Below are 67,941 nucleotides of genomic sequence, written 5' to 3'. Positions count from 1 at the left end.
ACTGGAACTGAAACAGTAATTGGTTTATCCTGCCTTAGCACAAAGCGGAATTACCGTGTTTCCTTGAGCCCTTGTGGCTCAGCTGGTAAAGAATCTGCCCACAATGCAGGAGACCTGGGTTTGATCCCTGTGTTGGGAAGATTCCCTGGAGAAGGGAAAGGTTATCCACTCCACTATTCTGTCTGGAGAATTCAGTCCATGGGGTGGCAAAGAGTCAGACACTTTTGATCTGGAAAATGGTTCAAAGCGTTCTCATTTTGTATGTTGCAGATGGCAGTGGCTCAAAGCTCAAAGTCTTTCTTGGGCCAGATTAGCCATGTTCAAACTCAAAACTGAAATACCTGATGTTCAGGCATGTTTTGTATTGGTAATGAAGAGAAAATTCTATTTTAAAACTATATGAGGGATAAATATAAAGCTTCCAGATCACAGAACTTTCTTACTTTCTATGTTAGACTCAAGAGAAAAACTACGGGGAAGTGTCAGATCAAGCTCCCTAAACTGCTAGCATCAGCTTTTTGATTAAAACGTTGCTAGAAATTGCTTTAAATCCTGCTAAGACCATTCATTATCTGAAGTAAGACTATCTTCCCCTATTAAGGAAATCTCATTGCCTTTCCATCTAGTTGTGAGTATCAAGAACAAAATGTAAATTGCTTCCTTTTTCTTTCTTGTTTTTTCTCTCGGTTTTTTTTATGTCTCTGGTTTGGATAGTCTGTTATGTACAGTAAACCATGTCTGTTAATAGTTGACCATAACTTATTTATGTTAAGTCAGTCAGCAGTTCCTATGTTCCTCAGAGAATCGTATTAGGCCTTTGAGCTCCAACCTACTAGGTAAACTTTGAAGATAATAATTATTTTAGTTACTTATCAGTATGGAATAATAGCTTTTCTTAAACACCATTCATTTGGTGACTCAGTTACCTACTGTCAATTATGTGTGATTAATGATTGAACCCATTTCAGATGGCAAAGGCTTAATAGCCTTTGGCTTAAGGAGGAGCATTGCTGTCATTTCCTCACCTAGTTCCCCAAGGAATCTGTGTCAAAGGCATAATAAAACTTAAGGGACTATAACTCTTCAGATACCAAAAGACCCTTAAATTCCCTAGGTTTTGCAGAATAAACAGCATTTTAACTTTTTCTACTCTTTCTCTTTCTGATATTTTACAACTCTCAGACAACTTCTTTCCAAATTTTCCATATTCTATTTTAGATGAGATGCCATTATGAGTCATGGAATCTTCTTGGAAATGATTGGGCAAGCCCATAATATATGAGAGCTTTCTTTCAAGCTTTTCAATTCACACTCCTATAATGCAATTTGGAATTATTTTTATATTTAAAATTGAAGTGAAGTGTTAGTCACTTAATCATGTCCAACTCTGTGTGACCCTATGGACTGTGACTGCCAGGCTCCTCTGTCCATGGGATTCTCCAGGCAAGAATACTGGAGTGGATTGCCATTCCCTTCTCCAGGGAACCTTCCCGACCCAGGGATTGAACCCTGCATTGTGGGCAGATTCTTTCTCCTCTGAGCCACCACATTTAATATTATGTAGACTAAAATCAGAACTCTAAATGTTTGTTTAGCCTACTTATACTTCTCAAATTATATTTAAGGGGTTATTTTGATTATCCTATTGCACTCCTCTGCACCTGTTTTACCAGACCTCTATTTTTCCTGGATGATTTTAAAATATATATATATTTATTTATTTGGCTGCTCTGGGTCTTAGTTGTGGCATGTGGGATCTAGTCCCCTGGTCAGGGATCCAACCCAGGCCCCCTACATTGAGGAAGTACACGCAGAGTTTTAACCGCTAGACCACAAGGGAAGTCATCGGCTCGATGTGTTTTTTTAATTTTATCAAATTCTTTAAGACCAAAAACATCCAAAGCGGAGGGTACACATCCTAGGAGTACTCAAGACAATCTACCACAGTTGAGAAAGAAAATATCCCAGTGTCTAACAGATCTTCCTCAACTTACAATGGGATTAAGTCCCCAGTAAACCTCTGGTAAGTTGAAAACATATAGTACACCCTACCTATTAGACATCATAGCCAAGCCTAACTTAAACCTTCTCAGAATATTTACATTAGGTTACAGTTGGGTAAAATTCTCCAACACAAAGCCTCATGGACATCTCGTAATTCACTGAACACTGTACTGAAAGTGAAAAGCAAATACTTACCTGGGTCCAGATTGGTATGGACTATTCACCCTTCTGACTGCATGACTGTTCAGAAGCTGTCACTGGCTACTGCTGTACACCATCACCAAGAGGATCATACAGCATATCCCTAGACTAGGAAAAGATGAAAATTCACAAGTCAGAGTTTGGTTTTTACCGAGTTCGTATTGCTTTCACTCCATCTCCAAGTTGAAAAATCTTAAGATGAACCATTGTGAGTCAGGGACTATCTGTGTTTGTTTTACCTAAAAGGAAGAAGTTAAGCTGTATTATATAACATATCAACTTCCCGGGTGGCTCAGACGGTAAAGAACCTGCCTACAATGCAGGAGACCTGGTTTCCATCCTTGGGCCAGGGAAGATCCCCTGGAGGTAGGAATGTCGACCCACTTCAGTATTCTTGCCTGAAGAGTTTCATGGAGAGAGGAGCCTACCTGGCTACAGTCCACCGGGTCGCAAAGAGTTGGACACAACAGGGCGATTAACACTTATACGCTTATGCTTATTTAACATACACACTACCACTAGCATGCTCATACAGTCCTTTGTCAGTCATTCGTCTATTCTGCAGGGTATCCTGAGAAGGGTGGGCTTCCACTTGAATGGAAACTCTCATTCATCCACCATCAGTGTGTTGCAGTTTTGTGCACTATCGGAAGTCATTGATATGATTAATTTTGTAAAAACAGATCCTCTCAATAGACTTTATATAGTACTTTGTACTGAGATGGGAAGTAATCATGGAAAACTCTTTATCTTCCATCAACATTTTCAGGATGCTTAGGATTAAAAGTACAGCTCCTGAATCCACACAGTCTAGTTCTGACCATAGTTCTGCCATCACCAGCCACGTAGCCCTGAGCAAGTTATTTCACATCTCTGGGTTCAGTTTCTTCATCTGTAAAATGGAGATCATCATATCTACTGCCCTGGGTTGTACTGAGGGTGGAATAAGTTTACATATATGCAAAACCTGTATGCAAGTCAAGAAGAAACAGTTTGAACCCGATGGAGTTCAACAGAGCAACAGACTGGTTCAAAATTGGGAAAGGAATATGTCAAGGCTGTATACTGTCACCCTGTTTATTTAACTTATACGCAGAGTACATCATGAGAAATGGTGGGCTGGATGAAACACAAGCTGGAATCAAGATTGCCAGGAGAAATATCAATAACCTCCGACATGCAGATGATACCACCCTTATGGCAGAAAGTGAAGAGGAATTAAAGAGACTCTTGATGAAGGTGAAAGACGAGAGTGAGAAAACTGGCTTAAAACTCAACATTCAAAAAACTAAGATCCTGGCATCCAGCCCCATCACTTTATGGCAAATAGATGGGGAAGCGATAGAAACAGTGACAGACTTTATTTTCTTGGACTCCAGATCACTGTGGATGGTGACTGCAGCCATGAAATTAAGACACTTGCTCCTTGGAAGAAAAGCAAGGACCAACCTAGACAGCATATTAAAAAGCAGAGACATCACTTTGCCAACAAAGGTCCACAGAGTCAAAGCTATGGTTTTTCCTGTAGTCAGGTACAGATGTGAGAGCTGGACAATAAAAAAAGGCTGAACACTGAAGAATTGATGCCTTCGAACTGTGGTGCTAGAGAAGACATTGGAGAGTCCCTTGGGCTGCAAGGAGAATCAAACCAGTCAATCCTAAAGGAAATCAACCCTGAATATTCATTGGAAGGAGTGATGCTGAAGCTGAAGCTCCGATACTTTGGCCACCTGATGTGAAGAGCCAACTCACTGATAAAGACCCTGATGCTGGTAAAGATTGAAGGCAGGAGGAGAAGGAGATGATAGACAATGAGATGGTTGGATGGCATCACCAACTCAACGGACATGAGTTTGAGCAAACTCCAGGAGATGGTGAAGGACAGGGATGCCTGGCATGCTGCAGTCCATGGGGTCACAAAGAGTCGGACATGACTGAGCAACTGAACGGAACAGAGAATATATAAATCTACCACCAAAATAAGCTTTACATAAGCTCTAGTTGTGATTACTTCCTGTGCTGTGCTTAGTCGCTCAGTCGTGTCCAATTCTTTGTGACCCCATAGACTGTAGTCCTTGGTGCTCCTCTGTCCATGGGGATTCTTCAGGCAAGAATACTGGAGTGGGTTGCCATGCCCTCCTCCAGGGAATCTTCCTGACCCAGGGATTGAACTTGCATCTCTTAAGTCTCTTGCATTGGCAGGTAGGTTCTTTACCACTTGTGCCCCATGGGAAGCCCTGGGATTGACACATATACACTATTATGTATAAAATAAATAACTAGTGAGAACCTACTGTATAGCATGGGAGGTGAGAAAAAGAAGGTACAATCTGTTTGTTGCATATATATTAAGTTAACCTTTAAAATGCATTCCGGTAAACATCATTGTTATTTAGTCACTAAGTCGTGTCCAACTCTTTTGTGCCCCCATGGACTGCAGCCCACCAGGCTCCTCTCTGTCCATGAAATTTCCCAGGCAAGATTACTAGAGTGAGTTGCCATTTCCTTCTCTACCAATATATATTAGGTGCAGACAAATACTGTTTGGTTCCACTTATACAAGATACCCAGAATAGTTGAATTCATAGGATCAGAAAACACACTGGTAGATGCCAGAGGCCAGAGGATGGGTTGGGGGAGGTTTCCAGGAGGAATGGAGATTTTTAGTTTACTGTAGTCAGAGTTTCAGTTTAGGAAGGTAATAAATTTGGGAGATGGTTGATGGTGAGAGTTGCACAGCAAGGTGAATGTACTTAAAGACACTGAAATATACTGTTAAATATAGCTAAAATAGTATGTTTTGTATTATGGGATTTTACCACAATAAAAAAACCTGTATGTGTGTTATATTAAAACTCTAATACATGTACACTTAAAATTTTTGGAAACGATTTGTAATGTGTTTAAGTATTTTCCAAATAATGGATTTCACTGGGTCTTGGAATGCTGAATGCTGAAGAACTGATGCTTTTGAACTGTGGTGTTGGAGAAGACTCTTGAGAGTCCCTTGGACTGCAAGGAGATCCAACCAGTCCATTCTAGAGGAGATCAGCCCTAGGTGTTCTTTGGAAGGAATGATGCTGAAGCTGAAACTCCAGTACTTTGGCCACCTCATGAGAAGAGTTGACTCATTGGAAAAGACTCTGATGCTGGGAGGGGTTGGGGGCAGGAGAAGAAGGGGGAGACAGAGGATGAGATGGCTGGATGGCATCACGGACTCAATGGACGTGAGTCTGAGTGAACTCCAGGAGATGGTGATGGACAGGGAGGCCTGGCGTGCTGCGATTCATGGGGTCGCAAAGAGTCAGACACGACTGAGCAACTGAACTGAACTGAAACTCATCTCTTGAAAAGATTAAACACAATGCTTTTAAACTGCAGGCAGACCTTAGGGATACTTCAGGTTCACTTCCAGACCGCTGCAATAAAATGAGTATCTCAGCAGAGTCACAAAACTTTTGGTTTCCCAGTGCATAGATCAGTTATATTTATACTCTACTGTCATTATATTAAGTGTGTAATAGCATTATAGCTTTAAAAAGTATACATGCGCTGCACCTACTCAGTCACGCCTGACTCTTTGCAACCCCATGGACTGTAGCCCACCAGGTTACTCTGTCCATAGGGATTCTCCAGGCAAGAATACTGGAGTGGATTGCCATTTACTTCTCCAGGGGATCTACCCAACCCAGGGATTGAACCCAGGACTCCCACATTGCAGGTAGATTCCTTTTACCATCTGAACCACCAGGGAAACCCAAGAACACTATAGCGGGTAGCCTATCCCTTCTCCAGGGGATCATCCCCCCAGGAATCAAACCGGGGTCTCCTCCATTGCAGGTGGATTCTTTACCAGCTGAGTTAACAGTGAAGCCCCAAATGTACATACTTTAACTTAAAAATACTTTATTGCTAAAAAAATGGTAATAATCATCTGAACTTTCAACAATCTTTTTGCAACAGGAGCATCAACGATCACTAATCACAAATCACCATAGCAAGAAAAAGTTTGGAACACCTCAAGAATTGCCAAGATGTGAAGTGAACAAATGCTGTTGGAAAAATGGTAGCCAGAGATGCCTGACACAGGGTTGCCACAAACCTTCAAGCTGTAAAAACTGCAGTAACTGCAAAGCATGAGAATGTAAAGCATAATAAAATGAGGTATGCCTGCAGTTTGCCAGAACTGCTAATTGATAGCAGGGAAGATGGAAATTTCCTTGTCAAGCTTCAGCATAAACCTTTCCAGAACTGGTTGATGAGATAAAAAAGAAAATGAGTATTTTAATAGAAAGAGGCAACAATAAAACATTTCTTCTATTTAAATCCAAATATTCTCTTGAAATATCTTTTCCAGCTGGGAAAGCTATTCAAATGTAGTATTAGAATAATCTAACCTTAACACCACATCTGCAAATCTCTATATCATAAAATATTAAGCCAAGATTTTAAAAGAGTAATAATGTATTGATAACAAAGTATCAAGTAAAAGCAAAAGGCTCTTGTATGGAACAACATACCATGAAATTATTTTAGATATATTGATTATTTTACTTTTTTAATTTTGGGTTTATATTGTGTACAATCTGTTACCATGGGTCACAAATACATAATTCATGTGTGTGCAGAAACATTCTTAAGGATGGGTGCACAATTCAAAAAGCAAGATATTAGTTACCTTTCACCATCCCTGTTCCTTGGTTTGGTGTCATCTAAGAATTTAATGACTTTTGTTCTCTTCTTTCTTCACTCAATAACTACTTGTTGGGACTTCCCTGGTGGTCTAGTGGCTAAGATTCCGCACTCCTAATGCAAGGGGCCCAGGTTCGATTCCTGGTCAGGGAACTAGATCCCACAACCAAGAGTTTGCATGCCACAACTAAAGATTCAGAAGACTGAGGATCCCTCATGCTGCAACTATAACCCTGGGGTAGCCAAGAAAATAAATATTTTTAAAAAACAACAAAACTATTTGTTGAGTGCCTAGTGTGTGCCAGGTATTGTGCTAGATACAGAGAGGCAGAAATTAAAAATGTAATCCTCACCCACATCAGTAGTTTAAATCCTTTATGAAATATATAAAAATATAAAAGGACTAAACTCCAAACTATCACCTGCTTCTCCATTCCTTCCCTGACCTCCAAATCAGGACTTTTACCTAGGGAATGATTCTCCATGGGTTGAGAATTTAATTTGAAACTGGCCATTTGAACACCTACTTAGTTTTTATGTGTTTAAATAAACTATTTATGACTCATTTTCTCTTCTTAATATCTGCAAGGTGCTTTTAATGCAATCTTATGTAAATGTAAACATTACTAATTCAACAAACACTTCCTCTGCAAAGCACTGTGTTAAGACAGGGGGAAGTTACCAGGTACAAAGACAAAGATATACTGTACTTGCAGGGAGGATTTTATATCCTTGATAAAACAAAAGAAAAAATGAGAAAAACACCTTAATTTTTTCTTATGCAGTGTAGATTGCCTTCACTATTGAACATATTCCTCAGTATACTGCATTTTAAATTATTTTACCACTTTTGCCTTGTATTGTTTCTTCAAGCCTAATACCATGTGTTTGGAAGTTTCACAGGCATATTGTTTGGCTTCAACCCCGTCTTTCAAATTTCATCTCGTTACTTGTAATTTTAACCCATGATTGGGGTAAATTATTTTTAATTGCTACTTATCTTCACTGGAGAACAATCATGAAAAACAAGTAGAGGAAAATACTTCTGGAAACTAAGAGCATAGAATGATCCTATCTACTTAAAATGGTATCCTGTACCATTTCCCTACATAGCAAGAAAATGTGGTGATTTGAGGGATTCAGGGCAAGAAACTGCATCATGTGATTTCCTGAGGTCTTGTTTACTTTTAAACTCTGCAAATAAGCAAAATCCTAAAGCTCACAACCTTTGGAGGAATTTATACCCATTTGTCTTTTTAAAAAGGAAGCCCTATTAACAATTCAGAAACTTTGTCATGATATGAATAGCCAGATTTCTTACAAAAGTCTGTGATAATATAAAATTCCATTTAGAAACCTGTTAGCAGCACATAGGGGCTTCCCAGGAGACACAATGCTAAAGAATCTACCTGCCAATGCAGGAGATGGAGGTTTGATCCCTAGGTCAGGAAGATTCACTGGAGGAGGAAATGGCAACCCACTCCAGTATTCTTGCTTGGGAAATCCCATGGACAGAGGAGCCTGGCAGGCTGCAGTTCAGGGGATCACAGAGTCGGGCAGAACTGAGCATGTATGCACATATATGTATGAATAATTGACCCTTGAAAAACATAGGGGTTAGGGGTGCTGATCCCTGTCTCAACCCCAGCTGAAAATCTGTGACTAACTGTTTGGCATCTCTTCATATCCACAGTTCCACATCCATGGATTCAACCAATCGCAGATCGTGTGTTACTGTAGTATGTGTTTATTGAGAAAAATCTGCATGAGTGGATACACACAGTTTAAACCTGTGTTGTTTAAGGGTAAACTGTTAATGTATATAAATTACATATATATTACATATATAAAATACCCATTTAGATAGGCAGGATGGTGGTTCCCCTAAAGATGTCCATGTCCTAGTATCCAAAATCTGTGAATATGCTACATTACATGGCAAAGAATTAAGATTGAAGGTGGAATTAACATTACTAATCTTAAGAATCTTGAGCATCCCTTGGACAGCAAGGAGATCAAACCAGTCAATCCTAAAGGAAATAAGTCCTGAATATTCATTGGAAGGACTGATGCTGAAGCTGAAGCTCTAGTACTTTGGCCACCTGATGTGAATAGCCAACTCATTGGAAAAGACCCTGATGCTGGGAAAGATTGAGGGTAGAAGCAGGGGATGACAAAGGATGAGATGGTTGGATGGCATCACTGACTCAATGGATATGAATTTGAGCAAACTCTGGGAGATGGTGAAGGACAGAGAAGCCTGGTGTGCTGTGCTGCAGTCCATGGGGTCGCAAAGAGTCGGACCCAACCGAGCAACTGAACAACAACAACGTTCAGATAGAAAGGACGTCCTGGATTTTCTGGGTAGGTCCAACGGAATCAAAGGGTCCTTAGAAGTGGAAGAGGGAAGCAACAGAAAAGAGTCAGAGAAAGAGATGTGACTCTGGGAGAATGTTCAGAGACATGCAACATGGCTCACTTTAAAGGTGGAGAAAGGAAGGGGACTTCCCCAGTGGTCTAGTGGCTCAGACTGTGCTCCCAAAGCAGGGGGCCTGGGTTCCATTTCTGGTTAGGAAACTAGATCTCGCATGCCATGGCTAAGACCTGGCACAGTCAAATGAATATATATATTTTTTAAGGTGGAGAAATGAGCCAAGAGTCAGAGAATGTGGGTGGCCTCTAAAAGAAGCTGGAAAAGCAAAGGAAATGGATTCACTCCTAGAGCCTCCAAAAAAGAATGCAGCCCGCTGACACATTGATTTTAGCCCAGTAACACCAATGTCAGATCTCTAACCTGCGGAACTGTAAGATAATGCATTTCTATTGTTTTAAGTTTCCAAGTTTGTGGTAATTTGTTACAGCAGCAGAAGGAAAACAAATTGGAATGTTAGATTTATAAGCAGCTCTGCAGAGATGCAGCTAAGCTTGGGATATGAAGAATTATCTTTGTTTTCCCCAGTTTTGGAAACCATGCTAATTCAAAAACATTTTCATTTTTGTTTTCTTTATAGAACTAATTGCACGAGTCTGATTTAGCATACTGAAAGATTATCCTGCGAGTAATGGAAGTGCTGTTGGCTAACTGCTTAACTCCTTATGACGTGTGCTCAGTCTGACTCTTTGTGACCTGGTGGACTATAGACCACCAGGTTCCTCTGTCCATGGGATTTTCCAGGCAAGGATATTAGAGTGGGTTGCCATTTCCTCCTCCAGGGATCTTCCCAACCCAGGAATCGAAGCCACGTCTCCTTCATTGGCAGGTCGATTCTTTACCACTATGCTACCTGGGAAGCCCTTCTTGATGATAGCAGCTAGAAACTAGGGAATGCTTAGTTAAAATTTATTTCCTGTAATTGTCCTTGATGATGACAGCTGACAATTACAGGAAATAAATTTTACTTAAGAATGCCCTCATTTCTTGTAATTTTCTCACTTGTGTCTACACATCTAGAGTATTGTACAAATCAGTTACAAGTTGATGACCACAGGAGTGGCCCTGTCATCTTCCAGAGAGGTGAGGACAGAGATTGTCAATGGAGGCAGGCCACACTCACTGCCTGCTTCCTGCTTCTATCAGAAGCACATTATCCACATATTGCCTTTAATCCTCATAACCATGCCAATCACACCGTTTGACAGATAAAGAAATGGAAGTGCTCAGAGGTCACCCAGTAGGAAAGTGGCAGAGCTAAGTCCATCTGATTCCAAGCCCATGATCTTTGTAGAGCATCACAGAGCCTCCAGTGATAACAAGTAGTGCTGGGTGAAAGGCAACAAGGACCAGGTATAGGAGAGTTTACAAACACCGGAAGCACCAGTTGCCACCACTGGTACTGAGCGTTGGAGCTGGTGAAAGTGACACGAGTGGCAACTGACACTCAGTCTTGGTGAGTGGCAGGTGGGGGCGCCCTCTCTCCAGGGAGCGCTGACAGCTGCTGTATGTAAGAGCACAGGCCCAGTGTTGCCAGGTCAGTTCATTTTTCAATAAAAACTAGCAATATACATTTTCATGTGAAATGGCATGACTTCAAAATGCTAGGAAAAGGAAATTCCCTTGGTGGGCCAGCAGTTAGGGCTCCATGCTTCTGTCGCAGGGGGCAGGGGTTCCATCCCTCGTCAGGGAACTAGGATCCTGCAACCCGGCATCATGGCCAGTAATAAGAAGAAGAGGGACGAATTCAGGTTCTCTTAAAATACTGTGCAAGCCAATAAGCCGTATCTATCTAGCAAATCTGCCTCAGGGACTGTCAATTTGAGACTACTGCCTAGACCCTAGGGGTCAGTACTCCCCCAAGAGTGGTCCATGGTCAAATTACAAGAGAGATGTGGAAAGGACTGGACCGGATTTTGACTGAGTAACTTGAGAAAGGAAGGTGCCCTAATCTAAGAACAAGGGAGGTGTATTCTAGGGCATTGAGGCACATTGGATAAGGGAGTATGACTCAACTTCTCCATAGAACCTTCTTAAAGAGACCTGTCTAACCACGAATTAAAACAGTTCTAAACATTAACCTACCTGTTATTTTCCCCTCTCCTCTTTGCTAATGTAGAACCACTTTTGGGTGAGTCTTCATCAATAGATATGTTTATCTGCCATATTACTGTGTGTGATAATTAGTAGCCAGATTCGATCAATTATTTTAATAGAAAATGGATTAATTAATGAGGTGAACTCATTTTATACGTATACAAAAAGTTGACATATATCTATAGCACAGGAGTAAATGGCATAAGGCTTTGAAAATATTTAATCAAAATAAAACAATATCAAAAAAAGAAAACGACAGTTAAAACTTACTGATAGGCATTTTGAACTAGAAAGCTCTGATTTGAGAAACATAGTTGCAGAAAACACTGAGGGATAAGCTGATAGAGGAGACTGCAAGTTGCACTACAGACAGCATGTTCACCATTATGATTTTGGGGGACTTCCTTGGTGATCCAGTGATTAAAACTCTGAACTTCCAATGCAGGGGTTGTGGGTTCAATCCTTGCTGGGGGAACTAAGATCCCACATACCATGCAGTGTGGAAAAAAAAATCAAACAAAAACAAAACACTGTTGTGATTTTTCTTCAGCAGAGCTGTACAGTTCCAATGTAGCCATGACAATGTAGACACCTGGATTGAACCTGGGTTGGAAAGGTTCAAAAGAGGGTCAACAGGGCAGAGGAAGAGAGACTATATGGGGAGTCAAGTCTTTTACACTTGCTAAGGAAAGGAGGAAGTTGCAAGCAGAAAAATGCAGCCAAGGATGTGGGGAACTTGAACAGGTACAGAGTAAGGTTAAAAAAAAAATTGCTACACACACTGACACTATTAACAATATTTTCCATTTTAAAGCACACTGTCATTTTCAAAGCAGTTTAAAAGATAAACTGTATTGTTCAGAACAGTTTTAGGTTCCCAACAAACCTGAGCAGGAAGTAGCAGAGAGCTCCCATAGACCTGATAACCCACGTATACACAGCCTTTCCCACTATTGACATCTCCTACCAGAGCAGTACATTCATTAAAATCAATGAACTTACACTGATGCATCGTTACTAAACACAGTCTATAGTTTACATTAAGGTTCATTCTTGGTGGTGTACATTCTGTGGATATGGACAAATGTATAATGACGTGTGTGTGTGTGTGTGTGTGTGTGAATCCCTCAGTCGTGTTCGACTCTTTGTGATCCCATGGACTGTAGCCCGCCTGGCTTCTCTGTCCATGGAATTCTCCAAGCAAAAGTACTGGAGGCGGTTGCCATTCCTTCTTAAGGGAATCTTCCGGACCCAGGGAGAAAACCCAGGTCTCCGGCACTGCAGGTGGATTCTTTACTGTCTGAGCCACCAAGGGGGCCCATAATGATGTCTGTTCAACGTTATAGTATCAAAGAGAATAGATTCACTGCCCTGAGAACCCTCTGTGCTCTGCCTGTTCATCTCTTCCTTCGCCCCACCCCTACCACGCATCTGTTCACTGTCTCCATAGTTTTGCCTTTTCCAGATTGTCACACAGGAGGAATCATTCGGTATATAACCCTTCTAGATTGGCTTCTGTTACTTGGTAATATGCATTTAACACCCCCACCCCTCATCTTTCCCTGGCTTAATAAGTCATTTCTTTTCAGCACTGAATAATCTTCCCTTGCCTGGATATACAAGTTTATCCATTCAGTTACTGAAGGATATCTTGGCTACTTCCAAGTTTTGGTGACTGTGAATAAAACTGTTAAAAACTTCATGTGCAGATTTTTGTGTGGACAATGCATTTTTACATTCATAGTCTGAGTCTGAATACAGAGCACATTTTCTAAATCAAATTCTAATGAGCCAAATGCAGCACATGAAATCACATCATTGACCAATACGACTGGAAGGGATTACCCTTCAAGTACACAAGGAAGTCACAGAAACTGTAACATTTACATTAGGAATGAAGAACTCTGTACCAATGGTGTCAATAAATGTTTTGAAGAAGTCTTTAATTTTATCATTTCCCTCATCTCCCTGCTCTGTGCCTCCCTAACACTAAGCACAGGCAGCACGATACAGCGGGTCAGTGGATGCTGTAGCCCTGTTGGTTTTGCATCCGTTTGTATAACAGGGCTCTGACACTTACGGGCCACAGGAATTGAAGCAAGTTACTTAATTAACATCCTTGTGCCTCTTCTTCCTCACCTGTCAAGCAGGGATTTTTAATAGTGGCTACCTCGTAGCTGAAACGAGTCTATGTTCATACACTCTTAGAGTGATGCCTGCCTGGTACATAAGTAGTTGTCAATTAAAACGAAGGGTATGTACGTGGATCTCTTCTGTGAATGCCAGTCGCACAAGCCTGTACACAGTTCTGATGAGGTCGTCCTGTTCAGTCGGACTGTCAGCTCCGTGATTTGATTTTATCCTACTTACAAGGCAACAAGTTAGCTAACTGGTGTCTCACAGATGCTGGAAGAAGACACAAGACCCCTGAGTGAGAGAAAAGAAACTATAGCAAAAAAAGCATGAGCATCAGAATGTCTGAATCAATTCCTCTTGTCTCCAAGTTACACACGGGTGACATGGGGGGGCCCCAGAGAGATGCCATACATGCAGTGGGTTGGTGTTGCAGCTGGGGAACAGTAAGCCTGGGGAACCCACTGCTTTTCCAGCAGGCACTAAGCTAAGCCTGCTCTTTGTCCCAGAGGAAGATCATTACTCCATCTCTCAAGACTGCCCACTGCAAACCCAATCAGGGAAAATGGTGTGGGTAGAGTGAGCAGTAGAGTGCCTCCGTCGCTGTGTGTTGCTGTTTAGTTGTTGAGTCCTGTCCGACTCTTTTGTGCCTGCTAGGCTCCTTGTCTGTGGGATTTTGCAGCAAGAATACTGGAGAGGGCTGCCATTCCCTTCTCCATGGGATCCTCCAGACCCAGGTACTGAACCTGCGCCTCTTGCATTGGCAGGTGGATTTTCTACCACTGAGCCTCCAGGAAACCCCAGAGCACCTCCCAGACAGCCCACAGTGGTTCTTGCCTCCCAGTATTCACTCTTGTGTGTGACTCTCTACAGTTGACTATGGACTGGACTTACTGACTCACTTCTAACTCACTGAATATAGCAGAAGTGCCAGGATGTTGCCTTTGAGAGGAGGTTTTAAAAGCACTGTGGCTTCAGTCTTGGGCACCATCTTTTGTTTTCTTACTTACTCGCTCTAAGAAAGACTGCTGTCATGTTGTGGGCTGCCTTATAGAGAGACCTGGATGGTCAGGAAAGGATGCCTTTGGCCAACAGCCAGGCGAGTGAGCATGGAAGCAGAATTTCCCCCATTCAAGTGAGGACATGACTGCAGCCTTGGCCAGCACCCTGACTGTAGCCTTGTCAGAGACCCTGCCCCAGGGACACTCACCCAAGCTGTTCCCAGATTCCAAATCTACAGATATTGTCAGAAAGTAATGATTGTTGTTTTAAGCCTCTATGGTTTAGAGTAATCTCTTATGTAGTAATATATAAGTAATACAGTCAGGGTCTTGCATTCTGGGCATACTGAGCAAGACATGTAGGTCATGAGAAACTCACAGATAACCATCTCCAGCAACAGGGTAAATAGACAACTCAGGGGTCAGCAATGCCATCTTCCCAGATGAAGCCTTGCAGGACTTCCCTGGTGGTCCAGTGGCAGGGTCTATGTGCTCCCAATGCAAAGGGCCCAGATTCTATCCCTGGTTAGGGAGACAGATCCTACATTCCAAAACGGAAGATCCTGCATGCCACAACTAAGACCTGGCGCAGCCAAATAATAATGATAATAAGGCTGGCAAGCTTAGTGTCCAGCACATAGGAAAGAAGCAGATACTGAAACTGGAAACTAGAGTTTGGAAGAAAGCCTAGAGCTGAAACTCATCTTACCAATCTTAGAGCTGTTTTTGAAATTTTTTACTTGCTGGAGGATATAATTCGCTGTTGTTGTCGGTTAGTTGATAAGTCGTGTCTGACTCTGCCACTCCATGGACTGTAGCGTATCAGACTCTTCTGTCTGTGGGATTTTTTAAGGCAAGAAAGAATAGTGGAATGAGTTGCCATTGCTCCAGGGGATCTTCCTGACCCAGGGATCAAACCCGACTCTTCTGCATTGGCAGGTGAATTCCTTACCACTGAGCCACCTGGGAAGCCCTTGAGGACATAACACAGGGTAGAAAAAAGTGGCTTCTGCTTTGTGCAGGTAGTAGGAAGCAAGGTAGGGAGGAACCCTTTTATGGTGTCTAATGCAGAAATGCCTGCACTTCATTCAGTGAACAAATGATCTAGTTGCATATTATTACTCCCTGTACTCATTTGTCTTTTTTTCTTCCAGAGCCCTTTGTAAACTTCTGTTAAATATTTTTCCTGGTCTTATCTGTATGCCAGGGAATTCCTGAGTGTCTGATGCTTGAGCCACAATATTAAAGGAGAAATGGCGCCCCCTGGAGGCCAGAGTGGCAAAGCTCAGAGACCCCAACAGGGAGAAACTAGGAGAGGCAAGGGAGATTGCAAGGTTCTCAAGAAATGCTAGGAAAATATGTGATACAATTTAAAATCCCTCTGATTTAAAAGCCTTTAGGAAATTGACATGAGAGTTTTGTAATTATGTGTGGTAATGGATGTTAACCAGACACTGTAGTGATCATTTCATAATATATATGAATATAGAATTATTTTATATATCTGAAAATAGTTATATGTCAATTAAATCTCAATTTAAAAATTCATTCTAAATAACTAAAAGAACTTTTTTTAAAAAAAGAAAGAGGTTGGTATGTTTATCTTTACTACCATAAAGAGCTTTTTGGTTTCCTCTTTTTTTTTTTTTCTCCAAAGAGAGAGTTAACTTTATATGTAATGAAGGGCCAGATAGTAGTTATTAAAAACATGGTTTGGAAACATGACAAGGCTTCTTTTTGTTAACTTTGGCAAGTTGACAAATCTGAGCCTATTTCTTCATCTGTAAAACATGGATAATATCTTATTGGATTATCAGTTCAGTTCAGTTCAGTTCATTAGCTCAGTTGTGTCCGACTCTTTCAAACCCCATGAATCGCACGCCAGGCCTTCCTGTCCATCACCAACTCCCAGAGTTCACTCAGACTCATGTCCATTGAGTCAGTGATGCCATCCAGCCATCTCATCCTCTGTCGTCCCCTTCTCCTCCTGTCCCCAATCCCTCCCAGCATCAGAGTCTTTTCCAATGAGTCAACTCTTTGCATGAGGTGGCCAAAGTACTGGAGTTGCAGCTTTAGCATCATTCCTTCCAAAGAAATCCCAGGGCTGATCTCCTTCAGAATGGACTGGTTGGATCTCCTTGCAGTCCAAGGGACTCTGAAGAGTCTTCTCCAACACCACAGTTCAAAAGCATCAATTCTTCGGCGCTCAGCCTTCTTCACAGTCCAACTCTCACATCCATACATGACCACAGGAAAAACCACAGCCTTGACTAGACGGACCTTAGTCGGCAAAGTAATGTCTCTGCTTTTGAATATGCTATCTAGGTTGGTCATAACTTTTCTTCCAAGGAGTAAGCGTCTTTTAATATCATGGCTGCAATCACCATCTGCAGTGATTTTGGAGCCCAAAAATATAAAGTCTGACACTGTTTCCACTGTTTCCCCATCTATTTCCCATGAAGTGATGGGACCGGATGCTATGATCTTTGTTTTCTGAATGTTAGGAAAAGGAGTATGTCAAGGCTGTATATTGTCACCCTGCTTATTTAACTTCTATGCAGAGTACATCATGAGAAACGCTGGAGTGGAAGAAACACAAACTGGAATCAAGATTGCTGGGAGAAATATCAATAACCTCAGATATGCCGATGACACCACCCTTATGGCAGAAAGTGAAGAGGAACTAAAAAGCCTCTTGATGAAAGTAAAAGAGGAGAGTGAATAAGTTGGCTTATTGGATTATAGTGAGGATTGAATGAGATTTTATATATATAATGTCCTTAGCACTTAGTAAACACTCAGTATTTAAAAGCTGCTATTATTACCCACTAATACTGCTACTAGTGGTACTAGCACTACCATTACTACATTAATGAGATGATGTGTTCTATGTAACCACAACTTAATATAGTATTCTACATGCTGGTAACAGAATTTTCAGATAAAAATTTAAAGACATATCTGGATAAGAAACCTCAATATTTACTCCTTAAAAGCCCATTCTTCTCATGCTGATCTGTAAATTAAATGCAATTTTTGTCAAATTCCCAATGGAATTTTTAAATTTAAAAGTTGATTCTCTAGCTTATCTAAAAGAGTAAATGCTTGAAACTAGCCAAGAAAGTTTTGAAAAACAACTGTAGCAAAATAGGACTCGGCTCAGGAGACACTGAAAAGAACATGGTAAATAGGATAGTGTAGTACTGATCAAGAAAACATAAGTAGATTGTAGAAGTGGAACAGAGTCCAGAAAATAATGAGGGTTTTTATGTAGAGGATTTCATATATGCTCAAGGCTATATTTCAAGTCAATGAGGGAAAACTGGATTATTAAATACAAACAGCACAAGGATAACTGGCTACCCATAATTTATCAGAGATTTAAAGATCTAAATGGAAAAACTTAAACAATAAAACTGTTTAAAAAAAAATAGGGACTTGCCTGGTGGCTAAGACTCTGCATTTCCAGTGCGGGGGGAGTCCGACTCTTTGTGACCCCAAGAACTGCAGCATGCCAGGCTTCTTTCCCAGCATCAAGGTCTTTTCTAATGGGTTGGCTCTTCTCATCTTATGCTCCAGCAATTCTAAAATATGTCACTGGTAAACTTTTCCTGTTCTAGGCTCCAATTTCAGATACCACACCGCATTGAGTTGCCATGTCTCCTTAGCATCTTCTAATACATGGCAAGAGTCTCCGTCTCACCTTGTTTTCATCGATACTTTGGAAGAGTACTGATCAGGTATTAATATTTTGTGAGATGTTCTTCCATTTGGGTTTGCCTGATGCGTTCTCATGATTAGACTATGAGATTGTCCCCTTCTGTCACCTGCTGCAATATGGATGAAGCTTGAGGATGCTGATGGTGGTGGTTTGGTCACTCTGTCATGTCCAGCTCTTTTCGACCCCATGGACTGTAGCCCACCAGGCTCCTCTGTCCATGAGATTTCCCAGGCAAGAAATACTGGCGTGGGTTGCCATTTCCTTCTCCAGAGGATCTTCCCAACCCAGGGATCAAACCCACGTCTCCTGCATTGCAGTCATACTCTTTACCACTGAGCCACTGGAGAAGTACCCTTGAGGATGCTATGCTAAGTGAGACAGGCCAGTCACAAGGGGACAGTCACACTGTATGATTCCACTTATGGGAGGTTCCTAGAGAAGTCGCTTTCACAGAGGCAGGAAGTAGAACACCGGTTGGCAAGGGCTGGGGTGGAAAAGGAGAATGGGAACTTGCTTAATGGGTACAGAATTTCAGTTTTGCAAGATTAAAAGAACTCTGGAGATGGATGGTGGTGATGGTTGCACAACAATGTGAACACGCTTAATACTAACGAACTAGATGCTTTAAAAAGGTTAACATGGTAAATTCTGTTATGTGGATTCTTTCACAACTTTTGAAAAAGAACAAGGATGGCAATGGATTAAAACACTTCAAATAAATCTCACTTTGGATAAAATGTTAGAGATGCCTAATTAGAGTAGTATATTGCATTTGATCATGGCAATAAAGACAAGTACCAGCATGGGATGCAGTGATTTGGGAACCTGCATACATGGACAGGTCAACTCATGTTATTCTGGAGTGAGTGGAGGCTCTGGCTTGTTAGGGTAGGGAAATCTGACCCTCTTCATTGGAAAGATTTTTAAACTTTTATATACTTAGAAGTCACTGTGATTCTTACAGTCTGTCAGGCTGGTTTTCTCATACATGCTGGCAAGCCTCTGGTGATCCAATATTCAGTAGTGATTAATAAAGGCAAGAGTTAAATTCTAAATCTACATTCTATCTGTTATGACTTCAGGCAAATTGCATAATCTCTTCAAGTTTGTTTCCTCATCAGTAAAGTGGACTCTTGTGAAGATTCAATTATCTACAGTAAGAAAAACAATTAGAATAGCTCCTCGCATATAGCTGCTATTCAATAAATTACTGTAATTACATACAGCACTGTAAACTACTTCCCTTTAGGACTCTTGTGACTTATAACTCCTATTGCTCTTTTATTATTATAAAAAATCATTCCCAGACACTTGATGTATACATCAAGGTCTCAGTAAACATTTGCTAAATAAATGGATGACAACAATTGGTTCAACAATTGGTCCATTATAACTCCTAGAATATTATCTGTCAATGTTAATCTCATTGTTGGTGTAGTTGGGTTTGGTTTAAGTTGCTTTTGCTACTTTACAACTAGTTGAACTGCAGGATGAGGAAGCATCAACATTTTCTACCACTAGAAGGCCAATTTAATTAAATAAACATTTACCGAGGGCTTACTAGAAAGACAGCTATGATCCCTGCTCTTAAGATACTTATATTTCAGTGGAGGGTATATATTTGTAGACGGTAAGTATAATACAAGGTAGGATATGATCAATCCAAAGAGCTATAGGAGCACAAAGAAAAGAGGGACTAATGATCAGTGGACTGTGGGAAAGACCATCCACTGCCCACCCAATTCATCCCAGACAGTATGTCAAAGCTCCGGCCTGGTTCTCTACACACGTATCTCATATATGGATCAAGAGAGGGCAGCAGAAACCACAGTAGCTGTCTGGTTGAGGCTTCAACGATCCTGATTCCCAACTCTCTTTCATGTTAAAATAACTAATATAGGGACTTTCTTGGTGGTCCAGGGGTTAAAACTCCATACCTCCACCACAGGGGGTTGTGGGTTTCAACCCCTGGTTTGGGAACTAGGATTCTCATGCCGCATGGTACAGGCAAAAAAAGTGCCTCCCCCCAAAAAACTAATATGTACCCCTGTCAAATGGCTCCTAATTTAAGACCTAATATTTTAAGATCTAATAGACACACCCATAATTACCCAAGTTACACTTTAAACTCTGTTTCACTTATTATCCCTAAGTCCCTATAAATTAAGTAGGGTGTGTTCCTTTTACAGGAGAAAACTATGTTACAAGTTTTCTCTAGCATGTACTGTGGTAGGGCCAGGATTAAGTCCAGAATGTGTGAGACAGTTTCAATGAAGAGATTACCTTTGTTTTACAGAAGAGAAATGATATCAAATAGTTAGTTTTCTAAAATACAAGATTTATGCTCAGTTTGGAATGGTAGCTTTTCTTTGAATCTTCAAACTACTAAATGATTCAAAATGATTAGCATAAGAAGGATTTTTTTAAAAAAATCCTTTAAAATTGACAACATTCATATACCTGTTGAAACAACAAAGCCTAAAGAACCAGCGATCTAATTCTAGTTACTGCAGGTAAGTTCTTGGCATCATTGGCAACAGAAGCTAATTATAGCAAAGAAATCAAAGGTGAAGCTGACACTGAGGTAAAGAAACATGCATTTTTCGTCGCTGCTTTTTCGGTGCATCCTTAAATTGGAACCAAATGTGGTTTTCAGTGAGGCTACCTCCCCCGCAGGTGGCGCTAGTGGCAAATGAACCCACCTGCCTTGCAGGAGACATAAGACAGGCGGGTTCAATTCCCGGGGTGGGAAGATCCCCTGGCGGAGGGCACGGCATCCCACTCCAGTATTCTTGCCTGAAGAATCCCATGGACAGAGGTGCCTGGTGGGCTACGGTCCATGGGGTCACAAAGAGTCGGACACGGCTGAAACGACTTAGCATGCTGGCAGGATGCTACCTTCAGTTCAACTATTTTTAATTTTCTAACGTCTGAAGTAGAGAAGACTGAAGTTAGCAAACAAGCACTATCTTAATTGTTTTTAAGTGCTTCAGAAACGGTGCTATGTTTCAGATGCTGTTAATTTAGTAACAGTAGACAAATCACAGTGAGGAAACTGGTCAAGAACCTGAGAAGGCTGAATGATAAAATTAAAACATTCAGCACAAGCTCTCTTGTTTAACAGCCTGTGTATGCCTGCCAAGCGTGGTGAGTGTTTATGGTTCACTGGACTGGACTGTATGTCAAACACTTCAAAGAACGTTCCAGAGAGATGGGCTAACTTATTGGAAGTTGAAAGGCTCAAACTCCATAGTTTGTTCTTATTTTTACTTTTAACTTTAAAGTTTTTATTATGAAATAGACATTTTATAGTACAACTAATCCAGTTTCTACAAGTCAATGACATAAATTTTTAAAAAGGAAAAAGGAGGGAGAAAAAAAGCAATGCCCTGGATTAAAAGAGACTTAAAAGATCTGAGATCCAAAAACATGGTGTGGACCAACTATGAAAAGACATTTTTGAGACAACAGAGAAATTTGGTTATATTAATAGAATTGATACTAGATGTTAGCAGTAAATTTTTATGTTTCTATTTTATGATTTGTGGTATGTAGGAAAAGTTTATATTTTAGAGCTAGAGAAGATATGTGAAGGGATAAAATTACATATCTGGGATTTGCTTTTAATTACTTTTAATGGAGAAGGAAATGGCAACCCACTCCAGTACTCTTGCCTGGAAAATTCCATGGACTGAGGAGCCTGGTGGGCTACAGTCCATGGGGTCGCAAAGAGTCGGACACGATTGAGCGACTTCACTCACTTCAACAAAGGATGAAAAAAGTGATAGATGAAGTAAATGTCAGCAAACTTAATATTCATTGAGTAATTCCCAAAGTAATGGAAATTTATTATACTCTTCCTTTTCATGAAGTTTAAATTTTTAAAAATAAAATGTTTTTTAAAAAACCCTCTAAACTTTAAAGTGGGAAAGGGAGTTTTGGTTATCAATCTCGACCTTCCAGACCTGTGAAGAGTCTATGATAGTTATTTGCAAACTGCATAAACAGCTCTTTCTAGATGAAGTTACTGTAAGTCTGTTTTATTTGCCATTGTGGTTTTTAAACTCTCTGACAAGAGGGAAAAATAATCTGAGGTCACAAAAACTTTCCTTTGTCAAAGATGCCCTGAATGATATCCCTGCTTCCATGTCTGACTTTCTCTACTCACTCTCTACCTACCAGCTGGAGTTATATTTAAAACTGTAAATACAGGCATCTCACTCTCTGCTGAAACACTTCGGTGGATTCCAGTTCCTGGAGTGAAGTCAAATGCTCATGACTCACTAGGCCCATGTGAGCTAGTCGCTGTGTGTCTCTCCTGCCTCCTCTGGGCCACTCACCTGCACTCACCATATTCCTGCCCCATGACTTCCGTCAGCCCTCCAATGGCCGAGGTCTGTCCTGGCCCATGACCTTCCCTGAGCTTGTTGTTTGTCTTGGATCATCCTCCCCAACCCATTGTTTTCTCCCTAATGGAAACATTTCTTTCCTCTTTTATCAATTTTCACAATTGCTTAGGGCTTATAGTTTTGTCTCTTTACCCTACTCTTCTCCATGTGTATTCTGTTTACCACTGTATAGCCAATGACATTACATTTTTGTTGAATTAGCTAAGAATCATTTTTACTAAGCTTCTAGTCCTGTAAGTGTCATACGAATCTTGAAATTTAGAGTTGGAATTTTGGAAAAAGGGAGTATGGTGAGTATCATCTGAAAAGTTAACTGAAGGTTTGGAGGAATCAGGGTTGAGGGAGCAGGGGGAATTTGAAAGGAAAAATATCAGAGTAGAGCAAGTGATGAGTTGGTTGCAGAGTAAACCTTGCGCGAGGGAGATACCACTGTGTTTCTTGGCGTGTTTGAATTCATGAACTTACATTTCCCTGTGATATCTCCGCTGTTCAGCCAGTGTCCTAACTTCATCCTAGGTCTCTGCTGTGCACTGAAGCACAGCCCTTACTAATGGGAGGGATCAGGGGCTGGGATTCGGGCAATGACTAGAAGCTCTCACTTCTGTGCCAAGGAGGAAGGGTTGGAAGAATACAGGCAAAGATACATAGCTCTAAAATCATAGGGGGATTTCAACCTACTTCTCTAAAAATTGACAGCTTGTACACATACAATTTGAACAAGACAGTTAAAAAATATGAGCCAGAGGGGCAAGATAGGGGTAGGGGATTAACAGGTACAAACTATTAAGTATAAAGTACATCAGCTCCAAGGAAATAGTGTACACCACAGGGAATATAGCCAATATTTTATAATAACTTTAAATGGAGTATAATCCATACAAATATTGAATCACTATGTTATACACCTGAAACTAATATAATATTATAAATCAATTATACTTCAATAATAAAAATATGAGCTAGTGGGCTTTATTTATAACTTACAACCAAATGGCTATTTATTAAAAATTTAACACTTTATGGTGCTTATGCTGTGCTAGCCACTGTTGTAAGTGGTTTACAGCTATTGGATCATTTGCAGAATTCTCAGGTTATATAGAACATTCATAAAAGTGATCAAGTTCTGGATTACAAAACAAGTCTCAAAATAACAAAAATTCATCTCTAGGTCTAATCATACACAGCAAAAGGACAGAAACACGCAAGCCAGCAGGTTCCCTGACAAAGGTGAGGGAAGGCAAAGAGGGAGGAAAGGGGCTGGGTGAGGAATGGGGAGCTCAGCTCTACCTAAATGTTTTATTTGAGAGAAAGCAAGCAAGGAAGGAGAGCTTCCCTGGTGGCTTGGATGGTAAAGAATCTGCTTGCAATGCAGGAGACCTGAGTTCAATCCTTGAATTGGGAAGATCCCCTGGAGAAGAAAATGGCAACCCACTTCAGTATTCTTGCTTGGAGAATTCCATGGACAGAGGAACTTGGAGGGCCCCAGTTCATGGGGTTGCCAAGAGAACATGACCGAGCGACTGACACACACACAAGGAAGGAAAAAGTGGGAGGGAGGGAAATTTATCTTAAATGGCTCAGGAAAAAAAAACAAAACTGCCTATCTAACAGAAAGACAAGGATAAGCAAATGTGGTAGACATTAACACTTGGGAAACTGTGAAGGGTGCATGGGAATTCTTTGTAATATTCTTCTGGCTTTTCTAAAAGTCTGAAATTAAGTTTAAAAAAAATTTTAAAGTTATAGCAAGTATGGCAGTGTCCATTTATGGGTAAAGGAGTTTCACATGATATCTTTCTTACATGAATTTATAATTAAAAGATAAAAAGAAAACATTTAAACTGGGCATAGCGAATTGTTTATGAGAGGAACCCCTCACGTCAGAAGAGACACTGATAGGCCAGGGCAGGCTGTCATCTACCCACAGAAGGCTACCTTTGAGCCAATGAAACATAGTGCTCTCAGGGGCTCAGTGAGTCTAGAGCCCAGAGCTTGATTCCCATTCCCCTTTGGAGTTGGTGGCTCCATGCAGGAAACCATTTAGCTGACGCTTAGGCCCTGACTCCACATCCCATTTATCTCCAGTTGGCAGATTTTCTCTATGATAGGATAAACACTTATTAAATATTTAAACACACCTAGGGGAGTCCTCTGGTGGTCCAACGGTTAAGAAAGTGAAAGTTTCACTCAGTTGTGTCTCTTTGCCACCCCATGGATTGTAAAAGCCATGGCACACCAGGCTCCTCTGCCCATGGAATTCTCCAGGCAAGAATACTGGAATGGGTTGCCATTCTCTTCTCCAGGGGGTCTTCCTGACCCAGGGATTGAACCCAGGTCTCCCACATTGCAGGCAGATTCTTTATCATCTGAGCCACCAGGGAAGCCCCAAGGCAGGGGATGTGGCTTAGATCCCTGGAGAAGTAAGATCCTACATGATGCAGGGCCACTAAGCCCATGGGCCACCACTAAGACCCTGCATGCCCCAACTAAGTTCCGATGCAGCCAAATAAATATTAATAAATAAGTATTTTTTAAAAACCCACACCTAAAATCTATCTACCCATGATTTAGTTTCTGCTCATGTATGCCAAATTGTTCAGCTGGTATTTATAGGATGCTTCTGTAAACAAAGCACTGTACTTTATATAGTAGAAAAGTGTAAAAATAAACACAGGACTTGGCAGATGCTCGCCCCCAAACCACAATCTGAGAGCAGAAGGAAAGGTCTGAGTGTCTATGTGTGCCAGGGGCTACAGGGTCCACTTTCACTTTTGCTGGCTCATTGCATGTTCATACCCAATTCTGTGAAGCAGACTTCATTATTCCTGTTTTACAGATGAGGTTGCCCAGAGAAGTTATTAACTAGCCCCAAGTTGCACAACTACTAAGTGTCAAAGCCAGGAGTTCACCTCAGGTCTGTCTGATTCCAAAGTCCATGCATGCTCTTTCCACACTGCCACGTTTATAGAAGTCACAAAAACATAAATACTGTAAAATTTCATTTACTCCACACTCTTGGGCATGAGTCATGCTGGACAGATGAGTAAGTGAAAGTACCTCCTCTAGGACAAAGGGCATTGCTCCAGACCTTCCTGGTTAGAGCAGAGAATGCTCCAGGAGTCTCTGGGGAAGAGGCTTTTTCTTCCTGTCCTCTTTGTCCTCTTGGGCTTCAGTGGGCATTTTAAAGCCCAGCACATGGTGTGTGCACGCATGCTAAGTCATTTCAGTCGTGTCCAACTTTGTGACCCCATAGACTGTAGCCCACCAGGCTCCTCTCTCCATGGGATTCTCCAGGCAAGAATACTGGAGTGGGTTGCCATTCCCGTCTCCAGGGGATCTTCCTGACCCAGGGATGGAACATGAGTCTCTACATCTCCTGCATTGGCAGGCGGTTTCTTTACCACTACTGCCACCTGGGAAGCCCCCTAACACAAGGTAGCTTAGCGGTAGTCTGCCTGCAAGTAGAAGCAGGAGGCTGAGGGTAGATCCCTGAGTCAGGAAGATCCCCCTGGAGGAGGAAATGGCAATTCATTCCAATATTCTTGCCTGGAGAATCCTATGGACAGAGGAACCTGGTGGGCTACAATCCACGGGGTCACAAAGAGCCGGAGTGGCTAAAGCGACTTCGCATACATCCACAAAGGTAGATTCACTGGGGGAAGGGGAAGGGGGGTGGGATGAGGGGGACAATACTAAGGATAAGTAACTTCCAAAGTTAGGAAGAAGGAGTTGCATATAGGAGGGTGTGGGGTTTTTGTTTGTTTGTTGTTTAAGGTCAGTTATACTGCATTGAAACAGTAACTTATAAGTAAAAAGTGAGTATTCTCCCCCATCATTAGGATACTGATTAAGAATGAGAGTTAACAGCAGACAGAGATTGAATTCCAGCAACATTACTTTACTAGCTGTTCGAACTTCTGTGTTTTCTCATCTGTAAATGGGAATGCTAATACCTATCATCGGAGGATATTGTTAGGCTTAAGTGAGACAATATGATTAAGGTGCTTGGTACAGGGCCATATGTATCACCAGTAAGCAATAAAATTCTTTTATTTTTACATCACTGTAATGGCTGAAGAGTATCCTGTCTCAAGGCTGTCCCAGGATTCATTCAACCAGTCCCACACTGTTAAACATTTGGACCATTTCCAATATATCTGTAATATAAACAACAGCAAAAATTTCCTATACATTATGTAATTTATTTAGGATTAAATTCTGTAAGTGATGTGGTAGAGAAAAGAATGTCAACCCTATAAACTTGTGATACACATTATCACATTATCAATCAGTATATAGTTTTACCAAGTTAGTCTTCTCTATGTTGAAGGTATCTAGTCAACTCTTGCCAATAGTAAATATTATTTTAAAAAGAAATATGCTAATGTTGTAGCCCCCCCAAATCATACTGTTGTTTTACTCATCTATTAGATGTTTCAATCTCTTCCTTTGCTATATTATAAAGCTCTTGGGTTCTAAATTAATTAAAGTATGAAATTGGCAGTAAAATAGAAAAAAAATGAAACGGGTAGAAATTTTAGTGTAGCATATTACAGACATGGTGTTTTAAAGTCATTTATGAGGGGATGAATTACTCCAATGACGTTCAAAATACTCCCTGGAGCCTCCCAGATAGGGAGGGTGGGAACAGGTATAGGGAGTGTTGCCGGTTGAAATAACTCTCATCCTTCCTCATTTCATCCACATTTAACTATTTTACATATTGAACTTATTGCTAAGTAGATCTGAAGCATTCTGGACCTGAAAACAAAACTAAAAACACACTTAATGCAAGGTTTGGGGACAACTGGTATTCTGTAATATAAAATAAAGAGATAAATAAAATAAGGTGAATCTTTTGCCCACATCTTACACAAAACCACATATTAACTAGAGTATAACATTAAATGGAAAAAGCCTCCATATCCTAGCATAAAATAGTTTACTCTTTTTCAAGCACCCAGATAAAGGTAGACCATAATGAGAGGCAAACTTTGTCTGTGTTGGTTTTTCCTAAAGAGTGTGCCTCTGACACAGATTCAAAATGGTTTTGTAGCCAAAGAAGTGTAGAAATGCTCCATGTCAATAATAGGGTCCAGGTGGCATAGGCCATTACTTCTTTCACCATCCCCAAATCACCCTTGAAATATACACTCTAAAGAAAACAAACCAGAAAAAGTAAATAAATAAAACTGTGCAAAGAAAGTAAGTGTAACTTAGGATCTTGGGCTGCCAGCAGACTCTGGTCACTAAGCCCTTCCTCTCCCTAGGCATTCGGAGCAGTCAGCACTGCTCTCTGGAAAGAGTAACGTTGTCATCAGCTTAGAAAGGCTCTGAGAAGTTCTTCAGCAGAGAAAAGACTTAGTTTACTCAACCTTTCCTCAACATATCTGACTGTAGAATCCTTCCCTGGACAATACCTATTAATAGCATAGAATTTGGGGAGCACACCTTAGCAAATGCCAGGCTATTTGAAAATAAATGTTCATATGGGAAAATGCTGGCTGAGGTGTCCTTGTCAGGGATATGCTATCCACTTAATCACTCTCTCCACGTTGAGATTTGCTGACATCTAGTGCTGATGCTTTAATTTAGGACATGCGTGTAATTTCTTCAATATACTGCTGCTCACTGGCGTAAAAGCCCCCTCCTGTAGACTGCCTTGGATTTAACTTCTTGCCCATCACCATTATGATGCATATATATCTTGGAATATTATAAATTTACATACATGATTCACAGGACTAAAAATGTGTATTGGCTTATACTTTGGCTCTTCCCTTGCCTTTTAAAATATGTCTTATGAAACTATACATATGAAAACTGTGTCAAGTACTTCTTGCTCTAACTTTTTGTTCACGAACGGCACGACTGTGTTTAGGGCATAGCGCTAGAAGGTTCAGAGAGAGGTCCGACCATTCTAGAGAAACTCAAAATTGTTCCCGGAATGAAGATACACGTTTTTCTTTTAGTACATTCTTGAACTTTCTTTTACCCTTCAGGTTCTAAATTGAGGGAAAGGAAAAAGAAAGAAGAGGAAACTGTAATATAACCACAGTGATGAGCATTCTCCTGCCCCAAGGACAATGGTTACTCAGTCCATCCATTTAAAATTAATGTCAATGAAAATTGTAAAATGTTCGGTTTGTGAGTATAAGACTCAACTTATGATCCACATTATGTGTCTCTATATGTGTAATAATGGCAGTGCAAATGATACCTGCACAAAATATTAATAACTTCCAAGATTTTTGCTGCTAGTGCAAGATAATCAGATTTCATTTTTTCATAAGAATTCTGGAGCTACAAAATCCTGGAATGCCAATTTTAATTGAGTATCACTTAATAACTCTGTAAAGCAGTCTTATTCACTATAAGATAGGGTTAGTATTTTTGAGTGTCTGTAATCTGGATTAAATAGTATTTAATCTAATTATTAGGGTTTCCCAGTTGGTGCAGTGGCAAAGAATCTGTCTGTCAATGTAGGACCACAAGCGTTAGATCCCTGGGTCAGAAAGAGCCCCTGGAGAAAGAAATGGCAACCCACTCCGGTATTCTTGCCTGGGAAATCCCATGGACAGAGGAGCCTGGAGCGCTACAGTCCCCAGGATCACACAGAGTTGGGCACAATTAAGAGACTACACAACACAATTTAATTATTGCTGGGAACCTAAGAGCAATTTCTGTGTGTTTAACTAGTTCACTCACAGCTAGTCGATGTGACTATAAGCACGTTTGTGTGTTTTGTGCAATTTCTGCTTTTAACTGGAATGTGGCACTGACAGTTAAGGTGCTGGTTCTTTTGTTGAGGTTTCTCAGTGACATGTGGTGACTCAACTTTCAAAAGTACATGAAATCTGTATTCACACACTTTGTCAGGATGTCCTTCGGTGTTCATCGGATCCGAACAAAACCCTAAGTTAGTGTGAACTCAGCACTCGAAATTTCATGTTTTGAGGTGCTCATCTAGAAAAATCATAATATTATTTAGTTTGTATCAAAATGATAAAACAGGTTTTTTAAATTTTGTAGAGACTTTGTGGGTTTTCTATGAACATACACTTGGATCTCGGGCTGAGAAAGTGCCATGGATGATAACCATTCATTCATTCAACAGTATTTATTGAGGCTACTGTGTGCCTGGTACTGGGAATCCAACAATCAACAAACTGCCGGCCTTTATGAACAGCCTTACAGTCTGATGGGGAAGGAGGACAATAGACAAGTAATTATATAATTTCAGATAGTGCTTCGTGCTGTAAAGAAAGTGCAAGGGATAATGGAATGGACAGTGACAAGGACAGAAGTGCTGTTGAAGAGAGGTGGCATGAATGGCATCTTTTTGGAGCTGACATTTGAGCAGATACCTAAGTGAATATTGTCTGGGAAGGTTTAGAAGAAGAGCAAATGCAAAAGCCTTGAGACAGGAATGCACTTGGAGTGTTTGTTTGAGGACCATTAAGACGGCCGGTTTGGCTTCCCGGGTGGCTCAGTGGTGAAGAATCTGCCTGCCAACGCAGGAGACACAGGTTCGATCCCTGGGTAGGGAAGATCCCCTGGAGAAGGAAATGGCAACACACTCCAGTATTTTTGCCTGGGAAATCCCATGGATAGAGGAGCCTGGCGGGTTACAGTCCATGGGGTCACAAATGAGTCAGACATGACTTAGTGACTAAACAACAAAAAAATGGCTGATGTGGCTGAATCACAAGCCAGGGAAATGACGTCAGAGAAGTAGCCAGGGGTCAGATCACACAAGGTCTTATTATGTCGCAGTAATGACTTTGGGGGCTGTTGGGGAAAGAACTGGGACTGCAGAAGGCATGCTTGAGATAGACAAGAGGTAGAACTCCTGTCTCAGAAAATATTTTTTTTTCTCCCCATTCTAAAAATCAACTTTATTGAGGTATAATTTACAAACAACAAAATGTCCCCATGTCAAGGGCACAATCAGATGAGTTTTGGCAAATGTATATATCCACGCCACCATTACCATAATTAAGATGAAGACTATTTACAGTATCCCCCAAAGTTCCCTTGTTCTCTTTTGCAGTCAGAGCTCATCCTCTGACCCCCACCAGAGCCAGGAACTCACTGGCCTTGGGGGACTCATTATTTTTAGTGTGGGCTTTAAGGACCTAGATCTGGGCTGCCCAATATGGCAGCCACTATCCGAATGTGGCGACTTTAATGTAAATCGAACTAAATGAACAATTCGTCACCTCAGTTGCACTAGCCTTGTTTCAAGTACCTAATAGCCACATGTGGCTAGTGGCTGCCATATTGGACAGGACGGGTAGGGACTTTTCCATTACTGCAGACAGTTCTATTGGGCAATACTGAGTTGAAACACTGGTGGAATGTGACCTTCACCACATAGAGGCAGGCCAGGCAGCCTGTAAGCTGAGTAAGCCGTACATTTCGCATCCCTCAGCTGTATGTTACTGTGTTTAATACCTTTATTATAAGTAGTCAGTAAACCCATGTTTGGCCGAGGGTGCTTAAGGAGAATGGTATGGTGGTGCTATGATAATGGTAACAGTAACAGTGGAGTTGCTCACTACACAGAAATCCTTCCTCCATTACTAAGTTTAAGGGATGTCCTATTTTTATTTAGGGGAATGATTTCCCTTATAACTTCTAAGGCACAACCTTAAGTAAAATCAAACCTCAAAATCATAGTCTTACTAAGTCTTTGTGTGTGTGTGTGTTTTGGAAGGGAGTACTCGGATGCAAATATTCTGCAATAGAAACATTTGTTAAACCTAGTAGTGGTTTTTACATTATTTTTCTGTACATCTTTGAAAGCTTGAAATATTTTTTTAAAAGAAGGTGTTCATTTTAAATGTTGGACAAGAATATTTAATGTTATCAAGATTGTTCATGACATGAATGAATACAAGTTAAGAACTGGGTGCGTGGTAGTATATATAGCACAATGGTCAGAACAGCCTAAGGATCAGTATAGGACAACAGCTGAGTGTACTCTGGAGCTAGACTACTTGGGTTTTAATCTTAATTATGCCACTTATTGGGCTTCCCTGGTGGCTCAGACAGTAAAGAATCCACCAGCCAATGTGGGAGACCCAGGTTCGATCCCTAGTTTGGGAAGATCTCCTGAAGAAGGGAATGATTATCCACTCCAGTATTCTTGCCTGGAGAATCCCAAAGACAGAAGAGCCTGGTGGGCTAGTCTGTGGGGTAACAAACAGTCGGACATGACTGAGCGACGAACACTTTCACTTTCATGGCCCTTACCAGCAATGAGACATTGAGCAAGTTACTTAACTTCTCTGTGCCTCAGTTTCTTCATCTGTAATATAAAAAAGATAACAGTAGTACCTAGCTCATAAGGATGCTGTAAGGATTAGCTAAATAAATGTGGAGAGCCTGGCACACAGTAGACACTCAGTGTTAATAGCTATTATGATAAGGCTGAGAACGATACAATCTTGGCTTCTTAAAAAAAGGATATCCTCCCTCCATCTTTTTTTTTTTTAAGAAATAAAGGACTTGAAGAGTCCATCAAAAATGTTAACAACTGAGAAGTCTAATTGATAACAGACAATTTTCTTCCTTTAAACATTAATTTTTATTGGAGCAGAATTGCTTTACAATGTTGTGTTTCTACGGTACAGCAAAATGAATCAGATATACATATTCATCCTCTCCCTTTTGGACTCCCTTCCCATTCAGGTCCCCCACAATGCATTACATAGAGTTCCCTGTAATTTTCTTCTTTTTTACTTATTTTCTAGACATTCTATGTCAAGTGATTCTTTTTGGACTGAAAACAATAGAAACCAAGACACAAAATCTTGGCTTTGAAATCTTCCCTCAAAGTGCCCTGCAGTCAGGTAAGCAGTGATTTTCCAAGTGTGATCTTGGAGTACAATCAGCAGTACCAGAGAACTTGCTAGAAATGTAAATTCTCAAGTTCCAGCCCAGATGTATTCATTCTGGAGTAGAGCCCAGCAATTCATATGTTAGCTTTATATTCTATTCTGAAGCTCACTAAAAGTTTGAGAATGACTGTGCTAAGGCATAACGTGTGGCTCTATGTTTGACCTCTCTCATGTTTACATAGTGATAAGTACTGCCAATCACTCTTCCTCAAATATTCTGCAGCTCTTGTGTACAATGTCTACCCTGGGACATACCTTCTTTGTGAGCCTCTCGAGAGCTACTGCTTCTCCAGATCCTCAGTGACGGCCCAGTGATAGAAAATGCAAATGCTTCCTGGAAACAGGCAGGTAATTTGTCTCAAGAGAGCCTGGTGCATGACCTTAAAGAGTGAAGTGCTGGCCACTGCCCAAACACGTCCACATTTTTTGCAAAGTTAAACTGCCTCTGGCTGAACAAAAACACATCTAAGCCAAGTTTGGCTCCTGGCCACCATTTGCACTCTGACGTCTTGGCGAATTCTCTCTCAAATCACTAAGCAGCTATGACGCAGTGGAAAGACTTAGTGCTGAACAAGGAAGAAAACCTTGATTTGAAGCCCAGCTCTGCTAACTGCTAGCTGGGTGGTAATAACGAAAATAATGTTAACTTCTCAGCTTTAAGTCTTCTCATCTGTATAATAAAGACAAACTTACTTACTTCGTGTTTTAAAGATTAAGATAATATACTTAAAACACCTGCCCTATAATAAGTCCTCAGTAAATTTTTCATAGACCTTGTGATTTTTTTTTAAAAATTTAATTGATTTGCAATATTGTGCCAATTTGCTGTATAGCAAAGTAAATGTTATACTATTTTGATTATATTCTTTATTCTGCTTGTATTTATGAACAATTTAGTTTAGCCTGCTTATTCTCAATGGACAAGTTTGAGCAAACTCTGGGAGATGGTGAAAGGCAGGGAAGCCTGGCGTACTGCAGTTCATGGGGTTACAAAGAGTCGGACATGATTTAGCAGCTGAACAACAATTCATTCTATTGGGGAAGCCCATGGCTCAGCAGTAAAGAATTCACCTGCCACTGCAGGAGATGTGGTTTGATGCTGGGGCCTGGAAGATCCTCTGGAGAAGGAAATGGCAACCCACTCCAGTATTCTTGCCTGGGAAGTCCCATGGACAGAGGAGCCTGGTGGGCTACAGTCGATAGGGTAACAAAGAGTTAGACACGACTTAGCAATTAAACAATAACATTCATTCTATTAGACTTTGAGTTCCTTTGGGATGTTTCTTTGGGACAGGGATTAACTTCTGCAATCTTCTCCGTTTAAGTTCCTATAATACCTACTTCAGTAATTAAGTCCCTCTCATATCCACCCCAAACTTCAACGAAAGCTTGTCAATGTCCAGGGTAGGTATCTGAAGTGACATAGTCAATTCTCAGTAGAGATGTACCTTTCATAGGCAAAAACATGAGGCCCACTTCTAATCATCCCCAAAGTTATGCTTCCCTTCTTTTTTCCACATAAAAGAGAAGAATGACATGGAGGCCTCTTGCTCCTTACATTTACCAGGTTTGTTAAAAGCAATACAGAAAGTTTAGATGAGCCATACTAGAAATTATGAAATGAAAGAAAAAAAGAGGGTTTCAGTTTTAATTTTGACAATTCAGATATAAGTGATGCTGCGATAATGTTGGTAGAAGAGGTGGGTATTAGAACAGCTAACACTAGGTGCCCAGCTCATTTTTCCCATCTGGAATACTGAGGCAAGAATAAGAACTATTATGCATCCTATAAAGCAGGTTATTATGCAATTAAGGTCATGGCATTGGGGAAGTGGAAGGACACACGTGTATTGCCTGCATATAAGCAGGTTAGGGGCTTTCTGAACTCCTATGATTTTATGTTTTGTCCTAACAATCTTCTTACTTTATAGGTATCCATGCCTAAGTGCCTGTAAAGAATTCACATACTGGATTTGGCCCGGTTAATATAATACAAAACATATAGTAATTTTAATATATTATTTGTTAGCTTTCTTACCTTCTGAACTTTGCATCTATAGATTCATTAAATGACTTTCAGGTTAAATGATCTCATTTTAGAATTGTTTGAAAATTTACCTCCTCTCCCTCCCATTAACTATGCTTTAATCCAGGGTATTTCTATTTTTTTCTTTCAAAATTATAACCCTTAAATGTAGGACAACTATGGTAACAAATGGGTTTAGATATCAAATTTAGTTTTGGAAGTTTGTTTCTAACTAATCTAGGTTCCATGTGGATAAAGAAACTCTGGACCAGTCAAGTGGATTATGATTGACAAGCCAGTCTTCAGTAGGAAAGAAGTAGTTATTTTGTGAAGGCACAATTTAGAATGAAATATTCAGATGCAATTTTTAAAAATTTCATTTCACTGTTCATATCATCAAGGAAAATGTGACTTGGTGATGCTGACATGAAAGTACACGACAATGTTAGAACTGCACACTGGCATTATCTTTCTTATTCACCTAAGCTTTCATCATGTTGTTGCTGTCTAGTTGGTAAGTCATGTCCGACTCCTTGTGACCCCATGAACTGCAGCAGGCCAGGCTTCCCTGGCCTCCACTATCTCCTGAAGTTTGCTCAAACTCACATCCATTGAGTCAGTGATGATATCCAATCATCTCATCCTCTGTTGTCCCCTTTTCCTCTTGCCCTCAATCTTTCCTGGCATCAGGGTCTCTTCTAGTGAGCTGGCTCTTTGCATCAGGTGGCCCAAGTATTGGAGCTTCAGCATTGGTCATAAGAAAAATATAATTTCACCACAGGTGTAACTTCTCTGTCACAGTAGAAAATAATTTGCATTTAAAAGGCATATCTAATTTCTCACCTTAGAACTAAAAATCAGTTCCAAGACCTTTTGTGTAGTGTACCACCAAACTACTGTTAAAACAGAAACAGTTTCCTGCATGAATCAATTAAGAAAAACTTTATTGAAGATTATTCCCTTCAAGGTAAAGTAACATTATTTCTCTTATACAGAGATACCATTATTTTTGCACAGGCCAGGTAGAATTGAGCAAGAAAATAATTAACATTTAAAGGATTTCTAAAATGCATTTCTTTAGAAGAAAATTGTAGATAATAATTAGTGAAAGTCAGTACTAATACCTTTTAGGAATGTCTAGTTTATAGACAATTCATTTCAGAGCATCAAATTTTATTTATTCAGAAAAACCTAATGCGGTAAATATAGCCTTGGCAGCTACAGAAAATGAGAATGGGGTCATGGACTGTACTGATGTATCTATTTTGTGCCAAATGTTTCAGAAGTTTTGAGGTGGTGCATTTATCTAAGGTTTCAGAAAGCAAGAGTTTCCAGAATGATAAGGGAAAGGGGCTGACTGTACAATATTCAAAAAGATACTAGCTTTCAATTAATATATGAATGTGTTTTGCATGAGGAGACAGTTTCCTAGCACACAGTAAACATCCTTACAGCCCCTTGAGTCACTAAGAGAAGAGCCTGAGGCCTAACAAAAGGTTTGGGGTTAAAAGTTTCTTTTTTCTCTTATAAGAAGTGGAGGGGGGCTTCAGGATTGGGAACTCGTCTACACCCGTGGCGGATTCATGTTGATGTATGGCAAAACCAATACAGTATTGTAAAGTAAAATAAAGTAAAAAAAAAAAAAAAGCACTAAAGCACTCTCTGGATCTGAGAGATCCTGGTGATTTGACTTTGGACAAGTAACTTAATTCCTTCTAGTCTGTTTCTGAAAATGGAGTCAACAACACGTGGTGGAGGAGTTACAGGAGTGTGGGTGGGATGATCTGTGTGATCATGTTATGTAAACTATAAAGCCATAAGCGACTAAAAGTTAGTTACTATTTTGTACAAGACTGGCCTAACCTTTCCTGCCTATGTCCCTTGTCTGTAAAATGGGTACAGACCAAGGTCTGAGAGCTCCTGAACTTGAGCAAGTCATTTCCTTTTCGGAAGTGTTTCCTAGCAAGGTTATTATAACATTATGTAGATCAAATGTTATCGTGTGTGTAAATGCTATGACAAACATATACCAAGAACGTAATAAATGATAGCCGTTATTACTCTCTGAGGGTAAGGAGCAAACAAAACTACTTAAAATACTTTGGATATGTACTTAAATTCTGTACACATCCAAGGTATTTTTATTTGCACTGTAAACTACAAAGACGTACATGGAACGAGGAAACAAATGGCGCCTGTGCTTCCCAATGTGGGGGGGGGAGGGAAGGCAGTAAAGGGGACTCAATAGCCTCAGCGGCTTTTAATAGAGGCGGGAATGAGAATAAAGGAGTGTGACAGAAAAAAAATTAAGTAACACGCCGAGAATCAATTCACTATTCTCCGCCTTTTTCTCTTATGACCTCCAGCCTTGATTAGACCATTTCACTCAGCTTCCCAGCCCGCCATGTCGCTGGACATTTATTTACTGTACCTTCTTCACTGAGAGCCTTTCATTCCCCTCCCCTTTTAGGAGTCGTGAACTTCAGACCCTCTGCTTCCGACACCCATTCCCTTTAACTCTGTTTTTAACCAAGCTTCCCTGCATCCTTCCCTCCGCCTAAGGGGGAAGTGAGCTTGGTCGCACCGCAGGGCATCCTAGGAAATGTGGTCTCTCATACTCATTTCCCTTGGGCCTTAGAATGGGGACGACGACAAAAGAGATTGAGCTAGAACTACAACTTCCGGAAAGCAACGTGAGTGAGTCTCTTCCTGTCTGCCCCCGTTCCGATTACTTTCCTCTTCCTCCTCTCTGCGGGCACCGAACCGCTTTGCCTCACGGTACTTGTAGTTCTTTGTGGACCCAAGCTCCTAGTATTTGATGGCCAGGCGAGAAGCTGAAAGACTCTAATTCCCAGAGGGTAGAGTGAAAGCTGCGCCTGCGCAGTCTCAGGGAGGGCGTGTATGTCTGTGTGTCTGAGGGAGAGAGAGCGAGAGTGAGTGAGTGTGAGTGCGGGGTAGGGTGGTGGCCGTTACGTTCGGGGCAACGGCTACGGCAGTGGAGAAGTAAGAAGAGAAACAACGTCCGGCGCTTCCGCCTTCGCTTAGGAGGAGGAGGAGCTGGTAGGGAAAGGAAAGTGATTCGCCCTGGGCCTGGACGAGACCGAGTCGGGCCGGCGGGGGTCTGGGCTATGAGCCTTTGAGGGTCGCTTGGGACGCGGAGCGAGACTCGAGAGCCGAGAGCTATGTCTCAGCCGCCGCCGCCGCCTCCGCTGCCGCCGCCGCCGCCTCCCCCAGAGGCTCCGCAGACTCCGCCGTCTCTGGCAGTGGCGGCGGCGGCGACTCCGGGGGGGCTCTCGAAGCGGAGAGACCGGAGAATCCTCTCCGGGAGCTGCCCGGATCCGAAGTGCCAGGCGCGTCTGTTCTTCCCGGCCTCCGGTTCCGTCAGCATCGAGTGTACCGAGTGCGGACAGCGGCACGAGCAGCAACAGCTGCTGGGGGTGGAGGAGGTGACCGACCCGGACGTAGTGCTTCACAACCTGCTGCGGAACGCGCTGCTCGGGGTGACGGGGGCACCCAAGAAGAACACGGAACTGGTAAAGGTGATGGGCCTTTCAAACTACCACTGCAAACTGCTGTCGCCCATATTAGCTCGCTACGGAATGGACAAACAGACTGGCCGGGCTAAGTTGCTCCGGGACATGAACCAGGGCGAGCTGTTCGATTGCGCTTTGCTGGGTGACCGCGCCTTCCTCATCGAACCGGAGCATGTCAACACGGTGGGCTACGGCAAGGACCGCTCCGGAAGCCTCCTGTATTTGCATGACACCCTCGAGGACATCAAGCGGGCCAATAAAAGTCAGGAATGCCTCATTCCCGTGCATGTGGACGGGGACGGGCACTGCCTGGTGCATGCTGTGTCCCGGGCCCTAGTGGGCCGGGAGCTCTTCTGGCATGCCTTGAGAGAGAATCTTAAACAGCACTTCCAGCAGCACTTGGCCCGATATCAAGCGCTGTTCCATGACTTCATTGATGCTGCTGAGTGGGAGGACATTATCAACGAGTGTGACCCTCTGTTTGTACCGCCTGAGGGGGTTCCCTTGGGTCTGCGGAACATCCACATATTTGGCCTCGCCAATGTGCTTCATCGCCCTATTATTTTGTTAGATTCGCTCAGTGGCATGAGAAGCTCTGGTGATTATTCAGCCACCTTTCTGCCAGGGCTCATCCCTGCAGAGAAGTGCACCGGCAGAGATGGTCATTTGAACAAACCAATCTGTATCGCTTGGAGTAGCTCTGGTAGAAACCATTATATCCCCTTGGTAGGCATAAAAGGGGCTGCTTTGCCCAAACTGCCTATGAATTTGCTTCCTAAAGCATGGGGTGTGCCTCAGGACCTCATTAAGAAGTACATCAAACTTGAGGAGGATGGTGGTTGCGTTATTGGAGGAGACAGAAGTTTGCAGGATAAATACTTACTTCGGCTTGTTGCTGCTATGGAAGAAGTCTTTATGGACAAGCATGGTATCCATCCTAGTTTGGTGGCTGATGTCCATCAGTATTTCTACAGGAGGACCGGGGTGATAGGAGTTCAGCCTGAAGAAGTCACAGCAGCTGCTAAAAAAGCAGTAATGGATAATCGCCTTCACAAATGTTTGCTCTGTGGTGCCCTTTCTGAACTTCATGTTCCTCCAGAGTGGTTGGCTCCAGGAGGGAAACTGTATAACTTGGCAAAAAGTACTCATGGACAGCTGAGGCCTGACAAAAATTATAGCTTTCCCTTGAACAATTTGGTTTGCTCATATGATTCAGTGAGAGATGTCCTGGTACCAGACTACGGCTTGAGTAACCTTACAGCTTGTAATTGGTGCCATGGCACATCTGTGCGAAGAGTTAGAGGAGATGGGTCTATTGTGTATTTGGATGGGGACAGAACTAATTCCAGGTCCACTGGTGGTAAATGTGGTTGTGGATTCAAACATTTTTGGGATGGGAAAGAGTATGACAATCTACCAGAAGCTTTTCCTATTACTTTGGAATGGGGTGGAAGAGTGGTCCGAGAAACAGTGTATTGGTTCCAGTATGAAAGTGATGCATCTTTGAATAGCAATGTGTATGACGTTGCGATGAAACTTGTTACCAAGCACTTTCCAGGTGAATTCGGGAGTGAAATCTTAGTTCAGAAAGTTGTCCACACTATATTGCATCAGACTGCCAAAAAGAATCCTGATGATTATACTCCTGTAAATATAGATGGTGCTCATGCCCAAAGATTTGGAGAGGTACAAGGACAAGAGTCGGAGTCCCCGCTCCCAACTAAAATTATTCTTACTGGACAGAAAGCGAAAACTTTGCACAAGGAGGAGTTAAACATGAGTAAAACTGAAAGAACTATTCAACAGAATATTACGGAACAGGCTTCTGTAATGCAGAAACGGAAAACAGAGAAGTTAAAACAAGAGCAGAAGGGACAGCCCAGGACTGTTTCTCCCAGTACTGTTCGTGATGGCCCATCCTCTGCACCTGCCACCCCTACCAAGGCTCCCTATTCGCCAACCACTTCTAAGGAGAAAAAGATCCGAATCACAACTAATGACGGACGGCAGTCCATGGTTACACTTAAGTCTTCAACAACCTTTTTTGAACTTCAGGAAAGCATAGCCAGAGAATTCAACATTCCGCCATATTTACAGTGTATTCGATACGGCTTTCCTCCTAAAGAGTTAATGCCACCCCAGGCAGGAATGGAAAAGGAGCCAGTTCCTTTACAGCATGGTGACAGAATCACAATCGAGATTCTGAAAAGTAAAGCCGAAGGGGGTCAGTCTGCTGCTGCCCACTCGGCCCACACTGTGAAACCAGAAGACAGTGCTGTTGCCGGCAGGCTGTCATCTAAGGAGCTTCAGGAGCAAGCTGACAAAGAAATGTACTCCTTGTGTCTTTTAGCAACGTTAATGGGTAAGATCAGCTTAACTCAGATGGTGTTTCATAACTGTGAATGTAATATACTGAGTTTTTCTCATGTCTTTGTGGAAAAAAATCTGGTCAATGTAAAAACTGATTATATATTTTAGAAGAAAATTCTTTTCTTTCGTTTTTTGACAGTGGATAGATGTTAGTGTGATTTTTCTATTGAGTAAATATTGGGAAAACATAACTAAGAAAGTGAAAGTAGTCCCTTACTATCACCAGATTATTTAAGTATAATGTATTGCTTGTTATTTTTTTAAAATCGTAGTGTAATGACTCCATTTACAGCCTTTTCCATTTTTTACCCCTTTGGCTCTTTCGAGCGTGCACACCTTGTCCCTTGTCATTTATTTTTAAATTTCATTTTCCTGTATGTCATGTGATTTCAGGACTTCCTGTTTGATGAATTGCAGTTTCTGGGTTACATGCTCACTGCACTCCCACCTAATAATTTCTTATCCATTTCCTGTTCTCCCTTTCCCAATCTGTCAGCTTTTTCTTATTTGTACATTGGGATTTGTGTTTTAAGTAATTTGCTCGGTGACTCTTTGCCATCAGTTCTAATGAACTACTTTTTATATTATAACTCATGAAAAACATAATAAACAGGTAGATGTTAATGGGATTCCTTAAGAAGCATTTCTTTTTAATAATTCAACATAAAGAAAAATATATTGTCAACCAAATAGGTGATTTAAAGCTTTAAATGATTTGGGAAATGATCCAATGATGTACTTTTTACATTATTTTTATTGGCTAATCTTTGTTTTTAAATTACTGTTAGTATGCTTTATTGAGGCTTAAACTAGAAGTAAAACTGAAATATATTACATATTAGAGGGGCCTTATTTTTGCTGAGATGATACCATTCAAGTAAAAAAGTGATCTGGGTTTTTTTTGTCTTTTCTAAGAGTACTAAATATCAGTGAATTGGGCCTTGACCTTCCAAAATGAAGATAATTTATTTCTGGCTTAAGTTTGGGGGCCTAGTTAATAGGGAATCTATTAATAGGGGATCTATCTATGCCAATTTATAGCTTAATATTGCTGACTTTATTTTGTCAAACGTAATTATTGAATTGGGGGATATGTCAAGAAATGTACTTACTTAGGGGCACTTTACGTTTTTCTGTCTTTTAAGAGTTTTTAGTTTCTTGGAGACTGTGTGGAGTAAAGGGAAAGACTGTGATTTCTGGAGTCAGAAAGTCCTACAATTTCAATTCTGGCTTCAGTACTTGTTAACTTAGTGGTTTTAGGCAAGCTGCTTAACTGCTCAGGCCTTCAGTTGCTTCCTGTACACAGGATTACCTCTTGTAGTTGATACTTAGGTAACAGTTATGTACTCCCAGAACTCTGTAAATTAAATAATACCAGCACAGGATGGGTCAACTTAGATGTATGCTGAAGGCACGTTTTAAAAAAACCGGTAATCTCCAGGTCAGAGATTGGTCAGGAAAAGAGGTCTTTCTCAATAGAAGAGGATGTGGCTCATATCCAGCCTTGGATGCTCAGCACCTTGTGTAGTGCCCGGCAGGTAGTAGGCACTTTGGAAGGTTTTTTGATTGAATTAAATAGATGACATTAACATAGCTAAAGAAAGACTATGTCAGCAGAAATGGAATGGATGGTCAGCATTGAACATTGAAAAACGGTTGAAAAGCAGAATTTGGCACTGTTTATACAGTGCTGTACAAAGGAGAAAGATGTGTCAACTGGGGCTCATGAAAATTCTGGTAACTGAAAGGTAATCTCTGTTGAGGGGCAGGACTCTGATCAGTCCTCACCGTGGCCTGGCTGAAAAATCTGTATCCCTTTACCGATTCCATAGTCATCAACTTCTAGTCTAATCACTCATTTAGCTTCCTGATATAAGTATTGATGTGGAGGTGACAGTGAGGTGAGGCTTATATTCATTTGGAGGCTGTGTTCTCCATGGAGATTAAAAATGCAGTGGCACCGGTGAGATTATGATCAGTAGTCTAAAATTCTGGCCATAATAATAATATATTACTATTTCATAATGAAAATTAGTAAAATATAATTCTTGTTTACAATTAGTCACTTTTTGAGTTTGACTTGAGGTTTCTGGACCTTAGTGTCTGAGTACTGGACTGTGGACTGCAAGGAACTGACTAAGATGATGTCTTCTTGTTAATGATCTCTTCTCTTTCCACCTCTGGCATTTATGTTGCTGCCCTTAAAAACCCACACATTTCATTAACTCTACCGTTTCTACTCCTGACAGAGAATTTAAGCATAATGCTTTGCTAATTTCATGGTAGTATTACTTGACTTTCTGCTTTAAAGTATGAAAACAGTGCCTGGCCCATATATTAGTCCCTCTGTAAGGATTAGTTTTCTACCTCTAATTCTCTCATAACTTTATTTGAATTATGTAGAAGATACTCTCTTTATTTGGCCATGCTGTGGGGCTTGTGGAATCTTAGTTCCCCAACCAGGGATTGAATTTATGCCCTCGGCAGTGGAAGCATGGAGTCCTAACCACATTACTGCCAGGGAATTCCTGGGAAGATTTTCTTAAAAGTGTTATGTTTGTAAAAAAATCTCAATATGGGGATAGCTAAGTAAGTATACACAACCTTATGTGAATGAGTGCTGGCAACTCGATGTTTAGATTGGAGAGGGCTGGAAAATGGGAAATGACAGGGTTTACTAAGAAAATTGTAAATTTCAAAGTGCAGAAATTGTGAATTACTGTGTGTTAGTTTAGCAAATAGCTCATCAAGCTTTCTGCTGTTCAAATAGCTGGCTCCTTCTCATTTAGGTTAAGGTTTGATACCACTTTCTTAAAAGAGGTTTCCTCCTGACCACCACCTTACCCAGGGGTAAGGTTTTGCTAAGCCACTCCAAGTAGGTTCCCTCTGTTATGGCACCCTGTTCATCTCCCTCATAGCACCTGTTACAAGTTTTCCTGATTTTATATGTTGGTTTACTTACTACCCTATCACCTAGTACTGGCCCTCACACTTACTAGGTGCTAAGTACATGCTTGTTGAATGAATGAATGCAGATTCTTTCAGCAAAATGTTTCTGCTATGAGCTAGAGACTGTGCTGTAGATACAAAGATAAATCACACATGATCCTTGCCTTCCTTAAATTTACCCGTAGGGTCTCAACTGAGGACTTCCCATACTTTTATAGCTTTCATTTATAATTTTTATATATAGAGAAAAAGGAAGCTGGAGACCTGTTGATGAAAGCTATGAAGATATAAGATATATATATGTGTATGTGTGTATAATGATTGTGTATCCTCATTAAATAGGCTGACTTCTTGATAGCCAGAGACATGGGGTTTCTCTATTGTTTTCTTAAGTAGGATATTTATGAAATAGAATTTATATCTATTATTTGTATAAAAACAGTAAGTGAGTGCATCAGTCTTTTGCTCAGTTCATGGAACTTGTCACTTTGAATCTAATGATGTTAGTTTAAAAAGGAATAACAGTGTTCTTACCTGTAATATTTCACAGATTTTAATCTTCTTTATCCAGACCACTTGGATGTTATTAAACAATTTTTACACTGTTCTCTTCATTGTTTATACAATATGTGAGTGACTCAAACGCTGGCTTTGCAAAATTATGTAATTAAATTTTCTTATAGGCCAGCTTTTTGTGGTAGATATGATAGTACATCATCCACTGTAAATACTAGGCTAATTTCCTTTTTTTTAGTATTATATTCCACAAAACTTTTCATTAATTTTCTTTTTCAAGAGATAAAGACAGATTTGTGAAAAAACAGTTGGTCAGTTTTATGGGAGTTTTATACATATGTTGTCAGAGTTGCTTTGATGGAATTAAGCTACTTGTTATATTTACTCCACTTTACTGCGAAGATTAGCATCCTTTCAGGAGTTGAAAAACTACTTTCTATCTTCCTGAAAGAATGGCATGAGTTTTTAATATACAAGTTTAAATTACACAGCTTTTTTTTTTTTACACAGTTTTTCATAATTTCATAGTACTTGTTGATGTTGTAGCTGCCTTGGGTATTTTCAGAATCGCATCTGGTATTCAGACACTTACTTTTAAGATGACTTGGAGTCTGAATATCATTATTGCTTCTTGAATTTTTTCTTCAAATATTGGGTGAAGGACACTTTCAAATCTAGATATTACTTAATGCATCTATTATTTTTAACATACTATCAGATAACTTTTCTAATTGATTTATCAACAGCATATTTCTAATGGGGGAACAGTTATAAAACTGAATAAAAGGACTGCATATAGATGTATCTTAAGGTAAATATGTATATTATAAATGGTGATTTTTATAATATACTTTGAAGATTAAGTTAAACATGATTCTGTTTCTTTTTTTCTTCATATTTTTTCAATTATAAGATAATATTACTTTTAAAAATTCAAAGAACTCATTTATGTAGGGAGTAGAATACAGTAGTTCTCTTAAACACTTGTACTCGCCAGAGACTCAGACTCTGTATGTTTGTGTACACATTTCCACACAATTAGGTTTGTGTGCATGTATGTGTGTGATAAATACATCTTTTAATGCCGATGATTACACTGAGAGATGCATAAGGGACTGAATACAAGGAGAGAAATAAGCATGCCTTTCTTAGAAATGGTTTCGACAGTTGGTAAGGTAGATGGTGGCTCAGGCGGTAAAGCATCTGCTTACAATGCGAGAGACCCGGGTTCGATCCCTGGGTCGGGAAGATCCTCTGGAGAAGGAAATGGTAACCCCCTCCAGTATTCTTGCCTGGAAAATCCCATGGATGGAGGAGCCTGATTGGCTATAGTCCATGGGGCTGCAAAGAGTGGGACAGGACTGAGCAACTTCACTTCCACTTTTCTTTCAAGGTGGATACAATTTTAGATGGCAGAATCTGCAGGAAGGGTAGAGAGATGGCAACAACTTTTTCAGCTAATGAACACCTTTAGAATTTTTTCTAGTAGAAACAGCCCCAAGTTCCTAGTTTAAATGTACATTTTGGTCAGTTTGTTTTATGGTAATAGGTATTTGAGTTCAGAATTAACTTAGATATTTGTGGAGTGGGGACTATAAATAGTATTTCAAAATTGATTTTTTTCCTTTTTTTAATAACTATTTCACATATATGTTAGATTTTAAAATCTTACTTGCTTTATAAATTGCCAAGTAGAAACTTCAAATTGCCTTTTTAAATATCTAAATTTAGAAAATTGGAATGATGACCTTTTAAACTCACTTTTAGCTTCATTATTTTGTTGTTAGTGATTAACTGATTTTTTTCTAAAATCTAGAAAAAAATAATTTTTTAAATGATTTTCTAAAATCTAGAAAAAATCATTTAAAAAATTATTTATTTTAACATACTTTAAAATTTTTATTTCTTTTTAAAGAGGAAGAAAATTAGACAACCAAAGGGAAAATCATCCATACTATCACTGCCATATATAATAACTACTGTCAGGTAGGATAATTAAAGATTATTAGGAAGGATTTGAGGAAGACAGAGGTTTTCTATGGTTCTGTTATAGACTTTTTTGTACAGTTATGCACAGTATGTTCAATGTAAGTATTTTACTATTGTACTATGAAGAAGCAGCTGAATTAAAATAAGTGGAGGCTATCAGAAGAATATGAATTAACATTTGGTAGATGCTTTACGAGACTAGTCCTCTTCTCTAAGAATTTGCTTTCCAGTGAAATGGCAGAAAGTAATTCTACCCACGCCCCCTCCCCCGCTTTTTTTTTTTTAGAGATTATTCTTTTAGCCGTTTTCAAATACAGTATTATTAACTATGGTCACCATGATATACGTTACATTACTGTGATTTGTTTATTTTTTAACTCCAAGTTTGTACCTAGAAGTCTTTACCTTTGTTTTTGCTATGATTTTATTAAATTCATGAAGAAGTACACAGATAGTACCATTAGTTAACATTTTATCCATATAGCATTATAGAACAGTTGTCATTATAGTGCTTAAGCTAAGTTTTTTCATGGACTCCTCTCAGGCATTATTAAAAGAAAAAGCCTCATTTATACTATTTATTCATTACATGAATTCTAAGTGCTCCTGTCTCTGCAGCATTGTGCCAGGCCTTGGAAGTAGAAAGTCGAATGGGCCACTGACCTTTTCCTGACTCTGAAAAGCTTCTGATATAGAAAGGGAAACAGAAAAGTTAGTTCAACCTGCCTTGTGACCAGGGCTGTGGTGTTCAGGAGCAACAAGGAAGGAACTTCCCTACCCACCACTGAAGAATCCTAGAGGAAGTGACACCCAAGTTGAGTTTTAAAGAATGCATAGCTATTATTGGCCTTTGGGGAAATGGAGCACTTTGGTGGTTTGCTTTGTATAAATCAAGATTTAATGAGAGATGTGAGGCGAGAGTGAGGACAGGGAATCTTAGGCTGACTTATATGCCATGACTAGACCTTTTGCCTTATCGTATGGGGCAACATTAAAGGTTTAATTCTTAAGGCTGTGTGGAGGAGGGACTTGGGGAGAAGACTAGAGTGAAAACCAAGGAAGAGGCAGTGGCAGCCCTTCAGGCAGGAGACAGGCCTAAACCAGGGTAGTTCTAGAAGGGATGCAGAACTGTCTGTGACTGATGGGAGACTTATGCTGTGTCACAGTTCCTGCTTTCTGATCTCTGATCCCTTTCCTTGGTTCTTTTACAACAAACATGACTTCAGTGGAAGTGTATATATTAACACCAAAGGAAACAATTTGCCTTTTTTTTTCTTCCAATCAGTCGTTGATGCTGTGGGTTTCTATAAGAAGAGAGTGTGTTGATGGTTATGCCAAATTTGTTCTAACATGATTTGACCTTTAGTAGCGGTTTAGTCCGGAGAAGGCAATGGCACCCCACTCCAGTACTCTTGCCTGGCAAATCCCATGGACCGAGGAGCCTGGTAGGCTGCAGTCCATGGGGTTGCTAGGAGTCGGACCCGACTGAGTGACTTCACTTTCACTTTTCACTTTCATGCATTGGAGAAGAAAATGGCAACCCACCCCAGTGTTCTTGCCTGGAGAATCCCAGGGACAGAGGAGCCTGATGGGCTTCCGTCTATGGGGTTGCACAGAGTCGGACACGACTGACGTGACTTAGCAGCAGCAACGGTTTAGTAATTGTGGAAAGAGTATAAGCTGTAGAATGTACCCAGGATTCAAATCCAGGCTTTGCCACTTAATGGCTATTTGATCTTTGGAGAATGATTTACACTCTCTGAGCTTGTCTCTTCTGTGAAATAGGGCTCAGTTGTGAGGAGAAAACGAAGCCATGTGAGGTACCTGCTCAGAGCTGAGTGGTGGTGGTTGTTTAGTCGCTAAGTCGTGTCCGACTCTTGTGCTCCCATGGACTGTAGCCCGCCAGGCTTCTGTCAGTGGAATTTTCCAGGCAAGAATACTGGAGCAGGTTGCCATTTCCTCCTCCAGGGGATCTTCCTGATGTAGGGATTGAACCAGCAGCTCCTGAGGCTCCTGCATTTCAGTGAGATTCTTTACCACTTGAGCCATCTGGGAGGAATTTAGATGGTATCTATCCTTTCCTTAAAGCAATAGCATATGCATACTTACTGGGGCCATATAGTCTGAAGGGGGTGAAACCTGGTTCTTGGGGGAGGGTAAAATAAATCTTACTCTATTTAATGAAACAAGTGTAGGATATACACATAATACATAACCAGATAAACAGTGTGTCTATAGTATTCAAATGTCATTAGGAAGGCAGATTAGGAAAATAATGTCTAAAAAGAATCCTTAGGGAGATGATGAAAACACAGGGTTGATAAGCACTTCAGTAGAATTCTTTCTTTTTAGAGTTCTGCCTGCTTAAGTAAGGAATCATTGGGTTTATAAAGTAGTACTAAGACACATCATTTTTCTTACTAGTATTTGGGTGGTCAGTTCTGAGCAGTTTATTATTTTGGCACCTGTTTAGATTCCGACCCTGGGTCGGGAAGATCCCCTGGAGAAGGAAATGGCAACCCACTCCAGTACTCTTGCCTGAAAAATTCCTTGGACAGAAGAGCCTTATAGGCTACAGTCCATGGGGTTGCAAAGAGTCGGACACGACTGAGCAACTTCACTTCATTTCTAGATTCGGACCAAATAATTAAGTGCTACCATGTAATTTTTGATATGCTTTGATATTCTAGAATATTTAACGATACACTAGAGTATTTTATAAAATACTAAGTACCTTTAAGATCACATTGATAATAACTAAATGAAAGGTTACCACCAGAGAAATAATCCAAGTAAAGCTCAATGATAAATTCAGCAGTCAGAACTTCTGACAGAGTTGTTAATGTTCTATATTTGGCGGTTCTTATTAATATTCAAAATTTTAAATTAAACTTCTGTGTTCACACTTAAATATTGCCATATTCCGGTTGCACTGTATCATTAGTGAATGAAGTGTTTATGTGTAAGTAAATGTTCAAATTAACTGAAATGCTAAGTGCTGAGGCTTTTTATATATTTTAGGCTTTGTTGTATACTTTTAAACTTTATACTTTCACCAACTCCCATGCAGATTTTCATATTCCTTTTTATAAATGTGGGAAGGGGTTAGAGCTCTGAGAGATTGTAGGTACAGAATGCTTAACTCACATCATCATAACCTCCATTCAAAGCTCAGATCCAACAGTATCATCTTCTAGTAGAAATCAACTTTAAAAAGTCTTGAGTATAAAAGCAGTACTACATATACTTTATCAGATTAGAAAATAATGAAACCACACACACACACATAAAAACCATATTCCACAAACCAAAATAACTTTTATGTTCCTTCCATTCTTTGTTAACTTTGAGGATAGTGGTTATCATTCTTAACTTTTTATTTGAAACTTCTTATTGATAATAGGCACTTCAAAGGGTGTTCTTGAAAAATATATTTCTGTGAAATGGTAGTTTGCTTGTGGCTATTTTGTGGGCTTCTGATACTTATCTAAATCTCATCATTCCCCCCCACCCAAATTTCTGTTTTAAAAAGTCAACTTTGGAACAACAAAATACATTAATTACTTATCTTCAGTCTACCTATTTACTCCCTAGCCCTTTCCATCTGCTTTTATTAGTTTTAACATAAATATAGAATATATTTTTTATATTCTACTTTAAAAACATAAATAAATTTCTATAACCTTTTCTGTTGTTCTAGTCCATAGTTGCGTACTGGTTTACTTTAAACTGGATTGAGTCTTCATGTATATTTTGTTTAATATGCCCAGTATTGACTCATGCAGTTTTAAAGTCATTTTTGAATTAGTTTCTGTGTTTAAAAACTAGGAGAATTGACATTAGAAATTTGGATTTCTGGCTTCTCTTAAAATGCCATTTGTTCTTGACCCACTGGACCTGTATTCTTCTGTGACAGCACTTGGCAATGGCTGTCGCATTTAGAGGAGCCGTAGTCCCTCATTCCACATTGCTCCCTAGATGATATAGTATACTAGACTGCATTGCTCATTTAGAATATCTGCCTTACAATCTCTGTTTGAGGCTCATCCATATTAAAGCAAGCCTGGGTTGAACTCTCTGGTTTTCTGCTAATATTGTATCTTTTTATTTTACAGGAGAAGATGTATGGTCTTATGCAAAAGGTCTTCCTCACATGTTCCAGCAGGGTGGCGTATTCTACAATATTATGAAGAAAACCATGGGTATAGTTGCTTTCTGATTTTATTCTTGGATAATATCTCTACTCAAGCTATTATAAGGTTTTAAGAAAGTTCAGATAATATTCTTCTAAAATGATTTCCAATGTTAGGGTATATATTCTTCTTTATCAGTCTGCCTAGTTAGAATGAATTATTATCCTGATATGGTCAACTATGTTTTCTGCTATAATATTACTAAAAATCTCCTATCACTTTCTTTTTCATATTTTCTCATTTAAATTGTGGAATTAGAAGCCAGTTTATTTATAGTGCTAGTGTCCATCCCAGAATCAGATAATGTAGCATTTTTTTGTTGTTGTTGTGTTGGACTGTGATTACTATATACCTCAGTATTTTCTGGAGTCTAGGAAATAATCCACTTTACATTTAACTTCTTTTCACATTGTGTATGTATTGTTTATAAAGATACGTGCAAGTGTGTAACTGTTATCTTCAGAGTTTTAAGGTGTTAAGAGAGAGATTGCTAGTGTGTATGTTTAGACACCATATGTTTTTTCAAAGATTTAATGTGAATGCTTTTGGCTTCTGACTTTTATCAGTCTGGCTTTCTCACTTTTTTACCTACCTGACCTCTTTAGACCAAGTGCATAATCTCTATTTTATGTTTTTTCTTTCTCATGTACTTTTTTTTCCTTGTTAAAAAACAAAACCCAATTTGGCTATTGTAGAAATGTTCACACATATAAAAGTAGCAAGAATAATGTAATGAACCCCTGTTTATCTACCAGCCAGGTTCAGTAATTATCAGTACATTTTTATCCATCCCCTCTCAAATGGACTGTTTTAGAATAAATCTCAGACATAATTTCATCTGTAAGACTTCAGTATGTATTTCTAAAAGTAAGAACTATTTTTTTTAACCTTAATATCATTATCACATCTAAAAGATATGAACAATAGTTTTTAAAATATCACCAGGCAGTATTTAAATTTCCTTGATTTCTGATTGTTTCAAAAAAAGTGTTTTTTTTTCTTTTGATTTATTGAATCAGGGACCAGAAGATGGCCAGTTGGCTTGCTTCTTTCCTCCCTCCCTCCCTTCCTTTCTTTGACAAGATAATTGAAACATAATTTACATATAATAAAATTCATCCTTTTTAGGTACATGGGCATGTGAATTTTGACAAACATATGCAGTCATGTAATCACTACTACATGTAAAATATAGAATATTTCTACCATTCCAAAAAGTTGCCTTATGCCCTTCTAATTAATCCCTTAACTCTATCCCTAGGCCCTGACAGCCACTGATTTGATTTCTGTCCCTATTTGTTTTCCTTTTTCATATCACCATACAAATAGGGCCATATAGTTTAATCTTTTGTATCTGGCTTTTTGATTGAACATGGGGGTTGGCAGACTACTGCCTGTGGGCTATTTCAGACTCACTGCCTGTTGTATATAAAGTTTATTAAAACACAGCCACTCTTATGCTTACATAGGACTGCTTTCACAGTGCACTGGCAGAGTTGAATAGTTGTGACAAAGACTATATGGTCTACAAAACCTGGAATATTTATCATCTTGCCTCTTTACCAAAAATTTTTGTTAATTTCAGTTTTTAATGTAATGCTTGAGATTCATCTGTCTGGTTGAATGTATTAATAGGTTATTCATTTTTGTTTTTTATTGCTGAGTAGTATTCCATTGTGTGTATATATCACATTTTAAAAATCCTATGACCAATTGAAGGACATTTAGTTTGTTTTTAGTTTTGGGCTTCTGTGAAGAAAGCCACTGAAAACATTTGTGTACAGGTCTTTGTGTGAACAGATGTTTTCAGTTTTCTTTGGTAAATACTAAATACCTAGGAGTGGGATTGCTGAGTCATGTGGTAAGTATATGCTCATCTTTATAAGAAAGTTCCAGATCATTTTCCAAAGTGACTGGATCATTTTGTATTCTTCAGCACTTGGTAGTATCGGTGTTTATTTTTAAAACTATTCCGGTAGATTTATATTATTCTCTCATAATGGTTTTAAAATGCATTTCTCTAATAACTGATACTGAGCATCTTTTTGTGTACTTATTTGTACTGTGCTGTGTTTAGTCGATCGTCATGTCCGACTCTGCAACCCCATAGGGGTTATCCTCCAGGCAAGAATACTGGAGTAGGTTGCCATGCCGTCCTTCAGGGGATCTTCCGAACCCAGGTCTTCCACATTGCAGGTGGATTCTTTACTGTCTGAGCCACCAGGGAAGCCTGTGCTTATTTGCATCTTATTTTTTGGCCCATTTTAAAATTGGTTTAAATTTTTTTTTAATTGAGTTTTGAGAGTTCTTTAGATATTCTGGGCACACATCATTTATCAGATAAGTATTTTGGATATATTTTCTCCCAGTTTATAACCTGTCTTTTCGTTCTTTCAGCATTATCTTTTGAATATCAAAGGTTTATAATTTTGATAACCAATTTAACAGTCTTTTGTGATTCATACTTTTTGTGTCCTATCCAAAAATCTTTGCCTAATCCAAAGTCACAGAAATTTTCTTCTGTATTTTCTTATGGAAGTTTTATAGTTTTAATTTATATGTAGGTATATGACCCATTTTGAATTGATTTTTTAAATATGTTGTACGGTATGAGATGAGGTTCATTTTGTGTGTGTGTGTGCGTACATATCCAGTAGTTGCTCCAGCACCATTTGTTGGAAAAGGTATACTTTATACATTGAATTATTGGATACTTGTATTCAAAAATCAATCGACCATGAATTAGACACTTGAAAAATCAATTGACCATGAATTAGACACTTGAAAAAGATGAATTATATACAGCATATAATCAGTAAAGTTACTTTTAAAGCAATCAGTTGACCTTATTCATATGAGTCTATTTCTAGGATCTTTTTTCTATTTTGTTGATCTGTATGTCTCTCCTTCCACCAATACCACAGTCTTGATTACTGTATTTTGGGTTGAGAGTAAATATTCTTGCCTTGTTCCTGGTCTAAGGGGGAAAGCATTCAAACCTGTAGGTTTTTCAGAAATGCCCTTTATCAGTTCATTGATGATTTCATAGTATTGTGAATAAATGTTGAATATTATCAGATGCTCTTTCCCTACATCTATTGAAATAACATTTTAAGGCTTTTCTCTTTCGTTTGGTGATAGTGTGAATTACATTGATTTATTTTTAAATGTTGAACCAACATCACATTCTGGATTCCAACGGCTAGTATTTTGTTGAGTGTTTTTGTGAGCATATTCATGAGGCATACTGGTATGTGGTTTTCTTGTCAGTTCAGTTCAGTTGCTCAGTTGTGTCCAACTCTTTGCAACCCCATGGACTGCAGCATGCCAGGCTTCCCTGTCCATAACCAGCTCCTGGAGCTTGCTTAAACTCAAGTCCATTGAGTTGGTGATGCCATGTAACCATCTCGTTTTCTTGTTTTCTTGTATTGACTGTTTAATCAGGGTAATTTTGGCTTCAGAAAATAGAGCTTGGAAGTGTTATAGCTTTGATATTTTTTTCTTAAATGGTAGAATTCACCAGTGAAGCCATCTGTTCTTGGAGTTTTCTTTATAGGACAGTTTTTAACTGTGAATTTAATTTTTTTTAATAAAGTTCTCTTAAGGTTAATCCCTTTCTTGAATAAGCTTTGTTAGTTTTGCCTGTAAGAAATCTGTCCATTTCATCTAAGTTAGTAGTCTTATTGGCATGAAGTTGTTTATAATACTGTCTCATTGTCTTTTTAATGTCTGTAAGGTCTATAGCTCTGTCATTTCTGATATTGGCAGTTTCTGCCTTGTTTTGCTGACCAGTCCAGCTAATGATTTATCAGTTTATTGATCTTTTCAAAGAAACAACTTTGGTTTTATAGGTTTTCTCTGATTTCATTTTCATTGATTTCTGCTGTTACGTATACCTTTTCCTTCCTTATGCTTGCTTTGGATTTAATTTGTACTTCCAAGCTTATTTAGGTAGAAGCTTAGATTATTGATTCTAAAATTTGTTTTTCTACTATAAGCAGTTAAATCTATAGGTTTCTCTCTGAGCATCCCCCTGCCTCCCCCCCCTTTTTTTCTGGCATCCTTTTCTTTTTAACTTTTCATCTGTCACTTCTTTCTACCTTTTGAAATATAGTGATACCCGTTCATGTTTTTTTTTAAGTTATTATTTAATTGTAATTGATCATAAGGCCCCCAGTAATTGGGGTCCTTATGCAGTGTCTTTCACAGAACTGAAAATAACTTCCCTCAGTTGTTTTTTGTGTGTAGGAGGGTTGTGGGGGGTGGAATGAGGATGATTCTCTTGATTGTTTTCTAAATAGTTTTTTGTTTTCAGTTTGAAATTATTTTAAAAATGTTAGCTGTGATGTTAAGACAGTTTAATGGGGGAAAGAATAGTTTTATCAATAAATGGTGCTGAGACAGCTGAATATCCACATGTAAAGTAATGAAGTTTGACCTCTGCCTCACACCAAATACATAATTAACTCAAAATGTGTAAAAAACTTGAGTATAAGTGCTAAAACTAGAAAGCTCTTAGAAGAAGACAGAGGCATAAAACATCTTGCTTTTGGATTAGGCAAAATCTTAGATATGACACCAAAAGTACAAGCAACAAAAGAAAAAAGTAGATAAAAAGCAAAGTTTTGTGCTGCAAAGAACACCAACAGGAAAGTGAAATAACCCACAGAGTGAGAGAAGATTTTGAATATTGTCTATCAGGTAATAGATTTGTATACAAAATATAAAGAACTGAGCAGTAAAAAGACACACAACCTGATTAAAAATGGGCAAAGACTCTGAATAGACATTATTTAGAGAAAATATATTGGAGAAGGCAATGGTACCCCACTCCAGTACTCTTGCCTGGAAAATCCCATGGACAGAGGAGCCTGGTAGGCTGCAGTCCATGGGGTCTCTTAAGAGTCGGACACAACTGAGCAACTTCACTTTCACTTTTCACTTTCCTGCATTGGAGAAGGAAATGGTAACCCACTTCAGTAATCTTGCCTAGAGAATCCCAGGGATGGGGGAGCCTGGTGGGCTGCCATCTCTGGGGTCGCACAGAGTCAGACATGACTGAAGTGACTTAGCAGCAGCAGCAGCAGAGAAAATATATAAATGGCCAGTAAGCACATGAACTAATGCTCAACATCATGGACCATAGGGAATTGCAAATCAAAGCCACAATGAGCTAGTACTTTACACTCACTAGTAAGGCTGTGGTCAAAAAGATAGATAATAAGATCTATTGGCAAGGAAATTGTGGTGGAAATGTAAAATGGTATAGTTGCTTGGGGAGAAAGTCTGGCAGTTTCTTCAAAAGATTTAAGATGGAGTTACTGTACAACCCAGCAATTCACTTTCACGTGTGTACCAGAAAGAAATGAACACTGTCCACACAAAACTGGTACACAAATGTTTATAATAGCATTATTCACAATAGTCAGAAGTGGAAAACTTACAAATGTCTATTGGCTGATGATTAGATGAGTAAAATGTGGCATATACATATAATGAAATATTACTTGGCAGTAGAAAGAATGAAGTATTGGTACAGTCTACATGCTGCTACTGCTGCTGCTAAGTCGCTTCAGTCGTGTCTGACTCTGTGTGACCCCATAGACAGCAGCCCACCAGGCTCCCCCGTCCCTGGGATTCTCCAGGCAAGAACACTGGAGTGGGTTGCCATTTCCTTCTCCAGTGCAGGAAAGTGAAAAGTGAAAGTGAAGTCGCTTAGTCATGTCTGACTCTTCTTGACCCCATGGACTGCAGCCTACCAGGCTCCTCCATCCATGGGATTTTCCAGGCAAGAGTACTGGAGTGGGGTGCCGTTACCTTCTCCGACAGTCTACATGCATGAACCTTAAAAATATGCTACATGAAACAAGCCAGAAACAAAAGGCCGTATACTGTATTGTTTCACTTACACAAAAAGTCATATAAATGACAGAATAGGCCCACCTAGAGAATATGTCAGTGGTTGCCTGGAGCCAGGAATGGGATGGGGGAAGGAAATGGAAGGGACTGCTAATGCGTTCAGGGTTTCTTTCTGAAATATGAAAATATTCTAAAAGTGATTGTGGTGATGGTTACACAACTCTGAATATACTAAAAAAAAAAAAATTCAACTGTACACTTAAAAATGGGTGAATTTTGTTTGGGTTAGATGTCAGTAGAGTCATTATATATTTTTTTTCAAATGTTACCTGTGGTGTTTATTCTTATTAGGAGGTAGTTTAGAGCTCTGGAGTAAGAACATCTAACGTCAAATTTTGGCTCTACTGCTTAGTCCAGTGTGATTTCTAAGCCTCAGTGTCTTTGTTTGTATAGCAGATGTGATAATCTTGGGATTGTTACTAGGATAAACTGAGGTTGTGCACATAAAGCAGTTAGCCAACAGCCTGGTACCTAATAATTACTTAGCTAATCCCAGCTGTAACTTGCAGAATTATTTTTTGACCATCACATAGTGATTTGAAATGGGCCACCATCAGAAAATTATTTTACCTTTCAAATATAATTTCATCTGATATTTGTGGTAAAATGTTATCTATATTTTTAGGACAGATTCATTTGACAGATCATTTACCTCATCCCATGAGCAAAGACTCAAAAGTGTAACATGCCCTTCTCACCCCCGAAACATACTTACCCACTACCCTCCAAAAACTGAAAAAGAACATAATTTTCTTACTTTCACATCCACTCTTAACAGATAGATGGTTGTATCTATGTTTGAACAGACATATTGCCTAATATAACAAATCAGCTTTTAATATTCCTAGTGTTTATGTTTGGAAAGGTGTTTTTAAATTAATTTGCTTAAACTGTATAAGTTTCCTTGCAGATGTTTATACAGAGATAAATGCCGAGATGAATGGAAAATTTAGTCTTAATACTTTATAGGTATCTAACCTTACAATGTTTAGTGCTTTGTTTGGACTTTATAAAAATGGAATTATGCTGTGTACATTCTCTCTGTGACTTTCTCTTCTGCAGCTCTTTTTTCAGATTCATTCAAATTCATGGGCTCAACTAGTTTGTTCATTTTCATTGCTGCAAAGTATTCTATTATCATTTTAATATACTTCATCCATTGTTCTGATTCATTTTAGGTAGTCTCCAGTTTTTTGATGTAAGAAAGAATGTAGCTATAAATATAATTATGCATGTCTGTTGGTATATACGTCCAATAGAATTGTTGATATAAGATATAGAAATTTTAATGTACCTTGATTCTTAAAATTCAGAGGACTATGTAAGTTATGTAAAGCTTAAATGATTATGTTTAATCACAACACAGTATTTGCATTGGTTTTTGATATATATTTTAAAATTTTTTAACAGTGTAAGAAGTCTAGAAAGTATAGAAATGGGGAACATGACTTAAAATTGCTAAATATTCCTCTTATACATACAGTTTTTGGCATGATTGTGATTACAGTACTTTCCTGCTATATTACCATCATGCATATTTTACTGCCTATCTGAGGCATCATAGGTTACTTATTTATATCAGTATTAGTAGCTACATATTACTTTTGTTACATAGATAGACCGCAGTTCTCTTAACCCCTCTCTTCTTGTTGAAAGCTTAGATTGTTTCCATTATTTCATTGTTAAGTAATACTGTGATAAATGTGTTGGGGCTATGATTCTCTCTAGGAATAGCCAAGGGAAAGCTTTACAGTAGAAACCTGGAAGCAATTACAAAACCTTTTGATCTAAGAGAAATTAAAACTATTGACTGCCCGATGTATATTAGGCACTGTGGTAGGTGCTTTGCATGAGTTATATAATCCTCCAGTTATTAGTGAATTAAGTACTGTCAGAGGAAAACAATAGAATGGGAAAGACTAGAGATCTCTTCAAGAAAATTAGAGATACCAAGGGAACATTTCATGCAAAGATGGGCTCGATAAAGGACAGAAATGGTATGGACCTAACAGAAGCAGAAGATATTAAGAAGAGGTGGCAAGAATACACAGAAGAACTGTACAAAAAATATCTTCATGACCAAGATAATCACGATGGTGTGATCACTCACTTAGAGCCAGACATCCTGGAATGCGAAGTCAAGTGGGCCTTAGAAAGCATCACTATGAACAAAGCTAGTGGAGGTGATAGAATTCCAGTTGAGCTATTTCAAATCCTGGAAGATGATGCTGTGAAAGTGCTGCACTCAATATGCCAGCAAATTTGGAAAACTCAGCAGTGGCCACAGGACTGGAAAAGGTCAGTTTTCATTCCAATCCCAAAGAAAGGTAATGCCAAAGAATGCTCAACCTACCGCACAATTGCACTCATCTCACACGCTAGTAAAGTAATGCTCAAAATTCTCCAAGCCAGGCTTCAGCAGTACGTGAACCGTGAACTTCCAGATGTTCAAGCTGGATTTAGAAAAGGCAGAGGAACCAGAGATCAAATTGCCAACATCTGCTGGATCATGGAAAAAGCAAGAGAGTTCCAGAAAAATATCTATTTTTGCTTTATTGACTATGCCAAAGCCTTTGACTGTGTGGATCACAATAAACTGGAAAATTCTGAAAGAGATGGGGATACCAGACCACCTGACCTGCCTCTTGAGAAACCTATATGCAGGTCAGGAAGCAACAGTTAGAACTGGACATGGAACAACAGACTGGTTCCAAATAGGAAAAGGAGTACGTCAAGGCTGTATATTGTCACCCTGCTTATTTAACTTCTATGTTGAGTACATCATGAGAAACGCTGGGCCAGAAGAAGCCCAAGCTGGAATCAAGATTGCTGGGAGAAATATCAATAACCTCAGATATGCAGATGATACCACCTTTATGGCAGAAAGTGAAGAAGAACTAAAGAGCCTCTTGATGAAGGTGAAAGAGGAGAGTGAAAAAGTTGGCTTAAAGCTCAACATTCAGAAAACAAAGATCATGGCATCTGGTCCCATCACTTCATGGGAAATAGATGGGGAAACAGTGGAAGCAGTGTCAGACTTTATTTTGGGGGGCTCCAAAATCACTGCAGATGGTGACTGTAGCCATGAAATTAAAAGACACTTACTCCTTGGAAGGAAAGTTATGACCAACCTAGAGAGCATCTTGAAAAGCAGAGATGTTACTTTTCCAACAAAGGTCCATCTAGTCAAGGCTTGGTTTTTCCAGTGGTCATGTATGGATGTGAGAGTTGGACTATAAAGAAAGCTGAGCGCTGAAGAATTGATTCTTTTTAACTGTGGTGTTGGAGAAGACTCTTGAGAGTCCCTTGGACTGCAAGGAGATCCAACCAGTCCATCCTAAAGGAGATCAGTCACGGGTGTTCATTGGAAGGACTGATGTTGAAGCTGAAACTCCAGTACTTTGGCCACCTCATGTGAAGAGTTGACTAATTGGAAAAGACTCTGATGCTGGGAGGGATTGTGGGCAGGAGGAGAAGGGGACGACAGAGGATGAAATGGCTGGATGGCATCACGGACTCGATGGACGTGAGTCTGAGTGAACTCCAGGAGATGGTGATGGATAGGGAAGCCTGGCGTGTTGCGATTCATGGGGTCGCAGAGTCGGACACGACTGAGCTACTGAACTGAACTGAACTGAAGTACTACCATTGTTATACTTACCTGATTGTGTTATAATTATCTATTTATATCCATCTCCTAATAATTATGTTTTATTTTTTAATCTTCAGGGTCTACTTTAGTTCCCGGCACATAGTGAGACTCAGTAGCTCTTCTCTGTTGAAATAATTCTGTAAAACCTTTGCCTCAGGGAATCCCTGGCCTTACCATTCGAAAGTCTGTCTTCTTTACTACCTTTGTTTCCTAGGCCATGGTTTACAGATCTCTGAGGGAGGAGGTTGGTAGAAGGTAAAACTGATTTCAGGGTTGTACTCTGAAAGGTACGATTTAGACATCTCTGATTTTAAAGTTTGTCCATCTATTTTTGTCAGTTCTCTCTGCCAAAACTGTTGTTAAGAGGTAATGTTGTTGCTAAGAGGAAATTCTCGTTGGATCTTTAGCTTACCACCAAAATGAATGTTTATTTGAACTTACTCTCATTCTGTAGTTTTTTTCAGAAAGGAAGAAACTATTCTTAATACTTCTAAGACTACCTAATGCCCACAAAGCATTCCAGATATCACTCATCCTTCCCCTCTCTGAATTTTCGTAGTACTTGCTAACCGTCTCCTTCATTTTAAACTAGTTTGCTTTTGGCTTTATATTTTGCTATAAACATACCCATATATTATTATAAATTCTCTATTTTTTAAAACATAGAAAAATCTATGGTTTCATAAAATTTGAAAACCCTGATTTTTGCATATTTGGAGTATACTTACAATGTACAAACTTAACAGGTAAAAAGATATTGGATAGCTTAAAACACACATGCAGCTTTTTTATGCCCAGGCTGGGAAAAGTGTAAACATTTGAAATACCACGTAGTGAGACCAAACTCTTCAGCTGGAAAATGAAGGGAAGCCTGCTTTAAAGTCCTTACCCTCTACCGCTGCATCAGCTGACTATGAGAAAGCATATCACACTGGGCCATTTGAGGTGCTTCAACAGCTCACTCTTACTTTGGTGGTTCTCATCTGCCAGAGAAGAATAAGAGTTGTAACATGAAATACAGCTATTTCAAAGGAGTTGAAGAAGATATTATTAATTTATTGTGACCAGATGTCAATTCTTGCAGTTATACTTAAGTCTTTGCAATTATACTTAAGCCTTAATGTTAACTTTCCTAAATGTGCCCCCACATCGACTACTTTAATTATGGAATATCTTACTTTGAAAGTTTATACTTTTTATGTTTGTGAAAAATACATATATACACACAGAGGAAACTTTTTATTCTGGTATTCCGTAATTTAATAGAATTACTATGATTTTTAATTCAGTATTATGCAACATGTGTATACAACACTTTGCCCTTATAGGAATTTTTAAAGTTTATAATTTGAATTTTATTAAATGAAAGTCCATTTTCTTATTGCTTTACTCTAAGCAAATGCTTTACTAACACTAGTGCTAGTGTTTTTTTTATTAAACTCAGCTGTTTGTTTCAAGACTAACTTTGCTAACTTTGTAATAGGTTAATGATATATATATTTCAGACCCTCTGGGGAACTACTTTAAGGTTTATGGTGGTATTTCTGTTTTTTTTTTTTTTTTGTAATGTATTAAATTCTGTTAATAAGTATAATAAATTATTTGCTAATTAATTTTGTTTTGAAAGCTATTAGCTGTAAATTATTATTGGAGGTTTACTCTTTCAATTATAATTGTCTTTACTCCACCTTTAAAGTAAGATTTTAATGTGTTAAATTCTTTTTCCTTTCTTAAGGTATGGCTGATGGCAAGCATTGTACTTTCCCACATCTGCCTGGCAAAACCTTTGTCTATAATGCTTCTGAAGATAGACTGGAGTTGTGTGTGGATGCTGCAGGACATTTTCCCATCGGTCCTGATGTTGAAGATTTAGTTAAAGAGGCTGTAAGTCAGGTTCGAGCAGAGGCTACTACAAGAAGTAGGGAATCAAGCCCCTCACATGGGTTATTAAAACTAGGTAGTGGTGGAGTAGTGAAAAAGAAATCCGAGCAACTTCACAATGTAACGGCCTTTCAGGGGAAAGGGCATTCTCTAGGAACTGCATCCAGTACCCCACACATTGACCCAAGAGCCAGGGAGACTCCAGTTGTAAGGAAGCATACGACAGGGACAGACTTTAGTAGTAGTTCCATTAAAACAGAGCCTTCTGTATTCACAGCTGCTCCTAGTAACAGTGAGCTTATTCGAATAGCTCCTGGAGTAGTTACAATGAGAGACAGCAGGCAGCTTGATCCTGATATGGTTGAGGCCCAGCGGAAAAAATTGCAGGAAATGGTGTCTTCTATTCAGGCGTCGATGGACAAGCACTTGCGGGATCAGAGTACAGAGCAGTCACCATCTGATCCTCCTCAAAGGAAAGTGGAAGCTGTGAGTTCTTCTGTGAAGTCTGGTAGTCTTCAGACTGGCTTACCTGAATCTTTTCCTCCAACTGGTGACACTGAAAATCTGAATATAGAAACAGCCGATGGCTGTGTGGCAGAGGCACTGGAAGCAGCATTCGCTGAAAGGTCAGAAGCACAAAAGGGAAGTTCCGTGGAGGAGCCCGAAGAGATGGATAGTCAAGATGCTGAGATGACAAACACAACTGAGCCAATGGATCACTCTTGATTTAATTAGAGGCTAATAAAGGCAGAATGTTTATTGTGAATATGTAATATTTGTTGGCTGGGCCACATAACTTGATTAGTCATTAAAAAATCTTGTACGTATATAATTCAAAGATTATATCTTGTTATTCAGTGCATGATAGCAAGTGTGTGATTGGCAATAGCTTTTAATATACTGCTGCCCAGGCTGGCTCTGAATTCCTGTAAAATAGTTATTAGATCTGCTAAAATGAGTTACTTCCATATATGTGGTTCATTGGAAGTTCTTTGTAATTTTAATTCCATGAAAGTCTTAATGTTGCAAACATGAAGATTCTCTTGCTATATCTGTTTGATTTCTGAAAAGGCTATAGAACTGGGGGAAGATAAGATTTTGCTAATGTTGATGTCATCAGGATAACCATTCCACATACTTATTAGCGTGTCAAAAGATTTATGTAAATTTGAAGGTTATCTGAACTAAATTGTATCTTGAAATTCATAAAGGATATGTTAGACACTGGGATCCTGACGTTTCTGTGAACGTAAACACATTCATAGAGATATGTATTCTTCGTGAAAATATCTTGAGAATGTAGTGTAATGATATATAACATTTTGCTGATCTGAGCAAGCTTGGGGGAAAGTATCTATTCTAGAATGATAAAGTCAGTGTGATTCAGTAATGTTGCTGTCTGAGCCAACACAGCCAATTGTGTGCTCTGGTGTTGATAATATGTTACCATTATTTGAATCCTGGCCTGGTCAAGTACCACCAAATTTTTGTTCTTTAATCTTGCAGAAAAGTTGATTGCAAAGTGTGGTAGAAAAATAATTTAAAAAATAATGGTAGCAGTAGTTAATCTCTAATTTTCAGAGTTTGTCAGATTCACAGAGAATTTATAAATAAGAATTTATCTTTATGAATGGGTTACATTGTTCTACAATTTTGATCAATGGTATTTAAGCTTGTATATGCTAAATGTCTTTGAGCCCCTCTGAACCAAAAATGTTTCCTTTTTTTTTTTTCTTAGAATCCATTAGATTTTCTTCATTTGTTAGCTTCACTTGGATTTGGATGCAAACTTGACTGCATCATACCCTAATCAACTGGGCATTTGCTTAAATAGTGTATTCATCAAACCTTTAGTGCCTGTTTCCTCAAGAAGCAGCTTTCATGTTTACTCCTTAAAGAATGTTTATCCTGAGATTGGCATCGCACTATTTTATCCTATTCTGCAAATCTGTATTCTGAAATGTACACGTTAATACATCTTTTTCCTCTGTTCACTGAAATTAAGTTGAATTTGAATGGATGAAAGACAAAATGTATGTTAATACAATCTCTTATCTAGAGCATTCAAAGCCTGGCTCTCTCTGTTTGCTCGTGTGATAGATGCAGGACCGTTTGCATTTTAAGAAAATGTACATCAGAAAGTGTATTATCGGGTGTTTAAAAATCTCAGCCAATTGACTCATAAGGAATATAGACAGTACTTGTGTTTCCAAATAAGGGAGGTTTTGGTTTCTTTCTATGAAAATGTCTCTGCCTGAATCCACTTATTAAACGAACTAGTCCGTTTTGAATAGGGAAAGAATGGAAACTATAGACATTTTGCAGGTGATATCTGAGCAAGATACACATTTGGGTTTTATCACATTATCACCTGTTTAAAATCAAATTTTATCTCCATTCTTCTAAATTTACTTTCAAATACCTTTCTCTGTGTCTATAAATAGAAGGAAATTTTAGAACTTTTATATTGTATATTAGTTTTACATAAAGAACTGTGGCTCCCAAATACTATTTCCCATTTAGTTAATGCAGATGATTTCTCTATATTAAATTTAAAAATTACAGATATCACTAACCACTATAATTATTTTTGGCTTTTTCAGCCACTGAACACCCCCCTCCTTTTTTTTTTTTTAGTTTAAATACAGGAAAACTTTCACAAACAAATGCATTGCTTCCAGATAAATGATATAATCACCTTTTCTTTAACAAATATTTTCTTCACCTGTGGCTCAGTATATTTGATAACTGACAAATACATTTCATAGCATAAAGTAAAAACATCAGCTACACATTTTATCTCCCTATTAAATTTCCCTTTATCAAGTTAGAATGCACCTGTGGACAGTAGAAGGCAGGCTCAGTCTCTGACAACAGTGTTAATTTCTCTTGCTACGGCAGTGCTGTTTAGAAGCTGGTTTAGGTGTGAATATTTTAATAATAGTTTGGGTTCTCCCTTGATAGAGAATAAAAGGCTTGATGCTGAGAATGGTCAGTTTCTTGACATTATTTTAAATCAACTGAAATATGGTTGCAGGAATTAATGGATTTGAGAAGTGGGCCAGGAACCATCTTCACAAAAAAGTATTAGAATTTCTTTAATTTCTAGACTCATTATTTGTCCTTCCATATGGTTACCATCATCAAATACATAAATTACAGAAATGATTTTTAGAACTACCTTTTGTGATTGCCACAACTTTTAGTCTAAACTGGGGATCATAAATTAGTTAAAATATTTTATTAGCTCTCCATGAAACATAATAACTAATTCAATCCTATAGTTAAATTACATTTGCAGTGTTTAACTGAAAGTTGAAGAGTAGTTAGTCATACCAAGATTGAATTGATGACCCGCAGTCCAGGTAGAGTTGAAGATGATGTGTCTCTAGAATACTGGTGTGAGAAACTGGTTGAAATCGAAGAAAACAAGACACTGTCAAATATGAGCTAGAATATAATGAATACCCAGGGAAGGGTTACTCAGGAACTAAAGAGCAAGTCTAAGGCCCATTTCCCCTCCTTTCACTGTATTTCAGGTATTTTATTGGAAAAGTTAAGCTAAAGACCTGAGACATTTAGCAAGTGCTATTGACTGTGAAATTTGCTTTAAATCTTCTGATGAGTTTTAGTTTGGTTTTTTGCAATCAAGTCTACTGCTTGCAATTAAGATGTCAATCTGAAATGCATCTATGGTTCCTAGCCACACAGGTTCTCATTGCCATTATTTTTAAGAATCTAACTTTATTGGAAATTAGCAAACTTTTGCATATGATCTCTTACCTCAGGGAAGATCACTTGCTAGCAACTCACTACTAATGACAGGTTTTTGAGAATTGTACTGACATCACTTGTTAGCTACTAAATGCAGAATTTATAACAGTATTATTTTATGTAGTTAACTACTAACTGGCTGCTAGTGAACATTTCTCTAAAAAATTTAGACCTCACTAATAACTAACCTTTCGGTATGAAATAAACTTGTAATTTCTGTCTTTAATTAAGCTTTGGTCAATACAGTGACAATATAAAACATTTATTTCAGAATATCAGTACCATTTTGTTTTTATTTTTCAACAAGAATTTTAATTGGTCCATACATAAAATACCGCAGAGCAGAATTTTAAGATTCATGGTTCTCAGAACAAAGTTTCCATATTAAGATTTTCATAAAAGCTTTTGCAGAACTGAATTAAACTCCATTCATCATTTAATATGACTTTAAATCACCTTTTATAAGAGTAACAGATACATACTCTAGGCTGGGGTATAGATATATCCTACATGTCAAGGTTATCATGTAATTTAACAAAATTGCATAACCTCAGGCTCTTCACATTATAATTTTTCAAACCAGAAGTATTCACTTGAAAACACCACAGTAGAATGTTTACTTAACAAAAGGGGAGCTAGATTACCAATGTAAGATTTATAGTTAATTGTAAGTTCTGCCATTCTTAATAATTCTTTGAGATGCTAAGTGTTTCAATTCATATTAAATGATACTTAACATTTGTTCCAAAATAGCAGAAATTGTAAAAATTGTGAATTATTGGAGAAAATGCCATTACTTGTATATCTGACATTTAATTTTTTTAAATTATGGAATCTACATGCTTTTGTAGTATAATATTAATACGATGATTATTCTCTTGTAAAAGAAAAGGAAAACTAGTAAAAAGTTTTAGTTGATGTTATGTGCTTGTGAGTATCAATTACTTAGTATTTGAAATTTTAAGGTATTGCATACTTCTCTTTAGAATGCACAAGTCCCTTCCTGAGCTTTTATGCCTGTGGTAGAGCAATAAAAGCCTGAAAAGGTTGTCAGGATTTTTAGGTTCATTTGACTTTGAGAATTAGTGCCAAGAGCTGGAGGATCTGCTTTTTGGAGGGAAATGTTATTTAGAATATGTAAAAATAAGTGTAATAGTGTAAATATTTAGAAAAAATTAAGTAGCAAGTGCTTTAACTGCTGAATAAAATAGTATAGATGTTCTACCATCCCTAAGGCACTGGCTGTTATCCATTATTTTCTGATTTTGTGATTGCTATATATATTATACTTGAGTAATAATTGGTAATAGTGTATCATATCTATATAGAGTTCTACAACACACCTCACTGTACAGTATTTGAAAATTTTATATCAGTAATAAAACTATAATACATACTGATTTCCCCCTCAACTTCTCCGTATTAACTTCTTAAAATAATTTTTTATTCTTTAGTTTCCTGGAATCATACCTAATTATTAAAATGCATGAAAATATAGTTCAGTTTTATAAAGGAATTCTTAGTAAAGTTTTTTTTTTAAAAAAACTTCCTTCAGTGGAATATCATATAGGGACAGTGATTTCTCCCCTTAAGGCAGATTTCAGTGCAAATGAAATGGATCCAATTAGAAAAGAGCAAGCAAAGTTTCCTTAGACATACTACATAATTGGGTCATGTGATGCTTAGTTTCCTTAGACATATAATTGGGTCATGTGATGCTTACTGAATCACGATTAATAAATCATGATTTAATAAATCACATTTGTTAAAGACGTTCTAATAAAGAACTTGTTTTTGTGTTGTATAGCTTAACAATCAACACAGCTGATATTTTAAATTTTAAGGTATATGCTTAATGTCCATTTTGTTAGACTGTTTAACTTAGTAGTCAGTGAATAGCCTTATAGATCTGAGCCCTGGCAACTCTTTACTATGTGACCCTTGTGCTTCAGTTTCATCTCTGGGAGGATAATAATAACATCTGCTCCTGGCGTTTTTGTGAGGAGAAAAACCAGTGAACACATATCAGGTAATTAGAACAGTGTTTGACATAGTAAGGGCTTCCCTGGTGGCTCAGCTGGTAAAGAGTCTGCCTGCAATGTGGGAGACCTGGTTTGGTCCCTGGGTTGGGAAGATCCCCTGGAGAAGGAAACAGCTACCCACTTCAGTATTCTGGCCTAGAGAATTCCAAGGACTGTATAGTCCATGGGGTTGCAGAGTTGGGCACGACTGAGTGATTTTCACTGACATATAGTAAACTGTAAAATGTTTGCTATTACTGTTACTTACTCATCAATGTAACGAGCTCAGTTGCCATTTAAATGGGATAAATCATACCTAGGGCTTCCCTGGTGGCTCAGAGAGTAAAGAGTCTGCCTGCAATTCGGGAGACCCGAGTTTGATCTCGGGGGTGGGAAGATCTGGAGAAGGAAATGGCAACCCACCCCAGTACTCTTGCCTGGAAAATGCCATGGACAGCAGAGCCTGGTAGGCTACAGTCCATAGGGTCACAAAAAAGTCAGACACGACTGAGTGAATTCACTTT

At 39.1% G+C, this 67,941-nt stretch overlaps 1 protein-coding gene and 1 non-coding gene across 2 annotated transcripts; both read left to right on the top strand.

The window, feature by feature from the left end:
- The first annotated feature begins 6,977 nt into the window (after positions 1-6,977).
- On the top strand, positions 6,978-7,050 carry TRNAR-CCU. Its single transcript has one exon. It is a non-coding gene; the product is annotated as a tRNA-Arg (tRNA).
- A 30,097-nt stretch (positions 7,051-37,147) lies between these two features.
- VCPIP1 (valosin containing protein interacting protein 1) lies at positions 37,148-66,445 on the top strand. The gene is made up of 3 exons (XM_040261318.1): positions 37,148-40,515; positions 50,093-50,179; positions 61,477-66,445. Exons 1-3 carry the CDS (start codon positions 37,803-37,805, stop codon positions 62,346-62,348), a joined length of 3,672 nt encoding a protein of 1,223 aa, XP_040117252.1. The 5' UTR covers positions 37,148-37,802; the 3' UTR covers positions 62,349-66,445.
- The last annotated feature ends 1,496 nt before the right edge of the window (positions 66,446-67,941 follow it).

The sequence above is a fragment of the Oryx dammah genome, unplaced genomic scaffold (genome assembly GCF_014754425.2).
Source record: "Oryx dammah isolate SB20612 unplaced genomic scaffold, SCBI_Odam_1.1 HiC_scaffold_19, whole genome shotgun sequence".
In the NCBI taxonomy this organism is placed as follows: domain Eukaryota; kingdom Metazoa; phylum Chordata; class Mammalia; order Artiodactyla; family Bovidae; genus Oryx; species Oryx dammah.
This window is presented reverse-complemented; position numbering and strand designations above follow the sequence as displayed.

Bases quoted from the DNA above. Each gene is read 5' to 3' on its own strand.
- VCPIP1 (XM_040261318.1), top strand. From the start codon at position 37,803: ATGTCTCAGCCGCCGCCGCCGCCTCCGCTGCCGCCGCCGCCGCCTCCC. The intron at 40,516-50,092 runs GTAAGATCAGCT...TTTATTTTACAG, and splicing joins TCTTTTAGCAACGTTAATGG to GAGAAGATGTATGGTCTTAT. The intron at 50,180-61,476 runs GTATAGTTGCTT...TCCTTTCTTAAG, and splicing joins TATTATGAAGAAAACCATGG to GTATGGCTGATGGCAAGCAT.